Source organism: Pinus tabuliformis, chromosome J (assembly GCF_031772625.1).
Source record: "Pinus tabuliformis cultivar Carrire ecotype Pingquan chromosome J, CPIR1, whole genome shotgun sequence".
Classification (NCBI taxonomy): domain Eukaryota; kingdom Viridiplantae; phylum Streptophyta; class Pinopsida; order Pinales; family Pinaceae; genus Pinus; species Pinus tabuliformis.
This window is the reverse complement of record NC_142295.1, coordinates 714,147,178-714,219,266: the sequence shown is the minus strand read 5'-3', so window position 1 is coordinate 714,219,266 and position 72,089 is coordinate 714,147,178.

The window sequence follows — 72,089 nt, the reverse complement described above, 5'->3', positions numbered from 1 at the left end:
CCACTACTAGTAGGCTTGGACAGTACACTGATGGAGTCACTTGAAAAACACAACGATTGCTTCATTGTCAGTGAGCCTAGATAATACCCTGGAAAAGTTACTTGCTTTACCTCTCTATGCATGAATCCTTTCTCTTCTTCCACCCTTTATTTCTTTTATTTTTTAAAATGTGCTTAGCCACTTATTTGTTTACCAGGGCAGAAGAGGGATCCCATCTTATTGAGAGAAGGAGAGTTTGTTATTTCAGAGACAGGTACATATACCTCTGATATTAGTTTTCTCGCTATTGATTTCCCCTTTCCCTTCTCTACTTGATTGGATCATGATGAGGAACACGGTTTAATTATAATCTAGAGTTGAGGAATGAGGATCCTAGAACATATACGAGCTTCATTGTTCTACTTAAGGCTTTCCATTCTAATGGATTGTATTTTCAATTAAGACATTATTTAATTTAAAGGATGTGTAAACCCAAGATAGATTAGAGGATAATAGACAAGACAAGCATTATTCGTCATCACAATCTCCCTTCTCAAGTTTCTCCACATCGTATTTTGAGCCAAACGGTAGTTTCTTTCATGCACAGTCTTATTAAACAAAACATGAAAGAACATACGTAACAAAGCATGGAGAAAAAGTAAAAAGAAAAAATAAAATGGAGGTTGAAACTAAAATCAGTGGAAGAGAAAAAAATAAGACAACAAAGGAAATACTAACGAAGAGAAAGTGCAGGATAAGTGCAAGAAAGGGAAACTAGAATGTAGCTTGACCCACTCCTAACCTAACAAGCTAAAAGGTCAAGGCCAAGTGTAATAAAATTTCAAATGTAACCAATGGAACTAGTCTCGACCTCTAATCACAAAGATATGAGCTATTAAAATATATAAAGAAACATGCAAAAAAAATATAAGAGCTTGAATATCTTGCACAACATATTGAAGGTCTTTCCTTTTGGAAGAAATATGTGTCATAGAACATACCTCTAACCAACTTCCAATCTTACCTTTTCAATGAAATCCATAATCAAACAAAACTCAAAAGATTCTTGTGAAAGCACCTTGATATGTGTTTTCCTTCTTAGAAAGCATCAAGAAATATCGGCGATTCTTATTAGAAAAAGGTCTTGCTAATTATGATGCTTCCTATTGATCATAGATTGGATCATGAAATTCAAAGAAGTACTCCTGAAAACAAACTTGAAAAGATTATTTTTTAATTAAATGCATGGGACCAAGATGAGATTTTTGTAAGGGAAAATAAATTTGATCATGTTCAAAAGACTTGCCAAGATAGTGAGGGTATGACATAACCATAAGCAGGGGCTGGAGTGCCTTAACTATTGGACAAATATCCAAATTATGATATGGTAAACCATAAAGATCAAAGGATGTAAGACAAATGTCATTGGATATGCTAGTGGGAAAATGATAAGTTGAATGATAGTCATTAGGACAAAAAATTATTATTAGATAGAATAATTATGGCATACGATTCTCAGCTACTAGATAACAAAGATAGATCAATTTGAACAATTTTAAAAATTATTTGAATAATATAATTATCTTCCTCATATGTTGAATATGACAATCCATTTCCTTGTAACTGGTTACAAACTGAATCAACACCAAAATCATTGAAATAATTAAAAATAAATGCTAGTACAACAAACACATGAAACCAGTCAATATGCAATGGATGAAAAAGGGGAACTTTATTCATCAAATGACTCAAGCATTCACTAACACTCAAGAGTAAATTCGGTTTCATGAAGAAAATTATTAACATTATAACATTCATAAGAAAAATTAGGTGTTGGTTATTTTCAAAAGAATATGATAGGTATGAATCTTTCGGTCAATGATCAATCTTTAAAATGATTATCTTGATAGCTCTTTGTGGTGAGCACTAGTATTGCAGCAATAACACTGCAACTCCTGGGGCTTCCTACACTACTTTTATCATCCCAGTAGTTAGTAACAAACTTGGAAGCGACGATGTTGTATGCACAAGTACTAGCTCTTACTGCAGGTTGTCACTTGGTGAATTGGTGCAAGATCACTAGGAGCTTAAGCCAACTTCTATAAAGTCTTAGAAGAATCTTTTAACTGTGATGAAATAAAGCTAACTGTATTAGGATTATTCTACTTGCAGAAAGAGAAAAAAGATTGGAATGTAAGGCAAACCCCAGCAAACCCTAATTTATCCAACTAACCCTACTTTTGCAGAAAAAGAGATAGAAACTAATGCAATGAGTGCCATTGACTACTAAAAAAGGTAAATTACATTTATTCAAGCAACTTCTGAAAATAAATGAGAGGAAAACATATTTTTGTGCTTTTGAGTGTTTTTATGTGAAATTATTATGCTTGTAATTTATCTGGTTGTAATTGTGCAGAGGTTTGGTGGCAAAGGAAGATGGACTTGGTTTTTACAGAGGTGGAAGAAGGTGTGGAGAGGTCCTAAGAAGCCCCTAGTACCCTTTTTAAGACTTACATTGCAATCGGATTTCGAAAAACCACTTACAGGGAATTCTATTGGAGGCTGCAGGGGATCTATAGGAGGATCTACAAGAGGATGCTGAGAGCTATTTATGGAAGTCTTGAAGGTGGAAAAATGGTGGAAAAGGGTAACTGAAGGCTAGATGAAGGTGTTGAGGTGTCTAGAGCTTATCAAGGAAGATCAAGAGGGAACATGATGGTTGGATTTGTTCAAATGGCAAGAGGGAGGCTTATGGAGAAAAATGCATAAATTAGGGCAGATTGGTGAAATGTTTCGAATGACTTCGGAAATTTGTGAGAAGTGAGTTCGTGCTGGCTGATTTATGGATGTATGGTGAGCTGAGGTGTCCTGCAAGAGATCTGCACTTATACTTACAAAAACTGATCAAAGAAAAGACTAACTATACCATGAAGACATAAATTTCTCTAGCTTGACCTAATTTCTGACCTACAAACAAAAAATGCCGAACAATAACCTTTGAACAAAAAATCATGCGGAGAGATATATTGTAAAAGAATAGAAAATTATCTAGGCAACTGAATCTAAAGAAATAAATTAATCTTTCCAAATCATGTCATCACACTAGAAATTGCATGGGAGAGCAAAAATGTGTTTTTGGTGGCAGCAGTAGTGCCTTGACCTCAAATAATAGTCCCAAAAAGGGAGAAAGGAGATCACAGCCTAATGTGGCTTTTTTGAATCTTAGTCTATCACTACATTAAACTACACAAGCAACTGAAACAAAAACAACTATGCAAACCATCAAAAGCAACCTAATCTAAAAAAAGTAAAATGAATCTATGTAACAGAAATTAACTCATGAACTAAAGAAAAAACATTTAAGTACAAAGCAATAGTTGTTGGGTAGCTTGAGTTGGGCCCTAACCCAAGAGCTTCATCGCTCTGAAAGAGATCAGTGCTGGCTCAAAAACTATTTGATCTTCATTATCAAAGGACTAGTCACATTACATAAATTGTTCTCAAAAAGAAGCTCGAAAATAAGATGAACAAGTGCTGCACAAAAGTGCAAAAATTCTACTAATAACTAGCTAACCTATTGAGGCTCTAAGCCCCCCTATTTATACAAATGGATTCCTCCAACAGTCCTCCTAAAATCAAGGAGCTTGGCTTCCCAGAAATGGAGATAAACAACAGTCCTTCTTTACTTTATAGGTTTCCCCTTGGATGCATCAATGTGGACCTTTGTGCTCCAATGGAGGATTCAAGGAAAGGGGTCATAAATGAAGGAGACACCCCCCTACAAATTCTCTTCCCTATTTTCCTTGAGTATTTGTTGCCATTTTCTCATAAATCCGTTGACTTTGTCCAAAATTGACAAAAAAATCTACATAAAGCACACATTAGACTACATGGCAAAATGACGAACACAATTCACTCTATTAGCATAAATATATTCAAAAACATGCAATAAACTAAGGAGAATGGTGGATTAAGTCGAATTAAGAAGCAAAATGAGCCCATATAATTACCCATTTCTGGGGCTCATCATCACCCCCTACTGAATGGGTTGCTCATCCTCTGAGAAACTAGTCTAACTCTTCATCCTTGATGTCTCTAATAGATTCCTTGACATCCCATGCTTCTGATGTGATATCTTCCTCTTTATCATGGAATCTTTCCTTTCTATCCACCTCTTCCCACTATTTCAGTTCTTCCTCCTCTTTTACTCCTTCTAGCAGTCCTAGTAGCAGTGGAGGGCTGAATTTGAGGCCAATCCAATTGGCCTTCAAGCTTTGCATAAAGTGCTTATATAGTGGCACTCTCCTAATGGCTTCCCTCATCCTATTTGGAGAGTGATACTCCCTGATCTGTAGGCTGTGTGGCAATGTGTTCCACCTACTCATGCATGCATGAATGCAGTCATCTCCAAACATTCTTTCCATGTCCTTGAAATTGCAATAGCCTAGGCCTGCTAATCAACATATTTGGGGACACTTTGACGATTAGCTGCAAGGTGTTGGTGGGCATAGATGAGAGCCATGGGGTCTATTGGCTCTGCTCTAATCATCAGAGGTTCATTCAGCTCTTTTGCCATTATTTTCTTTATTTCTGCTACCCTTTTCTCTTCATGGCTCATCCAAGATGCCATGGCCATCAGCTGCAAGTCTCCTAACACAACATTAGGATCCCATAGGTTCATACCAGTAAGGGCCATGTTGTGTAAGTAAAACTCTGCTAGCTTCGCTTTGACCTCATCTGAATTGTGATCACATAGATCCATGAATTGGCCATAATCCTGAAAAGGTATGGTGCCTCTCTAGGCCAGAGTCTTGATTTGAAATTAGAGCCACTAATCCTTGAGGTACAATGCATATGATTTAGCTGGCTACCTACATTGTAGTGCCTCCATAGCCTAACTGGCCATGCAGGCTAATTGGGCTTCCCTTTCCTGTAGCTGCCTTCTTAAGATTAATACCTCATTTTCTACCTGGGGTTCCCTTTCCTGTTGTTGTTTTATTAATATCTCACCTTCTGCCTAGGGTTCCTTTTCCTGCTGATGTCTTTTTAAGATTAACAGCTCATTTTCTGCCTGGGGTTCCCTTTCTTGCAACTGCTTTTTTAACATTTCATTTTCTGCCTCTAATTGAGCTCTTCTGATGCTTTCTGTATGCCTGACCATGCTCAATTCTTTGCCCATTTTTCTCAATTTGTCTTCCATGTGCCCAATGTCTTCCACCCCTTTTGATTTTGTAATCTGCATCCATGTATGGGTCTTTACTCTTTCCTTTTCCAGCGCAAAGAAAAGAGGGACTGCAAACTTTTGTGGGATGATTTTCCCTCCTTCTAGAAGGTTATAATAAGAGCCTAAATTAGGCTAAGGGTCAGGCTCTGGTATCTCTTTTGCCTTATCTTTCTCCTGGGTCTATCCTTCTGCCTTCTTTTCAAGATTCTCAGTCTCTTGAAGCTTTGTTAATGTCTCCTGTAGAGAATTTTGTACCTCCTGTAGGACTGTTTTTAGAGTCCATAAGTTTGATCCTTTCTTTCCAAGTAGAAGCTCTAGGGCTGCCCCTTTCATAGGTAATGGGGGTTTTGGATGGAGATTCCTCCTCTTTTGCAGTAGGGACATCTTCAATGATGATGGGATCCTTTGAAGGTGGTTGAGGCTTCCCCATCTCTATTCTGGTGCTCTTTTGAGCCTTGAAGTACATAGATTGTTGTCTCTTCCTTTTTCCTTTGGGCTTGGCTGGAGTACTAAGTGTAGCAAGAATAGTTGCTGCCTCTCTTCCTAGTGTCTCAGGAGACACTTCTTCCTACTTTGCTTCTTCTTCTTCATCTATTGTTTTTCCTATTTCTACTAGTTATGCTTCTACTGTTTATGATTTTGTTTGCTCCTCTGCTTGCTTAGCTTCTGCTTTTCCTGTGGCAACCTTTTTCTGAACTTTCTTAGGCTTCTTCCTTTTAGTTCTTGGCCTCTTCTTTTTCTCTGTTATGGTTTTACCCTTTTCTGGTTTTGATTCTTTCTTCTTCTTTGCTTTAGGCTCATCTTTGGTGGTGTCATGTTTCCCTTTTTCTATCTGGTCTCCTTCTTTTTCTATGTGGGGTTCCTCTTCTTCCATTTGGGTGTTCTTTTCTTCTTCATCGATTCCCTTCTCAGCTTCTCCTTTTTTTTCTTCCTCTTCACTTTCAGGCGGACTAAGGTCATAGGTGAGAGTTTTTATATCATCCTCTTTATTCATGTTTATGAATATCCTAGGATATGGGGATTGTGAAAGTTTGAAGGGCATCCTCCACCAACAATTTAATTAGCCCATGTTGAGCCAATTGGTTTGGAACCCTTGCCTTCAATTTGGTGTTATATTCTATTAAGGATTGGAGGAGAAAATATGGAATACTGAGTTTTCTGGATGCAGGAAGGTCCATGCCATATTTGAGTTCATGTAATAGTCTGAAATGGTACCCATAAACTATGTTGTATCTTCCTTCATAGGACATGTATTTGATAATATGATAACTGACCTCATCCCATGGGTAAGGTATACTTGTTCTCCTGATGCCATTCTTGTCCCCCACAGGATGTTCATTAGGCTGGAAAACGGTCTTCTTGGCAACTTGACCGAGTGGTTTTTCTTCCTTGTTCTAGGGTAGTCCAAGTGGGATACTTTAATCCTATTGATGAACTCTGGGGTGATTTCTATAGTTAGACCCCTGAAATCGATAGTGGCATGGGTTTTTAAGTAAGTTTTTAAAGACAATATAAATTCCTTTGTGACTTCATCATCATACCCATGTAACTTTTCAAGGAAAGGCATCGAATTTGCTCTAGTGAAGAGGGATACCACTTCTGGATGTTCATGCATCTTAGTTGAATTCAGAGGCTCCTTCCTCATAAAACCCCCTATCATGATGTTTCAGATTCTGCTGGAATATCTTAGTTGAAGAGGGAGGCAACAAGTGTCAATCCCGAAAACAGAGGAATAGTTGAGGTTTTCTTTCAAGAAACAGGGAGAGAGTTTTTGTGTTTTTTTTTTTTTTTTAACAAATTCCAACTTTCCTTCCTTCAAAAATCTGTTCTCCAGACTCACATTACTTCTCTGTCTGTTTGAGGGAAACAATATCCTAAAAAACAGAGAACATACAGAACTATGTGTTTTCCTTTTTCAAAATAAGCAGATACCCAATGCAAGTTCACTCTTTACAGGCTTGATTTTCTAGAGTTGCATAATTTCTTTACATAGGAGAATACCACAGAGGAGAAGGAGACAGTCTTTCAGTGCAAAGAGAAAATGGAGAAACTGTATATATATATATATATATATATATATATATATATATATATATACATATATATATATATATATATATATACATATATATATATATATATATATACATATATATATATATATATATATATATACATATACATATATATATATATATATATATATATATATTAAAACACAGGAAAACTATGTTCTCACTTTCCTTCCCTTTTCAACTCAATACCTAACTTGGAATCACACCACCTTTTGTATATATCTGGAAATGCAGAGTGGGTTTTACTGAGCCTACCTTTTTTAGCCTAAATGTTTCATGAAATCTTGAGTTTTCCTCTCTGGTGCTGCTCATTGGCCTTACTATAGAAAGGCTCTTGTAGGACTATGTTTTCGCTCCTGTAGAGCCCGATAAGTGATAGGGTTCTGAAACTGACAGAGAGTGACTATTTCTAGGCTCTAGAGATGGTAGGTAGGTTTCTACAGTCAAGAGCTCATCAACACAAATGACAACAAAGGTGGTGAAGGCGGTCAACTGCAGTGTACTTAAGATTATAGGAGCGTTTTGCAGTGACAAGGTGAGGTGGAAGGAACGGTATGTTACCCTCATCTGGACCATTGGTCCCTACTTCAATGTCATGATGAAACTTTTATGTCGCCTGCTCCAATTATTTCAATCATTCCCGTTAGATTCTGCCACTACTTGTGTTGAGATTTTTTTCGAGTTGATTGAACACACATGTTGATTGCACCCATTGAGCGTTATTTGAACTGGATGAAGGTGGCCAGTTAGCTAGCCACCGATCTCGTTTAATCACAACCATCTCACTTGTCCATGTAGTTTTTACATTATACCCATGCAACAGAGGAACGGGCTTAGTCACTTACCTGTTAGTCGAGAATTGTGTGTATCATGTTGTTGCATGCTCATACTTTGGCGTCCTATCCACGGATTTCTGCTGCTGGCACCCGTGGCTTCTGAATTGCTGGTTCAGCTACCTCATGTTGGTGATATTCAATCAATACTGGGCTCCTTGCGTGTTTTATACATCTATGGCTGCACTGACCCTGCCTCTGAAGCTCGATTTTTAAGGGGATCAGCTGCTATAGGAATCCTACAGGATTTCCTGTAGCTACTTCTCCCTATAAAATGTTTGGCTAACGCTTGAGAAGGGACTGGAGAGGTAGTTGAGGAAGGTTCTGTTAGTCAAGGAAAAATAGCTGGCATGCACTAGGTAAGAGTTAAGTTAAGGATGCTACTTGTTTATTCTTCATTTTTCAAAAAATAAAAGAAACATGATTTCTGTGTTTTCTGTGCAGGGAAGAAAGAAGCGAGTAGAAATGTAGTGGTGCAGGTATGGAATGGAGAGTTAGGAGGATGAATGGTGGTAGGGGGATCCACAGGTCTTCTGGACAAGTTTCTAGCCCTTTGATCCTTTTCTTGACTTGATTTCGAGCTCTCTGTGATTTCTACAGGAGCCTCCTATAGAATGCTAAAAGCCTCCTATAGGATGCATAGTTTTCTAGAGCAAGTGAGACCATGGATTGGGAAAAGACAATAACGATGGAGAAATGGTTTATCAGAGGTGTATTCAGCTTGGCCATGTCCCTTTTTCTTCTGTGGCCCTCCTACAATCTGCAATGTATTCAAAAGAAATTAATTTTTCTGTTCCTATTTTTTCTTTTTTCTTTTTTATTTTTTTAAGAGACAATTAGGGCGCCTCGAGGAGGTTTTCACCCTCACTGCCTACCTCGGGCACCTCCAAGGGGAAGTTTTCACCCAGGGATCTTTTATTCTCTTCATTTTTTTTTTTTTTTTTTTTTTTTTTTTAGGGTGTGGGTGGAGTGGAGGAAGAGGCTTGCTCCACTACCAACACTGTTTTACTCAGATTCTCAATGAATTATTGCTTGGAGAGGGGCTTCCTGTAGATTTTCAACGTATGCCCATTAACAAGCATGGGGATGGCTTCTTCATCGATGGTCCTAATTAGAATTGAATCATTTTCATTGCACCTTTCTACTGTGTACGGTCCCAGCCATCTTGTCCTCAGTTTTCCCTTGAAATCTTTATACCTTGAATCATACAGCAATGCCCAATCTCCTTCCTAGAATTGTTTCTCTTTGAGGTGTCTATCATGCCATATTTTCCTTTGAAGTTAGACTACCTCTGAGTGGAGAAGAGCCTACAATCTTTGTTCATCCAATCCATGTAGCTGGAGTAACCTTTCCTTTTGTGCATGGTTGATATCTAGGTCCAGCTGAGCCGCCATCCTTAGTGTGTTATATTCAAATTCTATTGACAGCAAAGCCTTCTTCCCATAGACCATTTCATAGGGCGTGAACCCTGTGGTGGTCTTCCAGGTGGTGTTATAGGCCCAGGTGGTCTCATCCAATTGATCTGCCTAATATTTTCTGCTACTACTCACTACCTTGGTGAAAATCCCTTCTAAAGCTCTGTTAGTGACTTCCACCTATCCATTTGCTTGCGGATGGTAACGGGTTGGATTTCTGTGCTTAAGTTTTTGACGCATGAGTAGGTCTTCAATCAGATTGGAGGTAAATTGACTCCCTTGATTTGTGACTAATTCTCTTGGATATACAAACTTATAGAATATATTTTCTCTTAAAAACTCAACTACTTTTTCTTCTGTTGTTGCCTTGATCCCTTTTATTTCTACCCATTTTGTCAGATAATCAGTGCACACAATGATGTAATATTTCTGCTTTGAAGGAGGGTTGACAGGACCCAAAACATCCATGCCCCACTTGTCAAATGGCTTAAAAGTCACTTGAGGTTACAGGGGCATCTCATCCCTTGGAGTAGGTTTCCCCATCCTTTGACACCGGTCACATTGGTTGATATATCAGCTTACATCTTGATGAAGAGTGGGCCAATAGTAAAATGCTTGCAGAATTTTGAAGGCAGTCCTCTTTGCTGCAAAATGGCCCCCATAGGGCCCATCATGACAGGTCAGGAGAATGTCAAAAAATTCCTCCTCCTTGACACATCTTCTCAAAACCTAATTTGGGCCAAGTTTGAAGATATTTCCCTAATCCAAGTGAAAGGGGCACTTTTCGTCACGATCTTTCTCTTCTCTTTTGAGGACAGTTGTGGCGGGAACTATGCAGAAAACAAGTAATTCGCTATATCAGCAAACCATGCAGAGAGTATTGAGATAGCAAATAGGTGTTTATCTGGCATTTGATCATCCACCATTCCTTCTTCACTTGTAGGCATATCTATTCTAGACAAAAAATCAGCAACAACATTTTCCTTACCCAACTTATCAACAATGGTTAAATCAAATTGCTGCAATAAAAGCAACCATCTAATAATGTGATCATTTACATCTCGTTTTTTCATTAAATACCTAACTGCAACATGATCAGTGTGTACAAATGTTTGATAGCTGGTGATGTAGTGTCTGAATTTATAGGGAATGGACTACAGCTAGGAGCTCCTTTTTGGTTATAGTGTAGTTTAATTCTACATTTGACAAGTTTTTACTCCCAAAATATATGGCATAAGGCAGCTTCTCATCAACTTGCCCCAAGGCTGCTCCTATCGCTTTGTTCAAGGCATTTGTATGAATGTGGAAAGGTAGGGCCCATTTTGGACCTCTCAAAATTGGCATAGTCACCAGTTTACTTTTCAAGGTATCCAGAGCTTCTTGACAGTTGTCAGTCCATATGAACTCAACATCTTTCCCCAAAAGAAAAAACAATGGAGAGGATAGCTTACTGAAATCCTTATTGAATCTTTTATAATACCATGCTAAACCTAGGAAAATTCAAACATCTCTTACCTTTTGAGGAGGTGGGACCCTTTGGATGATGGAAATTTTGTTGGGGCCCGCCTGTAATCCTTGCTGAGAGATTGAATGACCTAGCACGGTCCCTTCAGTCATCAGGAATTCACATTTTTCAAGACTGAGGGATAGGTTCATTTCAATACACTTGTCCGAAACTTTTCCTAGATTAGATAAAGCTTCCTAGAAGTTAGAACCATAAGGGGTAAAGTCATCCATATAGTTTCCACTGCATCATGAACCAGTTTAGAAAATATACTCAATACTGCTCTCTGGAAAGTGGTGGGAGCATTGCACAATCCAAAAGGAAGGACCCGATATGCAAAGTTACCCCAAGGACAAGTGAAAGTGGTCTTATCTTGGTCTTCTAGGCAGATTTGGATCTAGTTGCACCCGCTAAACCCATCTAGGAAGGAGAAAAACTTCTTCCCTGCCAAGCCACCTAACACTTGATCTATGAAAGGCAAAGGAAAATGGTCCTTCTTGGTGGCCTTGTTTAGTTCCCGATAATCGACACAGATTCTACACTTCCCATTTTTCTTTAGCGCTAGCACCATACGAGAGACCCATTCACTATCAGAGATGGGGTAGATAAATCCTGCATCTAGTAACTTTTGCAGTTCTTCTTTGATAATGTCCTTAAGGCATGGATTCATCCTCCTTTGAGGCTGCCTAACTGGTTTGCAATCTTCCTTAATGTGAATGTGATGAGTACAGACTAGAGGGTGCACTCCCTTCATCTCCTTATAGCTCCAAGCAAAAGCATCCAAGTGGTTTCTTAATAAGCTACACAGTTCTTTCTCCTAAGAGGTGGATAGGGATCAGTTGATTTTCAAGGTTCTTTCTGGGCCAAATTCCATATCCTTAACTTGGAGATAGGTCAGGCTAGCCACACAGAGATCAACTAAAGGATTGGCTTGGGTTTCTTCCACCAACTCTTCTAATGGAAACACATTGGGGGTTGGATTCTGATTCATGTTTTCAATAAGATCATCCTCGGTTTATGGCTTCCCGACCATGGTAGCCTCGGTTTATGGCTTCCCCACCATGGTAGCTTCCACTACACATAGTGGTGTGGAATAGACTTCATCCTCATCTTCCTCCTCCAACCAGAGAGGTAAATCATGCTCTAACAAAGGTTGGGTAAAATGATATAGGACTAGCTGCTTAGACATATGCCCATTCTTGATTGTCATGTTCCCAGCTCGACAACTAATGTAGGCATATGCAGTAGCCAACCAGGGTCTTCCCAAGATGGAAGGATACCCAGTGAACTTTGCCTTTGGTTGGAGAACTAGGAAATCAACAGGGTAGTCCCAAGAATTGATGGAGACCATCACATCTTCCACAATCCCTTCAGGGGTCACGGTGCAGTGGTCTACTAACTATAGTACTGTTATGGTATTTCTCAGGGAGCCCTAAAGGTTGAGCTTGAGCATAGTGTCCTTGGTCATAACATTAATGGTAGCCCCTAGATCAATCAAGGTATGGGGGATTATGGTGCCATTGATGTGGACATTGACTACAAGGCTTCTAGGGTCTAGATATTTCAGACAGATTACCTGCCCCAACATCAGGTCTGATAGTTGTCCTATGACATTGATAGTTGGTGCATCTCTCCTGCACCAACCTGGATAGTTGAAGCACTTCTCCTTGATCATCTTGTTGTATATAGGCACATCCTTTATGGCTTGGAGAAGTGGTATCTTTACACATAATTGTTTCAATTCCCCCAGAAGTTCAGTTTCTTCTGGGGTAGGTTGTGTTGTTCCAGATAATCTCTCAGGAAAGGGCGGAATGGCTTTTCGTTCACTTTCCTCTTTTTATTCCTCATCCTCCTTAGGGGGAGGTTGGTTATCTGAGATAACCTTTCTAGATCGTAGGTTAATCTCTTGAATCTCCACAACATAGGGCAGGCATGATGGTTCCCCACAATATACCTATTGGGCCTGTCTGTTATTTGGGTTCAGGTTCGGTTGAGTAGGTATTTGGGGTTGCCTTAGTGGAGCAGGAGGTAATGGTTGTGGTTGAGCAGGTGGTGGAGGCAAAAGAGCGGGAGGAGAGTTGTGTTGGGGCCTCCACCCCTGATGAGGTGCATTCCACTAAGGTTGTGGCGGAGCATAATAGTGAAATGATTGAGTAACTAGTTGAGCATGGTATTGAGATGGATATGACCAAGGAGGGGGTGTGGACTAGGAAGGATGAGCAGGGGGATCCAAAGAAGGCATGGAAGTAGCTTGATTGGGTTTGTAATATGTCTAGGATGTTCCTTGCATTCCCTGCTAGTAAGGTCTGGGTCCGTGTGGCCTTCTTTGGTTCAACAAATAGAGTGGTTCAGTGGCTCCTTCGACCCCGTGGTATGCAGCTTTAAGTCTGGGAAAGGAAGGGCACTGATTCGTAGAATGGTCTTCTTCACAGACTGAACACACTTCTATAGAGTTCAATGGGCATTCATTCCTAGGATGCCTCTTAGTGCACCTAGGACAAAAAATGGCTAAGGCCCTTTTTGCTTCTTCTTGTTTCCTTTTGATATGAAAGGTATCCATTTGCATGGCAAGAGTCTGCATCATCTCGCTCTTGAAATCTTCCAACAGATTTCCAAATTCACCTCTAAGGGATGAACTAGATGAAGATGTACTAGCTAGGGGTTGACTTCCCCTACCTCTGTTTCTGGCTGCCCTAGAATGGTTTCTAAACACAGTCTTTATGTCTTTATAATGTAGTTGGTAGATGTCCCCCCCAACAAGAAAATGGAGGGTATCTAGAAGGTCTTCCGAGACTCCTTTGAGTAGGACCAACTTCAGAGATTCGAGGTCAAGTGTGCACCTAGCTCTTTTATAACTGAGCTGAAACCTCTCTTCATAATCTTCCAAGGATTCATCGCTTCCCATGGTCATTCAAAACATTTCTTGCTTGGTATCCTTTGACCTACAGTAGTCCCAGTATTTGTTATTAAAGACTTGCTGCATATGACCCCAAGTTGTGATGTTGTTGCTAGGTAACCCCATGAACCAGCGCAACGCTACATCCTTGAGGGTAGAAGGAAACAGTTTCAACTTCTACTCATCTTCTGCATAGTCATAGGTTCGACAAATAACAACAAATTTGAACAAAAAGGTATCAGGATCTTCGGTAGTCAACCCATGGAAGTGAGGTAAGGCTGAAGGACTTATGCTCTTCATTTTAGTGTCCCCATTGGTCTCTCGGATGGGAAGGGTACCCTCTACTCTTTCCCCATTCCCTCTAATGTTTCTATTTTCAGCCATGGTCTTAGGAGGGATGGTTTCTTCCTCTTCTTTTGTTATAGGATCTTCGTATACCTCTGGTTGTTTGCCTATAGGTTCTTTTGGATCACTGCCACCGGAGAAGAGAGAAGGGTGACTTTGTGATGTGGTGGGGGTGTTGGGTAGGAATTTCCTTGAATTATCTTTGTTCCTACGAGGCATGAAAGCAAATCTCTTTTTGAGTAATTTCTATTTTTTTCTGCTTGTACCTACAAAATAGAAATTAATTGAACAAACAAATTGCAACTAACTAAAATGAACTTTTTATGAGAGATTCTTCAGCGTAAATCACATAGAATATCATTTGTCGACGCGTTTCGAACCAACTAGTGTGGTTCATCATCAGGACAAGTTGAAGAAACAGATCCAACTTAGCATGTTAAATAGTCTGAGCAGAGTCTCCAACAGCTACTTCGACCAACGGTTAATTTTGACCTTGGGACGAGGGTCAAATTAATATTATTATTACTATTATTTATTTGTTTATTTGTTTATTATTATTATTATTATTATTATTCAATTTTTAATAAATAAAATAATTTTAATTGGTGTTAATGGTTAGTTAGAAAACTAATTCATTTATTTATTTAATAATTAATAATTATAAAGATTATAATAATAGGTTGTTAATAAAAGTTAGTCAGAATTAATAAAAATATAGGAATGAGGTAACTTAAAAAATAAAAATAATTGGAACGAGGTAAAAAAATAATAATAATAATAATAATAATAATAAAATAAATAAATAAATAAATTATTATTTATTTATTTACTTAGTATTTATCATTATTATTATTTATTTATTTAATGGTTAGTTTTCTAACTAACCATTAATCGGTGTTAATGGTTAGTTAGAAAACTAATTCATTTATTTATTTAATTAAAGATTATAATAATAGGTTGTTAATAAAAGTTAGTTAGAATTAATAAAAATATAGGAATGAGGTAACTTCAAAAATAAAAATAATTGGAACGGGGTAAAAAAAGTAAATAAATAAATAATAAAAAAATAAAAAATAAATAAATAAAAATAAAAATAAATTAGTTAATTAATTAGAACGTTTAATAATAATAATAATAATAATAATAATAATAATAATAAAAATAAAAATAAAAATAAAGATAAAAAATAAATAAATAAATAAATAAAAATAAAAACAAATAAATAAATAAATCAATAATAATGATAATAATAATAATAATACGTAACAAGAAAGGATTATCAAGTTAAATAAGTTAACTAATAAAAATCATAATCCTTAAGTTAGGAAGAGAGGGCTGGGATCCAACAGCTGCTTATCTTCCATCTGTCCTCTCTATTGAGATTGTTCGGTCTTTTCTCAATTTCAAGGGCTTCCCTAAATTTTCGGTGATGGAATTGCGAAACCCTAGCGATAACACTCGCCTCCTCAATGCAGACATGATGATTGGTACTCTCTGCATGCTCAGCTAAAGCGGAAGACTTGGTTCTCCTATGCCTGAGGTCAGCTGCATGCTCACTAATCCTTTGACTAATGGAGCGACCAGTCTCACCAATATAGGGTGCCCCACAGGAACAAGGAATAATATAAACCCCTTTCATGTCCTTAGGGTTGATAGGATCCTTCACAGATCTGAGGGATTTACGGATGGTGTTGAGGGGTCTAAAGGTCGAGGGGACATTATGCCTCTTAAGAACCCTAGCAATCTTATCCGTGGTCCCCTGTACATAAGGAAGATGGACACCTGGGACCCGCTCTTTCGGTTCTCTTTTAGCCAATGAATTTTTGGCAGCTTTGAGGAAAGCTTTCTGACCCAGGTACTTGCTGTAACCATTCTCAACGAAAACATTAAGGAGGTGGGATTTCTCTTTCTCAAAGTTTTTTTCATCAGAGATCCTAAGGGCTCGAGTAGCTAGGGTGTTAAGAACACCCAACTTCTGAGCTGAGAAAGGGTGGGAATTGGCATGAAGATAGTGCTCCGTATGTGTTTTCTTTCGAAACACTTGGTGGGAGAGGGAGCCATCACTATTCTTAGAAATAATAATATCAAGGAATGGGAGGCAACCATTGACCTCCTGTTCTTTGGTGAACTTAATGGCCTCTTGGCCATGAGACCAGATGACATTAGTGTCATCTACAAATCTCTTCCAAAGCTTTGGCAGAAAGCGTGCCGAGCTAAGGGCCTTGGATTCGAAATCTTCCATAAAAAGATTAGCAACCATAGGGGAAAGGGGGGAGCCCATGGAAACACCATAGGTTTGCTCAAAGAAATCTCCTTCAAAACTAAAGAAGGAGGAGGTTAGGCAGATATCCACTAAGCGAGCAGTATCAGGATCAGTTCGGTGGTTGACCACCTCCATAGCCTCATTTATAGGGATGCAGGTGTACAGGGAAACAACATCAAAACTAACAAGGATGTCCTCGGGGTCAAGCTTAACGTCCTTGAGCTCCTTAATAAAGGAAGCACAGTCTTTGACGAAGGACTCTATACGGCCAACTAGGGGCTTAAGCTTGACGGCAAGGAACTTAGCAAGAGGATAGGTAGGCCCACCAATGGTGTTGACAATGGGCCTAAGGGGAGCTCTTTCCTTGTGGATCTTAGGAAGTCCATAAATCCTAGGAGTTATGGGACTGCTCTCAATGAGTTTATGGTGCAAGTCACACAAAGGTTTACAGGATTTAATGGCAAGCGCCACATTCTTAGAAATATTCTTTAAAGGGTTTTTGGGAAGCTTTTTATAACTTCCACTGTTATAAAGATGATCCAACATCTTACAGTGGCAATCGACTTTGTTGAGAATGACAGCAGCCCCACCTTTGTTGGCTTTCAGAACAACGATATCATTGTTCTGGTTTAAGGATCTAAGAGCTACCAATTCCTCCTTGCTAAGGTTTCTCTTAGGGGGCTTTGCCTTCCTCAAGATTACTGCACAATCCTGCCTGATAGTGTTTTTAATATTATCAGGTAAACCCTTAATCCCGAACTCTATGTCACAAATAATATCCTCCACGGGAATCTTCTTAGGGGCTAAGGCAAAATTTAACCCCTTAGTTAAAACACTAAACACAACAGGGGGAAAAGAAAAACTGGACAAATTAATAACCTTATTATTTATGTTACAATTTATTCTACCCTTAAAGTTACCATCAGTAGAACCATCCAACTCATTATTAATATAATTATTACTCTTATTATTATTGTTTTTAATATCATTATTATAATAGTAATTATTAATATTATTATTATTATTAATATTGTTATTATTATTATTATTATTATTATAGTTATAATAATAATTATTATTAATATAAATATCATTATTACTAATATTATAATCGTTATTATAATTATTATCATGCTTAAAGTCATTATCAAACCGGTTGATGTTTTTATTAAAATTCATATAGTCATTCCCATTATCGTATTTATAATCGTTAATATCATGATCATCAAACTTAAAGTCATTTTTATAACCGTTGATGTTTTTATTACCATTCGTATCTTTATAATTAAAATCACTCCCCTTATTATATTTATAATTATAATCAAAATTACAATGAGAATCAAAACGAAACGAGTTGAAATGAGAGAGGGGGAGGACTGCGTTATCACCTGGGCGGGCTTTATTAACGAGCGGAGCCAAGTCACCAATCTGTTGATCAGATAACTGAGAGGCAGATCGAACGACGGGAGCCAAGTCATCACTCAGCTGATCGGATGGCTCATGAACAGATTTATCAGCCGCGACTAGAGCCAAACCATCAATCACCTGCTCGGATGACTCAAAACCAGTTTTGATAGCCGTATTAGAGATAGCCAGCAGGGAAGAACATGGAGGGGGTGACGGTGAACCATCCCCGCGCCCTGAGGAAGAGCTGCATACAGCACTGCCGCCGAGATTATGTAAGGGAGCCCGTAGATCGGCGCAACGGTATTCCTTACCCAGACAGCAGAAGGAAGCACATTCCGGTGGACCAGCAATCGAGGAAACCTGCGTTTTATAACCAGCAATACAGGAAATCTGCCTCTCACAACCATGTCCAGGACGTTCAGCAGTGGAAACCTGCGTATCACAACCATGCCCATCAGAGATAAGAGGAGAAAGAAAATTATGGTTAGGTTTGGAAGAGATCAGATCTCCAGCCGCAAATAGATTGGACTGCTGGCCACTCTCTTCCATGCTGGAGCATGTGAAATGAAATTGTAGAATTGAAATGAAAGCAAGGAAATGACTAATCTACTTTTGCTAGAATGGAAATTGCAGAATTCAAATGAAAGCAAGGAAATGAATAATCTACTTTTGCTGAAATGGAAATTGCAGAATTGAAATGAAAGTAGGGAAATGACTAATCTACTTTTGCTGAAATGGAAATTGCGGAATTGAAATGACTAATCTACTTTTACTGAAATGGAAATTGTAGAATTGAAAGGAAAGCAAGGAAATGCAGAAATTGAAAGAAACTACTACTCTACTTTTGCTGAAATGGACTAATTAGCAGAATGTTGCAATAGAAAAATAGAAGAAAGCAGTAATCACAAAATACTCTGACACTTCCCTGGCAATGGCGCCAAAAAGTGGTGAGCACTAGTATTGCAACAATAACGGTGCAACTCCTGGGGCTTCCTACTTTACTTTATCAACCCGGTAGTTCGTAACAAACTTGGAAGCGACGATGTTGTATGCGCAAGTACTAGCTCTTACTGCAGGCTGTCACTCGGTCAACTGGCGCAAGATCACTAGGAGCTTAAGCTAACTTCTATGAATTCTCAAAAGAATATTTTAACTATGATGAAAGAAAGCTAACTTTACGAGGACTATTCTACATGCAGATAGAGAAAGAAGACTAGAATGTAAGGTAAACCCTAGCAAACCCTAATTTATGCAGCTAACACTACTTTTACAGAAAAAGAGATAGAAATTGATGTGATGAGTGCCATTGACTACTAAAAAGGTAAATTACATTTATTCAAGCTACTTCTGAAAAGAAATGAGAAGAAAACATCCCTTTGTGCTTTTGAGTGTTTTTATGTGAAATTATTATGCTTGTAATTTATTTGGTTGTAATTGTGTAGAGGTTAGGTGGCAAAGGAAGATGGAATTGCTTTTTTTAGAGGTGGAGGAAGGTGTGGAGAGGTCCTAAGAAGCACCTAGTACCCTTCTGAAGACTTCCATTGCAATCAGATTTCGAAAAACCACTTACAGGGAATTCTACAGGAGGCTGCACGGAACATGATGGTTGGATTTGTTCAAATGGCAAGGGGGAAGCTTATGGAGAAAAATGCAGAAATTAGGGTAGATTGGTGAAATGTTATGAATGACTTGGGAAATCTGTGAGAAGTGAGATGGTGCTAGTTTCTTTATGGATGTATGGTGAGCTGAGGTGTCCTGCAAGATATCTGGACATCTACTTACAAAAACTAATCAAAGAAAGGACTAACTATACCATGAAAACATAAATTTCTCTAATTTGACCTAATTTCTGACCTACAAACAGAAAATGTTGAACAGTAAACTTTGAATAGAAAAGCGTTCAGATAGATCTATTGTAAAATAATAGGAAATGATCTAGGCAACTGAATCTGAAGCAATACATTAATCTTTCCAAATCAAGTCATCACACTATAAATTGCATGGGAGAGCAAAATTGTGTTTTTGGTGGCACTAATAGTGCCTTAGCCTCAAATCATAGTGCCAGAAAGGGAGAAAGGAGATCAGAGCCTGCTGCACCCTTTTTGAATCTTATTCTATCACTGCATTAACCTACTTGAGCAACTGAAACAAAAACAACTATGAAAATCATCAAAATCAACCTAATCTAAACAAAGTAAAATGAATCTATGTAACAGAAATTAACTCATGAACTGAAGCAAAAACATATAAGTACAAAGAAAGAGGTGTTGGGTAGCTTGGGTTGGGCCCTAACCCAAGATCTTTAGCCCTCTAAAAGAGATCAATGCTGGCTCAAAAACTATTTCAAATTCATTATCAAAATGACTAGTCACATTACATAAATTGTTCTAAAAAAGAAGCTCAAAAGTAAGCTGAACAAGTGCTGCACAATAGTGCGAAAATTATAATAAGTACTCGCTAACCTACTGAGGCTCTAAGCCCCCCTATTTATACAAATGGAGTCCTCCAATAGTTCTCCTAAAATCAAGGAGCTCCGCTTCCTAGAAATGGAGATAAACAATAGTCCTTCTTTACTTTCTCGGCTGCCCCTTGGATGCATCAATGTGGACCTTTGTGCTCCGAGTCGCTGATGGAGGATTTAAGGAAAGGGGTCATAAATGAAGGAGACACCCCCCTAAAAATCCTCTTCCATGTTTTCCTTTAGTATTTTTTTCCATTTGCTCATAAATCCCTTGACTTTGTCCAAAATTGACCAAAAAATCTGCATAAAGCACACGTTAGACTACATGGCAAAATGACTAACCCAATTCACTCTATTAGCATAAATATATTCAAAAACATGTAATAAAATAATTATAATGGTGGATTAAGTCAAATTAAGAGGCAAAATGAGCCCATATAACTACCCATTTCTGGGGCTCATCACTATGCTTCCACAAAAGGTATACATTCCAAACCCGAGTTTGATATGAGAGATTTTGATGGATGTGAACTAACTGAAACAAAATCTCTAATTTGATCAAAAACTGAATCTTGAAAGTCAAAATAACAATATCGAAAATAATTCATTTCTTTCAAGGCAAAATTTGGATTCAGTGAAACCATGCAAAAGAAAGAATTATGTGAAAAAATCCAGATACGACTTAGTTCAAGGATCTTACTGAGATTGAAATGTAGAAATTTTGAATAATTTAACACATGTTCAATGGAGATTATCCTGATCATGTACTATTGCAGAAAACATACACAATACATAAGCTCCTATACGTTGATCATCAATATAGCAGCATCAATAACAATAAAACATCAAGAGAATTCACACATTAACACAGTATGTATCCCGAGGAAAGCATCTCGCTAAAAACCCCAACTATCTTTATATTAATGATTGAGTCATGTAACATTACACAGCATAATACTTCTCACAAGTATCTCCACCTCTGTTACAAACAATACAGCTCAGATCTAATCTCCAAATCTCTTCCACTGCTTGCCTGCCTCCACTGCTCAATACCTGCTCAAGAACTGATGAGAATGGCTCACCAAACTCGTTTTTCACCTGAAAAATAGTCACTCACTCTTTTTTGGACGTGAGCACAAGCTATAATGTGGGAAAATACATGAGCAAACTCATTGGCATACTCAATCCCTTGATTGTGCAAGATCTGGTGCACAACTATAGTCACAACTGATAGCAATCTGATTCTCTACCACCTGTCCCTGTTGAACTGAACATGCACTGACATGAAACTGAGTTAACTGATGTATTCATTAGTTGTATTATGAGTTAATAACTTGTGAATTAATTAATAACTAATTTACCCAACTCATCTCTAGTCTATTTGCCAGTTAGACTAAATACAACCAGTTTAACAAAGCTAAACTGAACACAACTCCATCAACTCGACAATCAACTCCACCAAACTCAACTGATTGAGTTCTAACTGAAGTCATGCATGCAACAACTCAATTGACTCATAAGAAAAGCGTATTTCCTTCTTACAGCTGCATGTGCCACCTCTGTAGCTCAAACTGAAGTGCTCCAAGAGAATAAGATTAAGTTTATAGTCCAAATATTATTGTGAGATAATAATATTTGACTTTTCTATTTTTTTGACAGCCAGTCTAAAAATAGACTTTGATCACTCACACTGTGATCACTCAAACTTTCATCAAAAAATAGAAGTCCATCTATTTTTTTTCCCAACTTGATCAATCATCCATAAACAGCAACCTGTAATCCATAGACATGATCCGTATGTCTAAAAATAGACATAGTCTAAAAATAGACTTGCGCCAAAAATAGCCTGCGGGCCCACTTAGTAAAGGCGACTCTTTTCACTAAGCTCCATCATCTTGTTGCAATCTCAACACTCCCTATCAACAAGATATGGATTATTAGCAACCCCTATCCTGCCTCGGTGGTGCTCGAATTTGCTCCTGGTGAGAGCCTTCGTCAGAATATCAGCATCTTGATCCTCCATTGGAATGTACGAAAGTAACATGATCCTCCGCTGCACACAATCTCTGATATGATGGTACCCGATGTCAATATGTTTAGATCTATCATGAAATACAGGATTAGCTGAGAGTTTAATGCAACTCTGATTATCACAGTAAATCACAGTAGGATCCAAATGAGAACCGAACAAACCAACTAGGATCTTCCTCATCCATATAGCCTCGCATGCAGCCAAACTTACTGCCATATACTCAGCCTCCGCTGAACTGAGTGCCACGGATCTCTGTTTCCTGCTGTACCAAGAAACTGCTGTCGATCCAATTCTGAAGACCCCTCCTGATGTGCTCTTTCTGTCTGTTGGGCTCCCTGCCCAATCTGCATCCATGAAGCCACATAGCTTCACCTCATCCTCCTGTCTGTACCACAAACCATATCCCGATGTGCCTCTCAAGTAGCGCAATACATGCTTGCTTGCCTTCCAGAAGAGCTTGGTAGGCTTAACCATAGCTTGTGAAAGCTGGTTAACTGCATAGCATATATCAGGTCGTGTATTGACCAAATACATCAGCCCACCAACTGTCGATAAATAGTGGCATCCACTTCTTCTCCCGAAGTGGCCTCCTCCTTCCTCTAACCTCCAGGAAGAGGAGTATCAACAGGCTTGCAGCCATGCATGTTGAACTTCTCCAGTATCTCCCGAGCATACTTGCCCTGAGAAACAAACAGTCCACCACTGCGCTGCCATATTTCCAATCCCAGGAAATAGTGAAGGAGGCCCAAATCCTTCATCTCAAACTCAGTAGCAAGATCCTTCTTGCATGACAGTATCAACAGCTCATCACCCATTAGAATAAAATCATCAACATACAGTACAATGATAAGAAACTTACCCTCCACCACAATCTGGTATAGGTTCGGATCCGCCTCGCTCTTGGAGAATCCAAGTCCTGTGAAATAGTTGTCTATCTGTGTGTACCAAGCACGTGGTGCTTGCTTCAACCCATACAGCTCTCTCTTGAGCCTGCACACATGCGACTCGCTGCTGAAGACTTCAAAGCCTTCGGGTTGCTCAATGTACACCTCCTCCTCAATGACTCCGTTGAGGAACGCAGTCTTCACATCCATCTGATGAATGTGCCATCCCATCTGTGCTGAGAGAGCAAGAATCGTCCGTATGGAAGAATACCTTGCGACAGGTGCAACGGTATCCTCATAACCGATCCCCTCAATCTGTAAAAAGCCTCGGGCAACAAATCTTGCCTTGTACTTCTCCACACTCCCGTCAGCTGCCTGCTTAACTTTGTAGATCCATCTCAAACCCACCACTAATTTCCCTTCCGGTCTAGGAACAATCTCCCATGCACTGTTTCTGGCAATAGAATCATACTCTTCCACCATGGCGTCTACCCATGCGGGATCCTCCACAGCTTCCTCGAAAGAGGATGGCTCAGTCACAACACACTTGCTCATAAGAGCCATGTATCCAGTGTACTGATCAAGTGACTGTCTCTACCTGCGTTGGGCTGTAGGTGGTCCTACAACTTTCTCTGCATCTTGAGCCAGTCGCTTAGCTTTTGTCAAGCGCTTTCGCCCTCTGATGGTTGGTGCTGCATGAGTGGTCTCTTCCACTCCATGAACCTCGTCCTGTGGTTGATCCATGTCCTGAAGCTCATCCTTAGGAACTAATAGCTCCTCATCTGCATGCAAGTGTAGCTCCCTCTCAAGCGAACACTTCATGGCTTTCTCCTCCTGAAATTTTATATCCCGTCGCACAACAGTTTTACCACTGTCTGGAAAATACACACGATATTTGTGGGGCGTATCAGTGTACCCCACAAATATCCCAACCTCTGCGGTCGGCTCCAACTTCTTCCTGGCATCCTTCGTCACATGCATGTAAACGTTAGCACCAAAAATCCTCAAATGAGAAAGATCAGGCTTCTTACCAGAATAAGTCTCCTCAGGTGTACTCATGCCAAGTATCCTATGAGGACAACAGTTCTACACATAAACTGTTGTATTGCATGCTTCCACCCACAAGTGAAGGGGTAGGCCCTGATCATGCAACATTTCCCGTGCAACACCCACAATCGTTCTATTCTTCCGCTCAGCTACCCCGTTCTGCTGTGGGTTATGGGGAGCTATGAGCTCTCTACGAATCCCTTCTGCCTTGCAGAAATCCTTGAACTCATCCGAGATGTATTCACCACCATTATCGCTCCTAAGAGCCTTCACCTTCTTCCCCGACTCCTTCTCGACCAGTGCTTTGAATTCACAGAACTTTGAATATGTCTCGCTCTTCTTCTGCATGAAGAAGATCCAGCACTTACGAGAGAAATCATAAAAAAAAATCACATAATACCTGTGTTTTGTTGTCGAAGCAACGGAGAAAGGTCCACACACGTCTGTGTGAATTCTCTCAAGGATCGTCGTGGCACGACTATCCTTCTCCTGAAAGGTGGCTTTCACAAACTTCCCCAAAGTACACCCCTTGCACTGATCTGACTGCGCAAGTGTGCCTTTAGGAAGCCCTGTAGTGATCTGCTACAGTATCTTCAAGGCTCCATGGTGAAGGTGACCCAATCTCATGTGCCACAACTTGCCATCATCCCGACTCACCAATGCTTCTGCCTTGCCTGCCATTGCTGCGCATCCATCTACATGCAACTGATAAAGGTTCCTCACTCAAACCCCTATCTTCCAGGTCTCACCAGTTGTCTTGCTGCGCAGGAAGGCCTTTCCCTCGCTGAAAACAACAGCATACCCCTTGTCTTCTAACATCGCCACTGAGATGAGATTCTTCTTCAATCCTGGAACATGCATGACTTCATTCAATACAAAGGGTTTACCAGACTCCCTCTCAAAGGAAATGGTACCGATACCAGTCGCACTGTATCTACCATCATCGCCCATCTCGATGTGCACTCCAAGATCTTTGTCCTCCAGATCAAAGAACAAATCTCTATCTCCCGTCATGTGAAAAGACGCACCACTATCCAAGAACCACACTGATCCCATCACACTTGAAACCAAGCATGCGATCAATAAAAAATCAAGCTCAAACTGAGAAGCTAAGGCCTCTCCCCCTGCAGATCCAGCAGCTTGCTTGTTCTTCTTCTTCTGCGGACAATTTGTGGCATAGTGTCCGTGATGGTGACAGTGAAAACACTTCACCTTGGACATATCCTGCTTCTTGCCTTTCGCACCAGACTGAGAAGCTTTCTTGCTCTTCCCTTTCTTTGCTTTGGCAGCCAAAGCACAATTCTCTTCATCAGCTCCCTTTGACGAAGATCTGTCCCTCGTACTCCGGCTGATCTCCTCCTGCACAAGATCTGACCATAGTCTTTCCCATCCTAGCAACTTCTCCCAACCATTGACAGAGTCTTGATAGGAATGCCAACTCTTCGGAAGATCAAGGAGAGCCAAGCTCACCAAGTCCTCATCATCGACAGTAACCCCCACACTTCCCAGCTCATCTCGACACTGAGTGAACTTCGTGAGATACTTGGGAATACTGTCACCCTTCTCGCATTTGATGTTTCTGAGTTTATCTTTGAGCGCCAGATTCCTCTGATCGCTCTTGCTTTGGAATAATTCTGTTAATGATTTCCACATCAAATATGGAGTAGCCTTTCCATGGAGGCTGGACACAATGTGATCCTTCATGCCCTCCAACAGAATCCTTCGACATTTTGCGGTCTTCTTTTGCCAAACTTCCGCCTCAGCAGCATCAGTAGGCTTTGGGATATCCGTATCTATGAACTCCTTTATCCCGTTATCATCCAATACTGCCTCCATCCTGTCCTTCCATGCAATATAGATTGAGCTGCCCTCAAGAGCATACTCCAATCGCAATCCGTTGAAAGACATTGCTGCGTTGTCACCAAGAAAACACTGCTGCAAATTCGAATTCCACCAGCAACCAACTCAACTACTTCCGATCTAGAATTCGTGAGAACAAAATATTTCTCGTACAGAGATTGACTGTATGGGCTTTTACTGGATATTTCACCTTCCAAAGGAAGGATGAATCCAGAGGCTACCTGGCCCGATTACAGGCTTTGCCTAGAGAAATAGAATGTAAACACTTCCTGAATAGTAGATCTGATGATCAACAGCTCCGATACCATGTAGAAATTTTGAATAATTTAACACATATTCAATGGAGATTATCATGATCATGTACTATTGTGGAAAACATACACAATACATAAGCTCCTCTACATTGATCATCAATATAGCAGCATCAATAACAATAAAACATCAAGAGCATTCACACATTAACACAGTATGTATCCCGGGGAAAGCATCTCGCTAAAAACCCAACTATATGTATATTAATGATTGAGTCATGTAACATTACATAGCATAATACTTCTCACAAGTATCACCACCTCTGTTACACACAATACAGCTCAGATCTGATCTCCAAATCTCTTCCACTGCTTGCTTGCCTCCACTGCTCAATACTTGCTCAAGAACTGATGAGAATGGCTCACCAAACTCATTTTTCACCTGCAAAATAGTCACTCACTCTTTGTTGGACATGAGCACAAGCTATAATGTGGGAAAATACGTGAGCAAACTCATTGGCATACTCAATCCCTTGATTGTGCAAGATCTGGTGCAGAACTATAGTCACAACTGATAGCAATCTGATTCTCTACCACCTGTCCCTGTTGAACTGAACATGCACTGACATGCAACTGAGTTAACGGATGTATTCATTATTTGTATTATGAGTTAATAACTTTTGAATTAATTAATAACTAATTCACCCAACTCATCTCTAGTCTATTTGCCAGTTATACTAAATACAACCAATTTAACAAAGCTAAACTGAACACAACTCCATCAACTCCACAATCAACTCCACCAAACTCAACTGATTGAGTTCTAACTGAAGTCATGCATGCAACAACTCAACTGACTCATAAGAAAAGCGTATTTCCTTCTGACAGCTGCATGTGCCACCTCTGTAGCTCAAACTGAAGTGCTCCAAGAGAATAAGATTAGGTTTATAGTCCAAATATTATTGTGAGATAATAATATTTGACTTTTCTATTTTTTTGACAGCCAGTCTAAAAATAGACTTTGATCACTCACACTGTGATCACTCACACTTTCATCAAAAAATAGAAGTCCATCTATTTTTTTTCCCAACTTGATCAATCATCCATAAACAGCAACTTGCAATCCATAGACATGATCCATATGTCTAAAAATAGACATATTCTAAAAATAGACTTGCGCCAAAAATAGCCTGCAGGCCCACTTAGTGAAGGCGACTCTTTTCACTAAGCTCCATCATCTTGTTGCAATCTCAACATGAAATAATGTGACATAACCATCAGTGGAAGTTTAAGTGCCTCAACTTCCTTAAAAATCCTTGAACTTTCAAGAATTGAAAATTTTCATTTTGAAGATGGGATATGATCATGCATGGTGTGTTGACAACTACTACTAGTAATTTCAATGATACCACTACTATCAATATGGTAGGTGTTAGTGTCCATTAGTTATAGTGATCAAATGTACTCTTTCCAGGTGATTGATAGAGTTTGAGTAAATTTTTTATTTTTTACTTTTCTAATGCAAGAGCCGTGCCTTCTATTCAAAATGTTCAAAGGGTAAAATTACATAAAATACAAACAACCACAGGCTAAAACATTTAGCCCTAGGTAAAGCCTTACCAAAAAAAAAACCCACCAACTACATCCTAAAGACCCAAACAATAGACCCGAAGTAACTCAAATCCAAAATAAACAATGCGTGAATGGCCAAAAGACCCAGACCCACCAACATGCACGTTGTTCCCTGACCATTGATTCTCCTTGCTTGATACAACAATAGATGATCATATCACGTGAACCAAAAGCACAAAGAATTACCGCTCGACCACCTTGTGACCTACCATGTGATAAAATACTCAGACCCACCAACATGCACATTGTTCCCTGACTGTTGATTCTCCTCACTTGATCCAACGACGAAGGATAATATCGCATGAACCAAAAGCACAAATAATTACCGTGTGATGAGAGTGGTATTCTCTCCCCAACCTTGGCCACGTGTTGCATGGGTAGTGGAATCACTCCCACCTCCGAAAAACTCCTCCTGGTTTTAAGTACATGTGATAAACCAAAAACCACCCGGAGGGCGGTATTGACACCATGGGAAGTAAAGTAGGGTATTTGAGTCTACTGAGAAAGCCGAGACTCCTGTCCCTCGCACCATCCCAACTCCTCAGGAACTTGAACAAAGGGAAGATGAAAATATTCTTACCATTCTTGATGTTCTCCAACCGATCATCCAAGAACCATTATCTGCTGAGCAACTTCCACCTGATACTTATGGGTTTACACTTACATGGGCTAAGGAGGCATATAAAGACCTACATCCCAATTGTAATATCACTTCTAAAATAACACTTCATGTTGAATCCGAATCAACTAGACCCTGTCTATGTGATTCTATTTCGAAATAACATTCTGTCCTCATCCACCTAATTGAGACAAAGCTCCCTCAATCTATTCTAAGGCATCTCTTGCCAACTCAACTTGACCCTGCTTTTGGTGCAGAGCACCCCTTAATTGGCTAGAATGTCTGCCAATTTATTTTCCATCCTTTGCACATGATTAAAACTCATGGTTCGCAAGCATAGAAGGTGAAACTAAATCCTTTTAAATACTTGAAGCAACCTCTAGTGTCTTGAGACTTTTTCCAGCTCTATGCCACAACAAATTAACTCAGAATCAACTTCAATTATTATATTCTGGAGATTGTCCTGCTTCAAGATTTCTAAACATTGCTTAAGTGCCATTAATTCCACCATATTGTTTGTATGTCTTCCCAAATGGCAATGAAAAATAAAAAGGATGCATCCATTTTCATCCCTTAACACCCCTCCATAACCAGCAATACCCGGGTTACCTTTTGAGGCCCCATCAATGTTGCATTTCAAAAAAACCTGACGGGGAGGATGCCAATAGTCTGGCTTATTGACCAGTTTCTTCACCTTCCTGTCCATGCCCTGTGGTATAAGCCCCTACATACCCAACTGAAGAAGTATTTGCATTTCAGCTTCTGAAGGTGGATTCTTTGGGGAAGTTTGCACTAAATTTCCCACCGTCTCCTTAAGCTGTCTTAAGATCTGTGTAATAATGCACTGGGAGGAACCTTTTTCATTTTTGAAGATTCTGTAGTTCCTTTCTTTCCAGACATTCCATATTATAAAGCTTGGAGTTAAAGCCCAAGCTAAGCGAATAATTTCATAATCAGAGAAGTTTCTTCTCCATTTATTAAGGGTCTTGATAATGCTTCCTTTGTCCCTGTCTGTGTGTTTGAAAATTGTGGCAAAAGTATCCCACAACCTGGAGGTGAAAATGCAATTATTGAGAAGGTGCTCCATCATTTCCTCTTGGGATTGCCAAAGATGGCATCTAGAATGTCCCAAAACACCCCTCTTCCGAATGTTTTCCCAAGTCAGAATTTTCTTATGATGTACCATCCACATGAAGAGTTTTATTTTCATCTATCCTTGATGCCTCCATAGGTTCTGCCAAACCCTGTATGGTTCATTGGAATCCAGCTCCAAGATTATGCACTTTGCCTCCTTAAGATTTAAGGTACCCTCATTATTGTTGCCCCATCTAAGTTGGTCATGCCCCTTTGAAGCTAGAATTTTCCTTTGTTCCAACATTGTCAGAAGTGCATCAACTTTTTATTTCAAGGGGCTATCATCCCTGTATTCCATATTCTTCTAGGTTCTCCATTTTCCTTCACTATTGGTTTGGTACCAAAAATCTTTTACCCTAAGTGACCCTTTGGTATCAGTTTCTTTCTTGAGGTCCACAAAGTCCTCTCTTAGCAGTATAGGTTCTTGTTTCCATTTATCCTCCCGAAACAAAGCAAGATCTCCCTCTCTAATTTACCAGAAGCTATTTTTTTGCACTAAGCCTCTATTCTCCCAGGATTTATTCCAGATGTAGGAACCTTTTATGATGCCAGTCATCCTTATGTGATCACTATCTTGCCAATTTCTAGCGTATTTTTCTTTCCAAATACGAGCCCACTGAGCCTTTGGATCTTTTACCCAATGCCACCATAATTTTTCCCCTAAAACTTTGCTTAGCACTTCCGGATCATCTAGTCCAAGACCTCCATCGTTTTTAGGTTTGCAATTCATATCCCAGGCTACCAAGGCCCATTTCTTTCTCTCCTCCCCCTTACCGCAAATAAAGTCTCTTTGAATGGTTCTAAATTGTTGCAAAACTCCTTTTGGAGCTAGAAGGGCTAAAAGCATGATGACAGGGATTGATTGAAGTACAATGTTTGTAAGCACCAACTAGCCTGCCAAGTTTAAAGATCTAATAGTCCATTTCCGGGTTTTATCCTGCATATTGTTAATCACCGGCTCCCAAATGCTCTTGTGCAAAGGTTTATCAGTTAGAGTAACTCCCAAGTATTCGGAAGGAAGGATATCCCTTTGAAAGCCCAAAATTTTGGAGATATTCCTCCGAATAGCAATATCAGTGTTAAAGAAGAAAATATTAGATTTGGAGAGATTTACCTCCATACCTGTAGCCATGGCAAAGTCACTCAAGATTTGTTTATAAGCTAGTGCTTCTTTGACCGTGGGGATAACCTGCAACATGGTGTCATCAACAAATTGTTGAGGGGTCAAACCCTGTCCAGTCTCAAAGAGTTGGAGACCCTTGATGTTACCCAGTTCTTTAGCATGCTTGATAGATCGACCAAGTCCTTCCATCATGAGGATAAAGAGAAAGGGGGAGAGTGGATCTCCCTAACTGAGGCCTCTTGAAGGAGTAAAATTCTTGGATGGATAACCATTAACCAGAATTGAGAAGCTAGAAGAAGTTACCAGGGCCATAACCCATCTTACCTAGTTATGGTCAAATCCAAAGGCTAGAAGGACCTTCCTAATATAGGTCCAATTCAACTTATCATAAGCTTTGGCTAGGTCCAATTTCTTAATAATTCCCACCTTCCTATTGCTTAATAATGAATGGACCACCTCATGTGCTTGAATGATGTTATTGAGAATTTGTCTACCCTCCACATATCTTGATTGCTCCACAAAAACTAGAGTAGGAAAAAGGGATTTGAGTCTATTGGAAATAACTTTGGATATTATCTTCTACACCACATTGCACAAAGCTATGCGTCTAAATCTATCTGGAGTCTGAGCCATGTCCTGTTTGGGGATCAAAGAGATGAAGGATGTATTGAGAACCTGTTTTAGGCAAAACTAGTGTCGATTCAAACTTCTAGTCCCACTAAGACGGGTAGCTATCTTAGAAACAAACAATGAAAGCTTCTCAAGAGTTCCTTTAAGTGTGATAGAAAAGAGGACCAACCTGGATCTTCTGCTTCGTCCTAGCTTGGTTTCTCCTTTCCTTGATAGAATTTGCCACACCTCTCCTACTTGTCCTGCTTCAAAGAGTACCTATAGATTCAAAGTAACAACAAACTATCAAAGCATCTCTATCTAAAACATCATAAATAATGTGGAATCAAAAACACATTGACCATACAATTTCATTCATAAACAATAAGATTCATAAACACACGATTATATGGAGGAAAACCCAAAGAACTTTATTAATAGTGATGTAAGAGAGGACTACAACCCAGCTGTCTGATCCAGAATCATCCTCCCATTTGTAGAAGCCCTCTTCACCTCATGAACAAGAAAATAACCCAACAATGCAATGTCTCTTTTCACCAACAAACCAATAGCACACACTTACAAAATACAAAATTCCAGCCTCTAAATCTCTCAGATGAGGGATCCGTTTATAGATGTATTGCAAGGGTGTGAGTCAGCTCTGGGTTTTTGATTAGTGTCATTCCAATGATAGTTCTTCGTTCCACTTGGAGATTTCATGATCTCTTACTCATCGCTCAGTGAATCTAGAGAGGCAAGTGTCACAGGAGAAGTTTCTGGAAGATTCCATGATCATCCACCTTGAAAACTGCCTCTTCCATTTGTCTATTCTCACTCATCACACTCCATAGAAGGCCATTTCAGTATGCATCACACCTGGCCAGTTAGGCAGTTAGTATGCATCGCACCTTGCCCATGGAGCAGTCTGTATGGTCCAGTTTTGTCCATTTTTGAGTAGTTTTTCAGGTGGAACTTCTGGGAAATGATGTAATCAGCTGACCATGATCCTTTAGGGTATGAAACAACACTTTTAGGGACTTAAAGAGCCCTTAATTTATGGACATATGAGTTTAAGGTTGTAGTGCCCAAATACGACTCTAACAACTAACCCCTAAAGCATGAGGTCGTAAATCTTCTGATGTTAGGTGAAATGCTTTATCATGAAGATCTGAGGTATTCAAATTGGAAGGTGACTTGTACAAGATACAATAAAATACATCATCATCATATTATTTTCATGATCTAGCTAAGGCAGGCATTCCCATCCTCATCTTTATAAATTCATTTTCATGTACATAGGACAGACAATCGTCTGCTATTGTAGACTGGGGATTCTTCGCATGAAGAGTCATCTTCCCTGGCTTAGATGACTGTCTGTGCAGCTTCTTTGTACAATTGATGTCTTTATTTTCCTAAATATATTGTAGGCCGGATGTATGAAACTAGATCTGAGGTCTTTAAAACTCATCCAATATTTTCTCGATGTACAAGTCGATCGATGTGAAAAGATGTTCTGAAGTCGAACATGGAAAGACATCACCTGATTACCAGCCAATGATGTAAGTTGTTAACAGATGTGAGAGGATTCACTGATAATGATGATGACCCTCAAGGTACTATAGTACAATTCACATGGTGTGAATACATGAGCTGATGTCAAATGCCATGCAAAGTCTTTTAGTCGAAGGTCATTGATGTAAACCTGTTGCCGGAAGTGAGAAATTTGCCATTGAGGCATGAAAGCTTCAAAGTACTAAAAGGGTTGTTTCTAAGTCAACTTCCTCATTAATGAACTGATGTGGACAAGAAGTGATCTATGGTAGGAGGGCCATGATGTATCCAACATATACGATGTGAAACGAAGAAAATGATTTTTGTGGAGGTGAAAATGATCTGATGATATAAGGTTCAGGCATGGCAGCCATGAAAAATGAAGTGTGGATGTAATGTTGTGGATGAGACGTTTGTTGGATGGTGAATTCTCTGAATGACTTCTCTTGAACATATTGGTGACACTAATATGGATTGGTAGCGTTAACCCGATGGATGGCATGGTGGACCAATGGTGATGGTGAACGGAAAATCCCAACCCAACTCAATCATGGTGATGGAGTGAAAGTGTCATGTTCAAGAGTGGCCTGCTGCCAATAGAGTTCTTCAAGTTTTCTTCCCATTTTTCCCTAGTCATTGCTGACCAATGCCTATTTTTTTTTGTCAAGCTTGAGGAGTATAGCATATGCTTGGTATATAATTTGCCCTTCGGGAAAACCTGTCGCTTTGTGTTTAGCGAGCCTAGCATCAGTGAACACTGAAACTCATTCTTGTCTGGGTGGACAAGTTTTTCGCTATTGTTTTAATGAGTTTAACAACAAATATAACTCAGTCCTTTTCATGTTTCGAGAGTTTGAAAAGGGATGAAAAGTAGACTCCAACATTCTTTTTTCATGGAATAATCCCTTAAATCTGAAAAAGTATAAAATAATACAAAAGGGATGACTTTTCAATAGATTTAATGAGCCAACAAAGACAAGCGCTCGATCTTTTTGTTTGATAATCCCTCAGGTCCAAAAATATTAAAATATATGATAGGGATGGAATTCCCTTTACTTTAATGAGCTGGAAAGGCCAATGGCTCAACAATATTTTTATATTTAACGAGTCTAAAAACAGTTTAAAAGGGACTCGCCTTTGATGAACGAGTGGTATTTTCGGGTAGCAACCGGTTCAAGGTAAGTTTGGAACTTCTCAAAACATGGTAGTGTGAAGAGGGTGGCAATCAGAATCACTTGTCCCAGTTGTTCCTCAAAAGGGTAAAAAATCAAGTAGAAGCGTATGGTCGGCCAAACGAATGGAGGTGATGGTAGGAACACAACCAAGGTTCAAAAGGGCTGATAGCATGGTGATCGTAAATGTTATTTACCAAACGTGGCTTCAATTTTTAGTGAGCTTGAATCAAGAGAAACTATGCTCAGTGCAAGTTTCTTTTTTAATGAGCTTGAACCTTGCAAGAACATTGCTCTTTTTCCTTTTTATGTAAGCTAGGAATGACCAAACTATAAAGCTAAAAAGCTAAAAAATGAAATTGGTCGTTTTTGCTTGTATAAAAAGGTTTGCATGCCCCCAACATAAAAAAGTCTTCAGTAACCATATGGAAATTTACTGTGGTTAAGCAGCATAATTTTATGCCAATACTTAGACAAAAAACTTCCTGTACCTTTTCCGCCAAATAGACAAAGGTGAAAGGTCACTCGGACCGATCACATAACTTACAGGGAAACTTATCTCTACAGCTAGGTTTGTCTGTAAAATAGACAAGGGTGCATGCCCCTTAAGCTTCATTACATTCACCAGGCTACTCGCAGTAATTAGGTGGATGGAATGAAGGTTCCTTTACGAGATCAAGTGAAATACTTGACTTGGAATTTTTCTCAGCCTTGTTTCACTTTTTAACGAGGTTGACACCAATCAACAAACTATGCTCTGGCGACCTATGATCACAACTCATAAGGGGTCATGAAGGAAAGATCTGGTTCCAATGCCCCCAATGCATAATGTACAACATCACTTAATTGAGTGATGTTAGTTGGATTTTCAACTATGAAAACCTTGCTGTGATCGACACTATCAAAATGGTCAGAGTCCTTCTTAATCTTTGATGATGTAGAAGTAATCATATGACAGGTTTCCACTGTGGCCACTTCTGCCAGATTACTCGGAGGCGGAAGGGTGAAAGTACCCATTAAGGAAGGGTCTTTTAGGAGACCTACTCTGATATTTGAAGTGATTGGGAGCTTCCATGGATCAATGGAATGCTTTCGATAACTTGGGAACTGTTGGGGAGGAACGTTAGTTGGTCAATGATATTAATTCTGCCTTGAAAGGGGAATGAAATATTTCTAAAATATGTTTCAGACACAACTATAGACATAGCATAAATCCAGGGCCTACCCAGTAGGATATTGTAGTGAAGGTTTCCATCAATGACCTCGACTTCAATTTCTATTGTCTTGCCCCCCAGTTCAATTTGCAAGTTACTTAATATCCCATATGGTGTGTATGTTCTTTCATCGAATGCTTTTAATGTCGTTGATGATCATGACAAGGGTGGAGAGCCTAAAGTTATCCAGCAACTCATTGACATAATACAGGTAGATGCTCCCTCATCAATCATTGTTCGATGAATAGTTTTGTTGAGGGCTTTTACCTGTATGAGGAAAGCAAGTTTTGTTGGTAACTGAGTTTTGTATCCTTTATGAATAAAGGCCGCTAGATTGGAATCCGCTGGATCAATCCCACCTATCATTGATAACAAAGCCTATTTTGGGAGGGGCAATTCTGCAGTACTTCAAGTGTTGACATAGTGGATGGTGATTGGGCTATATCCTCCACTATATTATAATTTTGTGCTACTCGAGCATGAGGATTAAACATCAATTTATGTACTACTCCCTTAGCCGGTTTTATTGTTAATTCAGGAATGATTGGTGGAACAACTTCTGTCGAAGTTGTTGTCAAACTACCGGGTTGATCTGTATCCTTATTGTTCGACGATTGTGGATTCCAATAATATTTATTCCTTGTCAATATCAGAGCATCATTTTGCTATTTTGATATGGATAGCATAAGCACTTGGGATGGGGAAGCATGATTGATAGCAACCAGGTTTGTTTCTGGGCTCGAAAACGGATTAGTCAACACTGCTGGGGTATTTGAAGTTTTTAAAAATTTCATAACCTTACCTCTATGTGGACAATCTTTCGTGAAATGCTCATTGTCACATATGTAACATGGATAACGAGGTTTCTTTTGCCTAGTAGGGTTTTCATAATATTTTCTAGGAGGCCAATTTTCTTGTTTCTTCTTATTATTTTTTCCTTTCTTCTTGCCCCCTGGTTGCTTTGGATTTTTTCCCTTGTCACATGACACGACATTAATCTCCGAGGCAAGACGTTCTTCATCTACTTTTGACTAGAAACCATATGGGCTTTTTTAGATGTAGCCTTTGTGGTTTTTTTTTGTCATACCTATCACGCCATCAGTAGCATGAGAGTCTTTGTTTGATTTAGGAGGGGGATGAACAGAAAATTCTACTCTAGCAGCGTCAGGAATTTTGTTGTAGAGCATGCCAGACTGAGTATAGATCAAGTCTAAATATTGTACACAAGCAATGACTTGCTATTCAGTGACAACTCCTCCCTTAGCCACATCCTCTGTAATAGAGGGTAACAATGACTTTATAAACCATTCAGCTAAAAGTTGATCAAGAACTTTCATCTTCACCATTCTTCGATGACGCTTCCACTCATGAATATGATCAGATATGTGAGTGGTTGTTGTCTGTTTAATTTGGTAAGTAGTTCTATCCATGTTTTGTACCTTATAGGTAACTAAAAAAGGGTTAAAAAGGTAGTGGCAAGGGTACCGAAGTTATCAAATGAATCTCTAGGCAATTCAATATACCATTTTGCTGCTGGACCAGTTAACATTCGCTGAAAAATGGGAAGCCTAATTGAATCATGATTCAGGGTGTTGGATGAACACCACAACTGGAATGTCATCACATGATTCGATTGATATTCAGTTGGATTTCCATTGAATTTAGGAATATCAGAGGGAAGTTTATGAGGAATCATAGGCCACCAAGGGGCATAAGCAATTGGATCATTTGTCAACCGATTTAGATCTGGTAATTCTAGAGTTGCTACAAAGGGCAACTGTTGATTAAAGTTAGGTGAAGCATACTCATGATAATATGGAATCACCTGAGCAGCAGGTCATTGCATACCAGCATAATGTATTTGATGTTGGTAACTTTGATAAGGTTCATGGGCATAACCATTATAGTATGGTTGTTGATAACCGCTTTGGAAATGCGGTTGCTGGTTACTTACAAAGCCTTGTTGGTCAGGTCCTTGGTATGACTGCTGGAATTGCGGTTGTTGATATTGCACCAGCCATGGTTGTTGGACCATTTTCTGTTGTCTAATAATGGATGATTGACCAAGATGCATAGTGATAGTACCCATTTGAGCCTGAGTCGCTCTAGATAAGGAGACACTAACCTAAGGTTGTGATTGAATCGCGGAGATGAGAGGTTGACATACAATAGGTAGCGCTTGTACTTTTGATACAGTCACAATAGTAGGTGTAGTGGGAATATTTGACACAGGATGGACTAGTTGCAATGAATATACAACCCTTGGTTGTTGAGGCAGTATTGGTACCCAACCGCTGGATGTAACTCCAGTTTGACCTGAATTTTGTTGTAAACTCTCATATGGTTGTTCTCCAGGAGGGAACAATGAAAAGGCATACAGCTCCCATATGGTGGCAATCCAGTACTTAAAGGGTAGATTGGCCTTTGAAGACACATTGGATCAACTTGTTGAGTTTCAACATAGGAAATACGAGATGAAATTCCAGATGAAGAAATAGGAACAGACCATGTCCTCGAAATAGTGCCTGATTGGACTCCGCCTTGTTGTTGATAACTAGCTGGGACAGATGGTATACCAGCTTCCATTGTAGGAATGGTAGCAGGAAGCTCCACCATAGCTATGTCAGTTGACACAGTTCTAGATGTTGATGGTTGTTCAGACATGTTTAGTCTATCCAAAAGATTTCCTAGCGATTCGACAGGAACTTGCGATGAAAAAGAACTAACTTCTGTAATAGAAGGATATAAGTGGATCCCAGTTCCAAAATGCACTAGAGTACTGGGTGGAAGATCCTGTACTATCTCCTCTATGGCAATCAATCCAGGTGGAAGAGGAAGACCATCAAGTCTGTAAAATATTTCTGGAGCCAAAGAAAGTGTAGCTTCTATAGTAACAGATACTGGAGGGGTGAAACCTTCTGAATTCTGGAACTCAACTTCTAGATGATTAGGCAAGTGAACTTTAGTTTTTGAATCAGTCATAGGTGAAGTTGCTTCAGGAATACAGGTGTCTACCATTACACTAGGATCAGTTCTAATGTCCTCTTGTAACTACATAACTTTCTCTGTAAAAGCAGATGTACCAGAGATAATTGGAGTAATTGTAGTCTCCGATGATGTTGAAACACAAGTTTCAAATAAATCAGGTGAATTGGACTCAGTTAAACGAGAAAGTTTTTCCTAGGATGGTTTTGTTTCTGGGGTCAAATATGGTTGACTTGCTAGTCTCCGCGAACGACGGGGTTTTGATTGACTTTCTTCCACGATTGTGGATTACTTAATCAACTCAAAAATTAAAGGGGAAAAAAGTTATTCCGATTTAGATAAATTTTAAAGACACTTTGACGCAACTTGATTTCTCAATTTTTAAGAGTCGAGAAAAAGCTAAAGGTGACTCTAGTCACCTTCGATTTTTAATGAGCCCGAAGTGACAAGTGCTTAGATGGACCTTTTCTTTTAAGAAGTCGAAAAGTGTCACAGGAGAGGTTTCTTGAAGATTCCATGGTCATCCACCTTGCAAACTGTCTCTGTCATTTGTCTATTCTCTCTCATCACACCCCACAGAAGGCCATTTCAGTATGCATCGCACCTGGCTAGTTAGGCAGTCAGTATGCATCGTAACTTCCCCATGGAGCAGTCTGTATGGTCCAGTTTTGGCCAGTTCTGAGTAGTTTTTTAGGTGGAACTTTTGGGAAATGACGTAATCTGCTGACCATGATCCTTTAGGGTATGAAACAACACTTTTAGGGACTTAAAGAGCCCTTATTTTATGGACATATGAGTTTGGGGTTGTAGTGCCCAAATATGACTATAACAGCTGCCCCCCTAAAGCATGAGGTCGTAAATATTCTGATGTCGGGTGAAATGATTTATTCATGAGGATCTGAGGTATTTGAACTGGAAGGTGATCTATATAAGATACAATAGAAAAAATCCTCATCATATTATTTTCATGATCTAGTTGAGGCGGGCATTCCCATGCTCAGCATTATAAATTCATTTTCATGTACATAGCACAGACAATCGTCTGCTGTTGTAGACTGGTGATTCTTCGCATGAAGAGTCATATTCCATGGCTTAGATGACTATCTGTGTAGCTTCTTTGTACATTTGATGTCTCTATTTTCCTAAATATATCATAGCCCGGATGGATGAAGCTAGATAAAGGGTCTTCAAAACTTATCCAATCTTCGCCCAATGTACAAGTCGATCCATGTGAAAAGATCTTCTGAAGTTGAACATGGAAAGACATCGCCTGATTACCAGCCAATGATGTAAGCTGTTAACAGATGCGAGAGGAGTCACTGATAATGATGATGACCCTCAAGGTACTACAATACAATTTACATGGTGTGAATACATGAGCTGATGGCGAACACCACGCAAAGTCTTTTAGTTGAAGGTCATTGATGTAAACCTATCGCCGGAAGTGAGAAACTTGTCATTGAGGAATGCAAGCTTCAAAGTATTGAAAGGGTTGTTTCTAAGTCAACTTCATGGATAATGAGTTGATGTCGACAAGAAGTGACCTGTCGTAGGAGGGCCTTGATGTATCCCTCATCTACGATGTGAAACAAAGCAAATGATTTTTGTGGAGGTGAAAATGATCTGATGATATAAGGTTTAGGAATGGCGTCCATGAAAAATGAAGCATGGATGTAATGCAGTGGATGAGACGTTTGTTGGATGGTGAATTCTCTGAATGACTTCTCTTGAACATATTGGTGACACTGATATGGACTGGTAGCGTTAACCCCATGTATGGCACAGCAGACCAATGGTGATGGTGAATAGAAAACCCAACCCAACTCAATCATGGTGATGGAGTGAAAGTGTCATGTCCAAGAGCGACTTGCTACCAATAGAGTTCTTCAAGTTTTCTTCCCATTTTTCCGCAGCCATTGCTGACCAATACCTCTTTATTTTTGTCAAGCTTAAGGAGGATAACATATGCTTGGTCTATAATTTTCCCTTCGGGAAAACTTGTCACTTTGTGTTTAGTGATCCTAGCGTCAGTGAGACTCGTTCTTGTCTGGGTGGACAAGTTTATCACTATTTTTTTAACAAGTTTAACGAAAAACATAACTCAGTCCTTTTCATGTTTAGAAAGTTTGAAGAGGGATGAAAAGGAAACTCCAACAGTCCTTTTCGTGGCATAATCCCTTAAGTCCGAAAAATTATAAAATAATATGAAAGGGATGACTTTTCAATAGCTTTAATGAGCTGACAAAGACAAACGCTCGATCTTTTTGTTTGATAATCCCTCAGGTCCAAAAGGATTAAAATATATGAGAGGGATGGAACTCCATTTACTTTAACGAGTTGGAAAGGCCAATGGTTCGACAATCTTTTTATATTTAACGAGTCTAAAAAGAGTTTAAAAGGGACTCGATTTAGAGGAACGAGTGGTATTTTTTGATAGAAACCGGTTCCAAGTAAGTTTGGAACTTCTAAAAACATGGTAGTGTGAAGAGGGTGGCAATCAGAATCACTCGTCGCAGCTGTTCCTGAAAAGGGTAAACAATCAAGTGGAAGCGTATGGTTGGCCAAATGAATGGAGGTGACAGTAGGAACACAACCAAGGTTCAAAAGGGTTGATGGCATGGCGATCACAAAGGTTATTTACCAAAGGTGGCTTTATTTTTTAATGAGCTTGAATCAGGAAAAACTATGCCGAGTGTAGGTTTATTTTGTAACGAGCTTCAACCTTGTGGGATCATTTCTCTTTTTCCATTTTATGTAAGCTAGGAATGACCAAACTATAAAGCTAAAAAGCTAAAAATGCTAAAAAGCTAAAAAATGAAATTGGTCGTTTTTTCTTATATAAAAAGGTTTGCATGCCCATAGCATAAAAAAGTCTTCAGCAACCATATGGAAATTTACTATGGTTAAGTAGGATAATTTTATGTCAATACTTAGACAAAACACTTCCTGCACTTTGTCCACCAAATAGACAAAGGTGAAGGGTCACTCGGATCGATCACATAACTTACAGGGAAACTTATCTCTATAGTTGGGTTTGTCCATAAAACAGACAAGTGTGCATGCCTCTTAAGCTTCATCACATTCACCAGACTACTCGCGGTAATTAGGTGGATGGAATGAAGGTTCCTATATGATATCAAGTGAAACACTAGACTTGGAACTTTGCTCAACCTTGTTTCATTTTTTAACGAGGTTGACACCAGTAAATGAACTTTCCTCTAGCAACCTTTGATCACAACTCATAAGGGGTCATGAAGGAAAGATCTGGTTCCAATGCCCCCAGTACATAATGTACAACATCACTTAATTAAGTCATGTCGGTCATATTTTCAACTATGAAAACCTCGTTGTGATCAACACTATCAAAATGGTTAGAGTCCTTCTTAATCTTTGATGATGTAGAAGTAATCATATGAAAGGTTTCCACTATGGCCACTTCTGCCAGATTACTCGGAGGCAGAAGGGAAAAAGTACCCATTAAGGAAGGGTCTTTTAGGAGACCTACTCCAATAATTTGAAGTGATTGAGAGCTTCCATGGATCAATGGAATGCTTTCGGTAACTTGGGAACTGTTGGGGAGGAAGGTTAGTTGGTCAATGATTGTAATTCCACCTTCAAAGGGGAATGCAATATTTCTAAAATATGTTGACACAACTATATCCATAGCATAAATTCAGGGCCTACTTAGTAGGATATTGTAGTCAAGGTTTCCATAAATGACCTCAACTTCAATTTCTATTGTATTGCCCCCAGTTCGATTTGCAAGTTACTTAATATCCCATATTGCGTGTATGTTCTTCCATGCAATGCTTTTAATGTCGTTGATGATCGTGACAAGGGTGGAGAGCCTAAAGTTTCCAGCAACTCATTGACATAATACAGGTAGATGCTCCCTCATTAATGATTGTTTGATGAACAATTTTGTTGAGGGCTTTTACCTATATGAGGAAAGCGAGTTGTTCTGGTAACTGGGGTTCATATCCTTTATGGTTAAAGGCCACTAGATTGGAATCCACTGGATCAATCCCACCTATCGCTGATAACAAAGCTTGTTTTTGGGAGGGACAATTCTGTAGTACTTCAAGTGTCGACATAGCGGATGGCGATTGGGCCAGATCCTCCACTATATTATAATTTTGTGCTACTCAAGCATGAGGATTAAACGTCGATTTATGTACTACTCCCTTAGGCGGTTTTATTGTTAATTCAAGAATGATTAGTGGAACAACTTCTGGTGAAGTTGTTGTCGAACTACAGAGTTGATCTGTAGCCTTATTTTTCGACAATTATGGATTCCCATAATCTTTATTCCTTGTCGATATCAAATAATCATTTTGTTGTTTCTATATGGATAGCATAAGCACTTGGGATGGGGAAGAATGATCGATAAGAACCAATTTTTTTCTGGGCTCGGAAACAAATTAGTCAACGTTGCTGGGGTATTTAAATTTTTTAAACATTTCATAACCTTAGCTTTATGTGGACAATCTTTCGCAAAATTCTTGTCATCGCATATGTAACATGGATAACTAGGTTTCTTTTGCCCAGTAGGGTTTTCAAAAGATTTTCCAGGAGGTGAATTTTCTTGTTTCATCTTATTATTTTTCCCTTTCTTCTTGCCCACTGGTTGCTTTGGATTTTTTCCCTTGTCATATGACATGGCATTAATCTCTGAGGCAAGAGGTTCTCCATCTGCTTTTTGACTAGAAGTCATACGGGATTTTTTAGATGTAGCCTTTTCCATTTTTGTGCTTGTTGTACCTATCATGCCATCGTCGGCATGAGAGTCTTTGTTTGATTTAGGAGGGGGAGGAATAGAAAATTCTAGTCTAGGAGCATCAGGAATTTTGTTGTAGAGTGTGCCAGACTGAGTATAGATCAAGTCTAAATATTGTGCACGAGCAATGACTTGCTCTTCAGTGACAACTCCTCCCTTAGCCACATCATCTGTGATAGAGGGTAACAATGACTTTATAAACTATTCAGCTAAAATATGATCAGGAACATACATCTTCACCATTCTTCGACGATGCGGCCACTCATGAATATCAGATATGTGAGTGGCTATTGTCTATTTAAAGTTGGTAAGGAGTTCTATCCCTATTTCGTATCTTATAGGTAACTAAAAATGGGTTAAAAAGGTAGTGGAAAGGGTGCTAAATTTATCAAATGAAGCTCTATGCAATTCAATATACCATTTTACTATTGGACCAGTTAACATTCACTGAAAAAGGTGAAGCATAATCGAATCATCATTCAGGGTGTTGGATGAACACCACAAATGGAATGTCATCACATGATTCGATGGATCTTCACCTGGATTTCCATTGAATTTAGGAATATCAGAGGGAATTTTATGAGGAATCGCAAGCCACCAAGGGGCTTGGATCATTCATTAGCCAGTTTAGATTTCATAATTCTAGAGTTGCTACAAAGGGCAACTGTTGATTCAGGTTAGGCGAAGCATACCCAGGATAAGATGGAATCACCTAAGCAGTAGGTCTTTGCATACCAGCATAATGTATTTAATGCTGGTAACTTTGATGAGGTTGATGGGCATAAGCATTATAGTATGGTTGTTGATAACCACTTTGGAAATGTGGTTTCCCATTACTTACAAAGCCTTGTTGCTCAGGTCCTTGGTATGACTGCTGGAATTGTGATTATTGATATTGCACTAGCCATGGTTGTTGGACCATTTTCTGTTGTCCAATACTGGATCATTCACCAATATGTGTGGTGATAGTACCCGTTTGAGCCTGAGTCGCTCCAGATAAGGAGACACTAACCTGAGGTTGTGATTGAATTTCGGAGACAAGAGGTTGTTGTATTGCAACCGAGAGACTTGAGGTTGACATATAATAGGTAGCACTTGTACTTTCAATATAGTCACAATAGTAGGTGAGGTGTAGTGGGAATATTCGACACAGGATGGACTGATTATATTGAATATAACAACCCTTGGTTGTTAAGGCAGTATAGGTACCCAAACGCTGGATGTAATTCCAGTTTGACCTAAATTTTGTTGTAAACTCTCATATGGTTGTTCTCTAGGAGGGAACAATGAAAAGGCATACTGCCCCCCATATGGTAGCAATCCAATACTTAAAGGGTAGTTTTCCCTTTGAAGACACACTGGATCAACTTGTTGAGTTTCAACATAAGAAATACCAGATGAAATTTCGGATGAAGAAACAGGAACAGACCATGTCATCGAAACATTCCCTGATTGGACTCTGGCTTGTTGTTGATAACTAACCGGGATAGATGGTATACCAGCAATCATTGTAGGAATGGAAACAGGAACTTGCGATGAAAAAGAACTAACTTTTGCAATAGAAGGATATAAGTGGATCCCAATTCCAAAATGCATTGGAGTATTGGGTGGAAGATCCTCTACTATCTCTTCTATGGAAATCAATTCAGGTGCAAGAGGAAGACCGTCAAGTCTGTAAAATATTTCTGGAGCCGAAGAAAATGTAGCTTCTGTAGTAAAAAATATTGGAGGGGTGACACCTTCTGAATTCTAGAACTCAACTTCCATATGTTCAGGCAAGTGAACTTTAGTTTCTAGATCAGTCCTAGGTGGATCTGCTTCAGGAATAGAGGTGTCGACCATTACACTAGGATCAGTTCTAATTTCCTCTTATAACTGCTAAACTTTTTCTGTAAAGGCAGATGTACCAGATATAGTTGGAGTAACTGTAGTCTCTGACGATGTTGAAACACAAGTTACAAATAAATCAGGTGAATTGGACTCAGTTAAATGAGACCGTTTTTCCTGAGATGGTTTCGTTTCCAGGGTCAAAGATGGTTGACTCGCTAGTCTCCACAAATGATGGGGTTTTGATTGACTTTCTTCCACGGTTGCGGATTACTTGATCAACTCAAAAATTAAAGGGGAAAAAAGTTATTCTGATTTAAATAAATTTTAAAGACACTTTCACGCAACTTGCTTTTTCAATTCTTAAGAGTCGAGAAAAGGCTAAAGGTGACTCTAGTCGCCTTCATTTTTTAATGAGCCCAAAGTGACAAGTGCTCAGACGGACCTTTTCTTTTAAGGAGTCGGAAAGGAATGAAAGTGACTACTCTGGAAATCTTGACAAAGGGATTATCAAATCGATCGTAAAACTACAAAATACACATTGGTGATAAATGATAGAGAAATTACCAAGGACTTATGTATGACAGTCAATCTTCCCAAATGTTGTGTTTAGTGCATTGCAATCGATAGGGTGGTAGACATGGCTTGCTAAGGATAAAGGATATTAGCCTAGTGAAATATCCCAATATATACTCAAAGGTACGGGGAGCACAAGTCCATACTGGCACTTGTCATATCAAAGAATAGGAATCACCCAACCTTCGATGAAAATGATAGTTACCAGGTTTTACGATGCCGGAACACATCTCTACCCTAGACTTCTAGATGTGTTGCGTTAAGTTACAAAGCATTTTTATGTCCATTGAGATTTATTTTAGAGTTGATCTTGCTTAGAAGTTTGTCTTTCAAGGTTCATCGCGTGATGTAGATGTGAAATTACTAAATATGGAATCTAAAATGATAAACAGTCATTTATGTTCTTTTAGCAATGAAAATCCTAGCTACAAATGAAAGGAGATTATGATTTTCTTTCAGCAGAGAGCATAGAGCACACACTAAATTCAATTTCCTAAATCAAATTCTACATGCAGTCAAAATGCAGATGCACATGCATGTATTTGCTTTCTGCTTCCTTAATGTGTGAATTCCAAAAAGGAAAGCTAAGTACAAATCTAAACTATTTTCTTTTAAAGTCACATTCCTGACAATTTCTTTTCAAAACAAAAGGAAGACTAAGACGACACTTTTTGATTTCGAAATGAAAACTGTAAAACAACACTTCAAATACTAATAACTCAAATCAAGTACAATGACAAAAGTACAATCAACTATCTAGAAGAGGAAGACTTTATGACACTCTTCTTTTGATTTAAAAACACAATTATGACACTTGCATAAAAAACGAAAGTTCGATTAGGCTACTTTCGACAAAGGAAGACTGTAAATGATTGACAAATACACAAAAAAAATTACAATTCGTAACTGATGGAGGCTGAAATATGTGAAGAAAGAAGGTTACAACAAGAAGGTACTGATCATGAACAGCAAAACCACTGAATAAATCTGAAAATAAGGAGACAAAACCAAACTTTCAGAGAAGAAAACAATATCACTCAATCATCGCACTTGTAACACAGGGAAACAGGGATGCATCTCACCTAGGGATGCATCTAGGTTGTACAATTACAGAAAATACGATGGACCAAAGAGAGAAACTGAGCTTGGTTTTTGCTCAAAATTTGCAGCTAAGTTCTGTGATTTAGACTGAGTAATGATGGATAGTAATAACAAAGCATAAGGGTAAGATCTGGTGAGGTTCTGAGCTACCACAAGGGCACTTAGAATTCATTATAAATCAGATGTTCAGTTCATAAACCAACCCGGAGATTGACTAAAGCAGCGTTTATCTACTTCGCAATTGCATCGCAAAGGCGTTTCGAAGGATATCTAGCTAACTTCAGGCTCTCTTTGTAGTTTATAAATAAAACAATAAACAATAAAAACAAACTATTCATTCCCCAGTGGAGTCGCCATTTTGTTTCAGGGAAATCTAGTGTCGATTTGAACTGCTAGTCCCACTAAGATAGGTAGCTATCTTAGAAACAAACAATGAAAGCTTTTCAAGAGTTCCTTTAATTGTGATAGATGGAAGAGAAGAAAAGAGGACCAACTTGGATCTTCCGTCTGATCCTAGCTTGGTTTCTCCTTTCCTTGATAGAATTTGCCACTCCTCTCCTACTTGTCCCACTCCAAAGAGTACCTGTAGATCCAAAGTAACATAAAACTATCAAAGTGTCTCTATCTAAAACATCATAAACAAGGCAGAATCAGAAACACATTGACCATACAATTGCATTCATAAATAATAATATTCATAAACACGCGATTATATGGATGAAAACCTAAAGAACTTTATTAATAGTAATGTAAGAGAGGATTACAACCCAGTTGTCTAATCCAGTATCATCCTCCCGGTTGTAGAAGCCCTCTTCACCTCATGATAGAGAAAATCACCCAACAATGCAATGTCTCTTCTCACCAACAAACCAACAACACTTCCTTATAAAATACAAAATTCCAACCTCTAGATCTCTCAGATGAGGGATCCATTTATAGATGCCTTGCAAGGGTGTGAGTTAGCTCTGGGTTTTTGATTAGTGTCATTCCACTAATAGTTCTTGGTTTGATCCGGATTTAAACAGGAACGCAACAAATTACAGAGATAACCATATACACAAAGATGCAGCGGAAATAATACTTCATTTCATTAATGGAAATTACTGAAATATGCTTACAATCAGAAATGGAAATAAACCAGCTAGGGTGATGGTAGCTTATCTCTGAGAAGAGATGTGATGGATACATGCCTCTGAACTGTGTTACAATGAGGCTCGAAGGCCTATTTATTGTTGAGAAACAATGGAAAACCCTTAACATTCCAAAACCTAACCCTAGGAGATGAAACACCAAAACTATGGGCCCCGTTTGGGGGTAAGTTGGTACATCAACTTCCCGGGGTCGTAACTTTGGCATATGATCTCCGTTTGATGCGTACAATAGCTCATTAGAAAGATCTATCCGAGCACTATCATTGTTGGAACAGGCAACATTAGTCCATTCCATGGACCCATGTTGCCCTCAGATTCCCCAAAAAACGTCGTTTAGGGCCTCAAAACGGCTCCGGAAGTTCAGGACCCGAAAAACTTCTAAAAATAGTAAGTTGTGCTACAATTAAGGAAACTGAAAATGCTGAGAAAGACAATGGTGGGGGTCCAAGTGGACTTGGCAGGTGGCCACCAATATCCACCTGGATCATTCCTCCCCCTTAGGAAGAAATGGTCTCCATTGCGTTGAGTTCCTCCATGAGATGAGGAAACTTTTGCTGAACTTGTTCCATGGTGAGCCACTTGCCCTGCTGAAGGAGTTGGCCTGCTTTGACAACTCGATACAGTTGGATATTCTGTTGGCGAGTGTTCTTGATCTGTGTGTCCATGATCCGATCAGTTGCAGCTTGTTCCATGCAATCTGGATTTAATTCTGTGGGTTTGAGCTGTTCTGCAATGTCGGATGTGTCTAGCAATGGTGGAAAGTATGGCCGAAGGCGGTCCACATTGAACACTGGGTGCAGGCCAAGGAATGGGGGAATGTTCAGCTCAAATGCATTGTCTCCCATAGCCTCAGTAATGGTGTAAGGACCATATCAGAGTGGTCTCAATTTCCGATAGGCTCCAGTAAGGTGTTCCTTTTGCAAATGCAACCAGACTTTGTCGCCCACCTGAAACTTGTGTGGCACCCGATGTTGATCATGTCGCTGCTTGTACTTGGCATTTGATTTCTCAAGAATGTCATGGACCTGCTGGCGAATATGTTGGATGCGCTCAATGAAGCTGGTGGCCTTATCTGTTTTGGACTAGACATGAGCTGAATTCATGTGAGTAGCTGCAAGTGGCATGGCCACATCAATGGGGCATAGTGGTTGGAATCCCAAACCCACCTGAAAAAGGGCTATGGCCAGTGGAGCTGTGAAGAGCTCGGTTGTAGCTATGCTGAACATAGGGGAGGCTCTCGTCCCATGTTCGTGGATGCTTTGAGTTATACATGCGCAAAATGTGCACAATCATCCTATTGACAACCTCTGTCTGGCCATCAGTTTGAGGATGGAAGGCTGTGGACTTCGTAAGTTTGGTGTCCAGCATTGACCAGAGACTGGACCAAAATGTGCTGAGAAACCGACTGTCCCGATCTGAGATGATAGACTGTGGGATCCCAAAGTGCACCCACACTCATTCAAAGAAGAGTTTAGCAGTGGCTTCTGCTGTGATATTCTTCTTGCAGGCCACCATAATGGCCATCTTCGAGAACCTTTCGACGACCACAAAAACACAGTCATTTCCATGCTTAGTGGAAGGAAGGCCTGACATGTAATCCATGGAGATGGATTCCCAAGGTCAACTAGGGGTAGGCAACGGGGTATAGAGGCCGTGCTTCTTAATGGCCGGTTTGGCAATGGCACAGGCAGTACATGATCGGATGTACTTCCCAACATTCTGTCGAAGATTCGGCCAATAGAAATAATTTTGCAGTACTGCCACTGTTTTCTCGACCCCGAAATGCCCAACAGCCCGACTGTAGTGTGCTTCCCAAATCATCTTGGCACGCTCTCTTGAAGGAACACAAAGGTGACCGAGGTGGCATAATAGGGCATCCTGGAGGTGAAAATCTGCAACCTGCTGACCGTCCAAGAGTGTCTGGTATGTGTGGCCGAATTCTAGGTCGCTTTTGTAGAGAAGTGGCCAATCAGAAGTCTCATGCCCACAAGAGTTGAGCACGGTGGTTAGTGCCATGATCGGTGGTCGACTGAGGCAATCTGCAACATTATTGGTGCTGCCCTTTTTTATACTTGATATTCAAGTGAAACTGTTGCAGGTATGTAGACCACTTCTGATGGCGATCATTCTGCAATTTCCCTTGGGTCTGTATGAACTGCAGAGGTCGGTGGTTTGTGTGGATGACCGTTTCCTTCCCCAATATGTAATGCTTCCATTGTCGGCAGGCCTGTACAATGGAATACATATCTTTATCATAAGTGGGGTACTTCCGGACTGTGTCTGAAAGTGTTTCACTGTGATATGCCACTAGATGTCCATGTTGAGTAAGGACTACCCCAATAGCATAGTCAGAGGCATCTATCTCGACCTCAAATGGTTGTTGTAAATCTGGTAACGCAAGCACTGGTGCCGTGCAGAGGCGATCCTTCAACTCCCTGAATGCCTTCTGTTGAGATTCAAACCAAAAGAATTTTGCTTTCGCCCCGCCCTTGGTGACTTGACTCAAGGGCCAAGAAATATGAGAAAACCCCAACACAAACCTGCAGTAGAAGTTGGCAAGACCTAGAAAGCTGCGGAGCTCTGTTAGAGTGGTTGGAGAGGGCCAATCCTGAATGACTTGGATCTTGGCTGGATCGACATGCACCCCCTGTTCATCAATGATGGATCCCAGATACTAAACCTGGGTCATGCCAAAAGTGCATTTCTCCAAATTGGCACATAGCTTGTGTTGCCGCAGTGTTTGGAGAACCTGTCGGATGTGGTGGAGGTGCTCTTCCCAACTCTGGCTGAAGATCAGAATGTCATCCAAGTATACTACTACAAAGGAGTTGGTGAATGGCCACAAGATGTCATCCATTAGCCTCATAAAGGTTGCAGGAGCATTCGTCAATCCGAAAGGCATGACCAACCATTCGAAGAGGCCCTCCTTGGATTTGAAGGCAGTCTTCCACACATCGGAGGGTTCGATTGGTACCTGGTGATATCCCGACTTCAGGTCGATCTTGCTGAAATATTTTTCCCCCTTTAGTTGGTCTAGGAGGTCATCAATCCGCGGGATCGGGTACCTATTACGGACAGTGATCTTGTTCAGCGCCCGATAGTCAATACAGAGTCTCCACGTCCCATCCTTCTTCTGTACCAACACGATCGGGCTCCCATAGGGCGATGAACTTGGACGGATGTGACCTTTCTACAGGAGCTCCTGAATCTGCCTCTTGATTTCATCGTTCTCCAGAATGGAGTGCTGATAAATTGGTCCATTGGGTAGCGGCGCACCTGGGGTCAGATCGATGGAGTGCTTGACTTGACAGTGCAGAGGAACCCCTGCCGGGGAGGTGAAGATGTCCTCGTACTCCTCCACAATCTTGTCCATCTGTAGTTTTCGTGCAGAGGGGCCCCGTTTGGAGGCCGTGGCCACTGTCTTCTTCTTTCCTTGAGGGCGTATCATCAAGAAAACAAATTTCCTTGTTTTGGAAATGATCTTACTGCATTTTTTTGCAGTAATCAAAGAGAGGGCGGCAGGTGGTGCTACCTCTGGTATCCTGAACAACTTATTTCCCAATGTAATAATAACAACATTGGGCCTTGATTCATACATAGCATGTCGCTTCCACAAGTATGGTTGTCCTAGTAATACATCACAAACTTCAAGGGGAGCAATGTCACACAATACCTCATCCGTGAAGGGCTTGATGTTGTATGGAAGGCGACACTGCTGGCTCACGCGAAGATCTCGTCCTTGGTGAAGCCACCCAATGGTGTATGGTTGTGGATGTGCTGTGGTCGGTAAGCCCAACCGCTTCATGACCTCTGCCGAAATGAGGTTCTTTTGACTCCCGCTATCAACAATGAACTATATCGGGGAGCCCTTTACCCACATCTGGGAGTGGAAGAGACGCTCCTCCTCCTCTGGATCTTTGGGTTCATTTTTCTGGATCTTTGCGGTAGCAACAGTGGCGCTGGGGTCCGCATCAATGATCTGCTTCCCTTTTTCATACCCTTTATCGGGTTCTGACTCAGAGTCAGAACATGCATCTGATTCTGAAACCTTTAGCTCAGCTACCAGTGACTGCTTGGCCCGACACTCACTTGTGTTGTGAGTGGAGCTCTTATGGAACTCGCACCATTTTCCAGTGTCCTTTCTCAGCTTCGCAGCGCTGTTCTTTGCTTGCAGCTTCAGCTGGTTGTATTGGGCTGTCCCGCCTTGGCTTTGTCCTTTGTTCTGTGGTTTAGGGGCACCTTTCCCCTGCTTTGGATTCGCAGATCCAAAGTCTCGCTTCTTTTGTTTAAACTTCTGCTCGACCTTGACGGCATACCAGTATGCTGCGCCGAGCGAGGGGATGTTTAGGAATTGTATTTCTTCCTAGATGTACTTGTGCAGGCAACCACGGTATTTGAGTATCAAATGTTGCTCTGAATCCTTGATACCCAACTTTTTGCGAAGGGTATGGAAAATATTGGTGAACTCCGGCACGTCTTGGTCCCTTCCCTGTCGCAGCGTGGTCCACTTTATGTATTCATCCTCATAGCTCCTGAGAGGGTAGTACTGCTCCTTGATGGCATCCCGGAACGAATCCCATGTGGGTGCGGCTGAAAATAGTGAGCCAGTACTTTCATCCTTCTGCTCGCAGTAGGTTTCCCACCAGTCCTTGACGTGGGGGGCTGCTTTGAGTAGAGCAAAAACAATCGTTTCCCGACTCGAAAATTCATGAACAGAAAAATAACCCTCTAGCAGATTTAACCATTTATCTACAGCATCCGCATCTATCTGACCCTCGAATATGGGGATTTCAAAATTAACTTGTACCTTAAAGGGTGTGGAGTTTCCAGAGTAGCTGCTGGAAGCCGATAGGTTGCTTCTGGGTAGCCGCTGAAGGATCTGAGCAAAGTTGTCCATCATCGCGTTCCGTTGTCGCTCGAGGGCTTCTTCTAGCAACATTTTGATGGGATCTCCTGCCCCCTCGTCTTTCTTCTCGTCCTCCATGGGAGGCCGTCGGGATTTGTGAGGCTGGTCTTGCAAAGGTTCAACCAGTTCAAGCCCTAACTCCTTATATCCCGACCTTGTTGGGGACATGCAAAGAAAAATAGAGAAAAAGCAGACCGCTCTGATACCACTGATCCGGATTTAAACAGGAACGCAACAAATTAAAAAGATAACCATATACACAAAGATGCAACGGAAATAATACTTCATTTCATTAATGGAAAATACTGAAATATGCTTACAATCAGAAATGGAAATAAACCAGCTAGGGTGATGGTAGCTTATCTCTGAGAAGAGATGTGATGGCTACATGCCTCTGAACTGTGTTACAATGAGGCTCAAAGGCCTATTTATTGTTGAGAAACAATGGAAAACCCTTAACATTCCAAAACCTAACCCTAGGAGATGAAACGCCAAAACTATGGGCCCCGTTTGGGGGTAAGTTGGTACATCAACTTCCCGGGGTCGTAACTTTGGCATATGATCTCCGTTTGACGCATACAATAGCTCATTAGAAAGATCTATCCGAGCACTATCATTGTTGGAACGGGCAACATCGGTCCATTCCACGGACCCATGTTGCCCTCGGATTCCCCAAAAAACGTCGTTTAGGGTCTCAAAACGGCTCCGGAAGTTCATGACCCGAAAAACTGCTAAAAATAGTAAGTTGTGCTACAATTAAGGAAACTCAAAATGCTGAGAAAGACAATGGTGGGGGTCCAGGTGGACTTGGCAGGTGGCCACCAATATCCACCTGGATCATGGTTCCACTTGGATATTTCATGATCTCTTACTCATCCCTGGGTGAATTCAGAGAGGTAAGTGTCATAGGAGAAGTTTCTAGAAGATTCCATGATCATCCACCTTGCAAACAGTTATAGACATTTTTGGTCACATCAACCCCAATCATACATGTCCATAAACCAAGGGATCCTAAGTCCCTAAAAGTGTTGTTCCATACCCTAAAAGAACAAGGTCAGCTGATTACATCATCTCCCAGAAGTTCTCCATACGAAACTACTTAGAACTGGTCAAAACTAGACCATACAGGTTGCTTAATGCTAAGGGTGTGATGCATACTAAAAAGCCCTTCTGTAGGGTGCGATGGGTGAGAGTGGAAAAATGGCAAAGACAATTTGTGAGGTGGATGATCATAGAATCTTCCAGAAACTTCTCCTATGACACTCACCTCTTTGAATTCACCCGGGGATGAGTAGGAGGTCATCAATCTCCAAGTGGAATCAAGAAATATCAGAGAGAGGACACTAATCAAAATCCCAGAAGCTAAATCACCCACCTGCAATCATCTATATATGGATCCCTCATCCCAGAGATCCAGAGGTTGGAATTTTGTATCTTGTAAGGAAGTGTTGTTGGTTTCTTGGTGAAATATCATAGTGTTTGGTGATATAAGCTTTTCATGAGGTGAAAGAAGGGCTTTCATGCTAGAGGATGATGCTAGGTTAGAACAATTGGTTGTAATCCTCTTTGCTATTCTTGATATTAATAAATCTATTCAAGTTTTCCTCCACATTCTTGTATGTTTGATGATATATGCATTTGTGTGGTCAATATATATATGGTCCTATATTGTTTATGATTGTAGATCTTTGTTCTTTGATAGTATTATGTTCCTTAGATTCCATAGGTGCTCTTAAAGCTGGGTAGACAAAGGAGAAGCGGCAAGGATCTCTCTGAAGGGAGAGGAACCGAGCAAGGAACCAAGCGCAAGACTGAGGTTGGTGTCCTTCATTCCCCTCTTATCTACTTCTCATAAAGGAAAATGAAAGTAGTTTTAGTTTTTTTGTTTCTAAGATAGCTACCATTCTTAGTGGGACTAGCAGCTCTGAGTGGACACTAGATTTCCCGATAACAGAATGGCGACTCCACTGGGGAGCGAATAGATTGTTTGTTTGTCTATATTTGTTTGTTTTATAAACTTATAGACGGAGCCTGAAGTCAAGCCAGCTAGCCTTCGAACTGCATTTGCTATGCAAGTGCAAAGTAGATCAATGTTGCTTTAGTCTATCTCTAGGTTTTGTTTATAAACTAAACAATTGATTTACAAACCTTCTAATTTCCCTAGTGGTGGCTCTAGTAACCTCATTAGATCAGCCCCGGTGATTTGTATTTACTGTATATCACTTGCTCAGCCTAAATCCCTGAACTGAGCTGCAAACTGTCACCTGGAACCCAGTTGAAGTCTCGTCCCTAGACCATCACACCTTCTCCTCTTGGGAATCTGGATGCATCACACCTCCCGTGTGTAGTAGGTGCGTTGCATCGCACTTTCCTTGTGTTATGGGTGCGCTGATCAGACGAGACCTCTTCTGATCTCAAATTTTGGTTTCTGTGTTCACTTTCTTCAGCTTTATTTAAGAGTTTTGTTGTCTATGATCAGTATACCACTATGGAAACTCCCTTCCTTTCCATCATTCCACCTCCATTGTGCAAAGAACTATGAGTGTTTTTATGTATTGTGTGCCATTTTCAGTTCTCTTTTACAAATAAGTAGCATAATCAAACTGTCGTCTTCTGATTTGAAAGTGTCGCAAGTGTTGTTTTCAGTCAAAGAAAAGAATTCTATTATTCTTGACAATCAATTATACGATTATTCTTGTATTTGATTTTAATTAGTAATTTTTCAAGTGTCGAAAGTAGTTTTCAATTCAAAATAGCAAAGGGTCGTCATTATCTTCCTTTTATTTTTGAAAATAAATTTTCTAGTACTGTCGCTTTGAAAAGATAATTCAAATTTGTACTTAGCATTCTTCTTGTCATTCACACATTAAGAAAGCTGAAAACAAATACATGCATGTGCATTTTCATTTAGACTGCTTGTTGGTTTGATTTAGGACAGTGCATCTAGTGTGTGCTCTCTGCTCTATGTTGAAGAATATCATCTTTGTTTCTTTAGTAGCTAGGATTTTCATTGCAAAAAGAAGATTAAACGATTGTTTATCATCTTAGATTGCATTTTAGGAAATATATCTACATCACGCAGTGAACCTGAAAGGCAAATTTCTTAAGAAATATCAACTGTAAAATAAATTCAATGAACATAAAAACACTTTGGAACCTAACACACAACATCTAGAAGTCTAGGCTAGAGACGTATTCTGACGTCGTAAAGCTTGGTAACTGTCACTTTCATTGTTGGTTGGGTGATTCCTCCTCTTTGAGACGACAAGTGCCAGTACGAACTTGTGCTCCCACATATCGTTGAGTATATATTGGGAGACCACAATAGGTTATATCCTTTATCCATAGGAAGCCGTGTCTGCCACCCTATCGATCACAATGCACTGAACACAACATTCAGGAAGATTGACTGTCATACCGTAAAAAGTATTCTGCAGTTTTGCAATTGGTTTGGTAATCCCTCTCTATATATTTCCAGAGTAGTCTCTTTCATTCCTTTTCAGACTCCTTAAAGGAAAAGGTCCATCTGAGCACTTGTCACTTCAGGTTCATTAAAAATCGAAGGCAACTAGAGTCATATTTTGTTTTTTCTCGACTCTTAAAAATTGAAAAAACAAGTTGTGTCAAAGTGTCTAAAATTTATTTTAATCAAAATAATATCACCATTCCCACGTTGGTCTGAGGTTGAGAAGAATGGATTCTACTAACCAAGGGTTTCCCCTCGAAGGGAATCCTAGTCCTTTCTCCTCTTGGGGAGATGCTGGTGCACCTCATATGGCCACATTGTCACTTCGAAGATTGACTATTGGCTTGCCAATATGGCTCTTCTCGACCTCTATCGTTCAGAACGCCGTAATTCCTCAACAATCGAGTCGGCAAATAGATGATACTAAAGTTACCCCCCAACCTTCTACTACATCCGATTATCCCTCTCCTCCTTCCTTTTCACTTGATGAAGCTGGTAAAGACAAAAATCAAGTAACTAAGAAGGAGAAGAAAGGGAAGGAGAAGAAAGAGAAGAAGAAGAAGGAACTAAAGGCGAAAAGGGGTAACGAGGCATCATCTAGTGAAAATCCACACACTGCACCATCCAAGCCTAAATCTCCATGTGTCATTTGCAAAGGAGACCACTATCATCGAGATTGTCCTTGCATCCCTCGAATATTAAGGGAATGGTCTCCTCATTTGCACAACCAGGTGTCATCAACCTCTAAAGATCATGTTGAAAGTACACCATCAACTAGTGAAAGCAAAGCATTTGGACAATAAAGGAAATGTGAATTTCCTTGTAAACTGTGTGAAGGTGATCACGTCATCCACCGTTGTCCCTTCCTAGATGAAGCTAAAAGAATTTTGGATAACCGTCTGGCTTCACCGCTATGGCTTCCTCCTAGATACAAGAAACTCTTGCCGAGTCCATCGCTAGTTGAAAATATGACTGACATGCCATTGTGGTTGGTCGAAGCATTTGTCATTGAATATAAACCTGCTGAATCCATACCAGACAAAAGTCAAAAGGTTGAGGGGCAGTCGACCCGGTCTTGTCTTCAGAAGGTCCATCTTCAAATGATACAAACACTGAAGAGAATGAGAACGAGACCGTTCAAATTCTTTTTGTAAACACAGACTCTGATGAACATAGGGGCAATCTACTCGTTCCTTTACCGCAGGAAGGAATTTCATCAGAGTCATATCTGGCCATCTATTCGGTCCCACCTCCAAGCAACCTAGTCGTTTCCTTCGATTGGAAACTACTAGGCAGACCCCGTGTACCGGCTAATGTACCATTCCAAATCATTGTACAAGTTTACAAAATGATCATGATCGGTACCATCATAGATGAAGGGGCTTCTGTGAGTATCCTTTCCTCAACTACTTGGGAAGTGCTTGGTTCGCCGTCACTTTTGCCTGAAATGAGAAATCTGATAGGCTTCGAAAAAGGAACCAGTCAACCATTAGGTATCCTTCCCAATGTGCCCATAATGTTGAGAAGGAAAACCGTTTACATGAACGTAATGGTAGTCCGAGGACCTCTAGATTATAATCTACTCCTTGGATGCGACTATATTTATAGCATGGGAGCCATTGTCTCCTCACTCTTTAGAGTAATGTGTTTTCCGCATGTAGGTTGAGTGGTCAAGCTCGTAGACCCTCTTTCGTTCCCTGGCTCACACATAGCTAATAGTCAAATACCATCCCTAAATGGTATTTTCACGCAAGGAATGTCTCATCAATCTCCAGTCCGTCCACCTGAAGAGCGCGAGTGATTTGGGAAGACATGACTGAAACCCAGGGGGCATGCACCCTGGTCTGTTTCAGCAGGAAAACCTTGGGTATAGGGTAGGTTTCTGCGAGGGATATATGACTAGTCTGACACATCCATCTGGTTAGGAAAATGGGATTAGACTGGAATAAGATTCCCTCATCAAAGTTCTGTGATTGGAGGCAACCGCACCACTCACCTTTGTATATTTTGGTAGACATCACCAAGGAAGCATTTTGTCTACAACGCGGATGGAGAGCTTTCATATGGTAACCTAGAAACTCTATTTCGCTATACCTAGGGGCATGCAAACCTTTTTGCATGCAAGCAAAGAGCGACCATTTATTTTCTTAGTTTGTAGTTTCTCAACCCTTTAAACTCGTAGGATTGGTCGTTCCTAGCTTTCATAATGAAAGGATCTAGAGCAAAGTTTCGAATCGTGCAAGCTCCCTAAAAATTGAACCTATCGATGAGACATCCTTATTATATGACTGGCATGAGCAGTTTTTATGTGAAGTTCAAGCTCGTTAAAAATTAAACCTTAGCAATGAGAAAACGTTCCCCTAGAGTTTAAGCTCATTAAAAAATGAACCAATTTCTGGTAAATAACCATTGTGAATGCATTATCATCAGCTTTTGAGCCCTATTTGTGTTCTTACCATCACCTCCACTCTATTTTAGCCGATCATTCACCTCGATTGGAATTTTTACCCCTTTTGAGGAACAGCTGCGAAGAGTGATCTTGTTAGCCATCCTTGTGACACTGCCGTGATTAGAAAATTCCAAACCTTACCTCGAATCAACTGCTACCTGAAATTATCACTCGTTCCTCAAAAAATGAGTCTCCTCTAAGCTCTTTTCATCTGACTCATAAAATATGAAAATATTGCCGAGAAATTGGCCTCTCCAACTCATTAAAGCTATCGGAAGTGCTATCCCTCCTCTACCTTTTAATATTTTTGGACGTGAGGGATTATTACACAAAAAGATCGAGCGCTTGTTTTGTTCAGCTTGTTAAAATTACCGAAAATTCATCCCTTTCGTATTATTTTATACTTTTTCAGACTTAAGGGATTATATGACGAAAAAGTATTATTAGAGTTTCCTTTACGTCCCTTTCAGACTCTCTAAAATTGAAAAGGACCGAGTTATCTTTGTCGTTAAACTCGTTAAAACCAAATAGTGGAAAACTTGTCCATACAGACAAGAATGAGTTTCACTGTCGCTAGGCTCGTTAAAACATAGCGACGGGTTTGCCTGAAGGGAAAATTATAGAACAATCATATGTTATCCTCCTCAAGCTTGACAAAAATAAAGAGGTATTGGTCAGCAATGAATAGGGAAAAATTGGAAAGAAAACTTGAAGAAACTTTATTGGTAGCAAGTCGCTCTTGAACATGACACTTTCACTCCACGTCTGAGTCGGGTTGGGTTATTCCGTTCACTGTTCATATTACCATTGGTCCATCACGCCATCGATATTTGGGGCTAACACTACCAATCCATGTCAGTGTCGCTGGTATGTTCAAGAGAAGTCGCTCAGAGAATTCACTTGTGTCTCATCCGCTGCAATACATTCACGCTCCATTCCTTCATGACTGCCATCTTGAACCCTGTATCAGCAGATCGTTTTCGCCTGCAAAAATCATTTACCCCGTTCCGTGTCGTAGATGTATGATTCATTAATGCCTTCCTACGACGGGTCACTTCTTGTCGACATCAACTCATTATCCAAGAAGTCGACTTAGGAACAACCCTTTCAGTACTTTGAAGCTTGCATGCCTCAATGGCAATTTTCTCACTTCCGGCGACAGGTTTACATCAATGGCCTTCAACCGAAAGATTTTGTGTGGTGTTCGACACCAAGTCATTTTTCACGCCACATGAATTGTACTGTAGTACCTTGAGGGTCATCATCATTATCGGTGATTCCTCTCGCACTTGTTAACAGCTTACATCATTGGCTGGTAATCTGTTAGGGTCCCACCCTAACCCCCTTATTTATGTAATGGGATCACGTCATAGTCAAGAGTCAATAAAGCCCATATTAATAATTGTAAGTGGTTAATCCGCAATTAATGATGGAACCACAGTTAGTTGCAAATGGGCCGTAGTATTAGATAGATGGTATTAATAAAACCCACGGTATTGGCCCATGGTATTGCATGTATGAGTCATATATAAAAGATAGAGACTCCCTGCGAGGAGCATCGTGTCTTATTTTGTAGTCGAGCTCTGCTCTATTGGAGGTTGCCCCCTCGAAGAGGCAAGTGAACATTACTCTCTGAATAATAAAATCATTGCTATTCTGTGTTCTGGGTATCTTTTCTTTGCATATTCTGTATTTGGGTATCATTTTGCAGGTTAAGACCATAACAAGTGGTATCAGAGCACTTTCTAGGGCCGGTGGGATCTCCATTTCTTAGCAAATTTTTTTTTTGGCTAGAGACGTGTTCTGGCATCTTTAAACCATGGGATCTGTCGTTGAGTGCATAAACCTGCGGATTTGGGGAGGCATGCATGCAGGAAATACAAGAGGTGGTCACGTCTGTTGGACTCCCTTGTAACCCCTGTGGGTACCCCTTTGATTAGTAGCGCATTAGACAGAACCGCGCACGGATTGTCTTCCACGTACCCTCTGGGTATATCGGAAGCCCCCTAGGCTCCTTGGAAACCTCGCCATAGATAAATTGTCGGCCGTCTTGTGGCTACAGTACACCGAGAACAACACTCGGGGAGATTACTCGCTCGTACGATAGGGTAGTCGGGTTGTACGACTAATGGTACGGTCGATCCTCCTTAGTTAGAGCTCTGAAACATTGGGCTGAGTACTACTGCCAGACCCTTATGTATATTGTGATCTGTAGCACCTGACACTCCTCAAGACCTTAGTTCCCTTTTCTATCGAGGGATCACATAACATCTCTTCCAGATCCACCTGTGCAAAGGGGTGCAACAGCAGCAAACATCAGTCCTGCAGTCTCGAGTTCGTAGATCAGCCATTCCGATCTATTAGATCCATCAGATCCACAGAAGCAGTCTGTTTCGCCATCAGATCTGCCATTCAGATCTCTCAAATTCCCCAGATCGGAGTTGTTGTGAAGGGTTCCTATACTGGTTGGTGTATGGTAGAAACTAGAGCTCAAGCGATGGCCAATGAAAGGATGGACAAACTTGAAGAATCAATGCACAACCTCCACCTTCAGCTTACCAGACTATGTAACATGGTCGAGAAAATAGTCCCGAAGGGCAAGGAGCCAGCCCACGAGGAGGAGTATAATGGCACTAAACACAATGAGGGTGAGTCTAGCCACTCTCCTCATGTCTGGCACACCCACCCACCACCCAGTCAGCGACCTCCCAAGTTGGATATGCATAAATTTGATGGCTCTCACCCGTCGGCATGGATAGCACAAATGGAGCAGTATTTCAAACTGAATCGCATCTTCGATTATGAGACTCAGCTTATGTTGGGGAGCATGTACTTCGACAATGAAAGGTGGCAATGGTGGGAATGGCATCAACGTTGCACTCGACCTTTTAAGGCTTGGACCAAATTCACCAAAGCTCTTCAAGACTGCTTTGACCAGGAATCATCTTTTTTGGGTCGTCTTACTAAGCTCCGATGGACTGGTATAGTGGATGAATATATTATATCTTTTGAAGCCTTAGCCTTCCACACTTGGGGTCTCTCAGATGTGTTCTACACGGAATGTTTTATCAGCGGTCTTAAAGAAGCTATCAAAGCCCAAGTCCTACTGCACCACCCTCCCACATGGACGGAGGCTTGCAAGGTCGCTCGTAACATGGAACGTGCATTAGCAGTCTAATACAGTCGCCCAAATTTCTCCGCTAAAGGTCGCCCCCACAGGCTCACAACACGACTCAAACACTTAAGGTCCAAAAGGTGTCACCTGCGGAAATGGCCAAAAGAAGAAAGAAAGGCCTATGTTACTACTGTGATGAAAAATACTCCCCAGGTCATAAATGCAAGGAGCCCAAATTTTTTCAAATTGATGCCACTGACTATAGCTCAACAGAGGAAAATCCACCACTGGAGGAACATGAGCTGCTAGAAGAAGACAACCAAAAGGACAACGTCTCTAATGAACCAGTTATTTTGTTGCATGCTTTGGCAGGGATTTCTTCCCCTCAAACTCTCAAAATCTGAGGTTTTATTAAACATCGCCCAGTAGTAGTCTTGATTGATAGTGGAAGTACACATAATTTCATCCATCAAAAAGTCGCAGAAGCAGTGCATTGTTTTGTACGAGCAGTTTCTAACTTCCAAGTTCAAATTGCGGATGGAGGCACAATGAAATGTGAAGGCCGCTGTGAAAATGTCAAACTTCAAATGGGGGAATATCAGTTGAAAACTCACATGTTTTCCATACACATGGGGGGTTGCGACATTGTCCTCGGCGCGGAATGGCTTCGCACTCTTGGGCCAATCACAATGGATTTCCAGGAGTTATATATGAGTTTTAAGCAGAACAACTACACACATACCCTCCGTGGACTCCAGGAAGGAGCCCCCTCTATCATCAGCTCGCATAGGATGGAAAAATTGTTAAAAAGGGCAATCATGGAGTTGTAGCTCAATTTAACGGCATCCAGGCAGTTGAAACTAAGCCTCTGCCAATTCATCCTAAGATGCAACAAATTTTAAATAACCATCTGTCGGTCTTTGACAAGCCTCATGAGCTTCCACCCTCGCGAGGGGAACATGATCATAGAATCACCTTGGTTCCAGGGGCCCAACCCCCAAATGTGCGCCCATACAGATATCCATTCACCCAAAAGAATGAAATAAAAAAAATCATCAAGGAACTTTTGGAAGCAGGTGTCATTCGTCCCAGCATTAGTCCTTATTCATCCCCAGTGGTCATGGTGCTCAAGAAAGATGGGGAGTGGCAGATGTGTCCCGACTTCAGAGCCCTCAATAAGTTGATAGTCAAAGATAAATTTCCCATCCCGGTGGTTGATGATTTGCTGGATGAACTCAATGGAGCTCAATTCTTCACTAAGCTGGATGTTCGCTCAAGCTACCACCAAATTCGCATGAAGGAAGTCGACATCCCCAAGACTGCTTTCCGAACTCATGAAGGCCATTATGAATTCCTGATCATGCCATTTGGTCTTTGTAATGCCCCCTCTACTTTTCAAAGCCTTATGAACCACATTCTCAAACCATATCTCAGGAAATTTGTCCTTGTCTTCTTCAATGACATCCTCATCTATAGTTGCACTTGGGCCGCACATCTTCAGCATGTAGATCTACTCTTGCAACTGCTCTGCAAGCATACATTATTTGTCAAGATGTCCAAGTGTTCATTTGGCATGGCAGAAGTAGAGTATTTGTGCCACATTGTGGGGCGTGAAGGTGTCAAGGTGGACCCCAAAAAAATCCAAGCAATGCAGGAATGGCCTCAACCTAAGAGCTTGAAGAGCTTGAGAGGATTTTTGGGTCTCACAGGATATTATCATAAATTTGTTTGCAACTATGGTCGCATAGTGAAGCCCCTCACCCAACGCCTAAAGAAAAATTCATTCTTCTGGAATGAGGAAGCACAACCGGTCTTTAAAGATCTAAAAAATGCCATGTGTTCCACTCCAGTCTTAGCATTACCTGACTTCACCAAATCTTTTGTCATTGAATGTGATGCTTCGGGTATAGGTATTGTGGTGGTCTTAATGTAGGAAGGGCGATCGTTGGCCTTCACAAGCCAACAACTCAGTGGGAGGAATCTGGGCCAATCTACCTACGATAAGGAAATGATGGCCATCTTACATGCAGTCGAGACCTGGCGACCTTACTTATTGAGGCGACGTTTCCAAATCCGCACAGACCATCACAGTCTTAAATATTTTTTGGAGCAACGCCTATCCTCCCCACAACAAAATAAATGGCTAGCCAAAATGCTGGGATATGATTATGAGATCATTTACAAGAAAGGGAAAGACAATAGTGTAGCAGATGCATTATCTCGCTAATTTGAGGAGGAAAGTACTCTGCTAGCAATTTCCCTCCCCATTCCAGAATGGATTGAAGAGGCTCGCAGGGAATGGTTTTCACACCCCGGGCTCTCCCAACTCATTTCTCAATTGCAGGTAGATCCAAATTCCACCAAGGGCTACTCGTGGTAGGATGATATTCTTCGCTACAAGGACAGAGTCGTAATATCACCAACATCCACCCTCAAAAGTCGCATTTTGGCAGAATTGCACTCATCTCCCATTGTAGGACATTCGGGCTTTCAGAAGACGTATGCTCGCACCAGAAGATCATTTTTTTGGACAGGCATGAAAAAGGACATCCTTACTTTTGTAGCAAAATGCGATGTCTATCAACGCCACAAAGGGGAAATCATCAACACACCAGGCACATTACAACCATTGCCCATTCCAGCATCAATTTGGATGGAGGTTTCTATGGATTTCATTACAGGTCTTCCAAAGTCAGAGAACAAGTCAGTCATCATGGTGGTTGTGGAACGACTGTCGAAGTATGGTCATTTCTGTGCCCTACCCCACCCATTTACACCAACTTTGGTTGCTCAATCTTTCATGGATCAGATCTTCAAATTGCATGGCATGCCCACTTCTATTGTGTCTGACCGCGACCCAATCTTCACCAGTAATTTTTGGCAGGAACTCTTCAGAATACAAGGCACTCAACTAAAACTCAGTACTTCCTATCATCCGCAAACAGATGGTCAAACCGAAGCTGTCAACAAATGTCTAGAAACTTACCTTAGGTGTTTCACTTCAGAAAAGCAACACCTTTTGGTATAGTGGCTACCTCTGGCTGAATGGTGGTATAACACCAACTATCATTCCACCACCAAAATGACTCCCTACGAAGAAGTATATGGTCAACTCCCGCCTTCACCTACTTTGTATCTCAAGGGATTCTCAAAAGTACAAGGAGTGGATCAACTCCCACAACACCGTGCAACCATGCTCGCCCATCTTGGAGAGAATCTTCATCAAGCTTAGAACCGCATGAAGCAACAGGTAGACCAGCATCGCTCAGAGCGCCAATTTCAAGAAGGGGATCAGGTCTTTTTATGGCTCCAACCATATAAGCAAACATCACTCAAAGACAAGGGGTGTCAAAAACTCTCTCCCAAATTCTACGGACCATATCAAGTACTTCAGCGCATTGGAGAAGTGGCCTACAAGTTGGCCTTGCCACCTACTGCAAAATTCCATCCAGTTTTCCATGTCTCATGCCTCAAGAAAGTGACTGGGAACAATTGTAGAATTCAGACCAGTCTACCTGAATTGGATGAAGAAGGGTCCATCTGGATTCAACCTGAACAGGTCCTAGACACACGAGAAAAGCAACTGCGTGGCCGCATGATTAAGGGAGTCCTCGTCAAATGGAAAGACACCTCTCCAGAAGATGCAACTTGGGAACCAGCCACTATTCTTCAGCAGTTTCTGCAGCTTCAGCCTTGAGGACAAGGCTAGTCTTAAGGGGGAGGGCATGTTAGGGTCCCACCCTAACCCCCTTATTTATGTAATGGGATCACGTCATAGTCAAGAGTCAATAAAGCCCATATTAATAATTGTAAGTGGTTAATCCGCAATTAATGATGGAACCATAGTTAGTTGCAAATGGGCCGTAGTATTAGATAGATGGTATTAATAAAACCCACGGTATTGGCCCATGGTATTGCATGCATGAGTCATATATAAAGGATAGAGACTCCCTGCGAGGAGCATCGTGTCTTATTTTGTAGTCGAGCTCTGCTCTATTGGAGGTTTCCCCCTCGAAGAGGCAAGTGAACATTACTCTCTGAATAATAAAATCATTGCTATTCTGTGTTCTGGGTATATTTTCTTCGCATATTCTATATTTCGGTATCATTTTGCAGGTTAAGAGCATAACATAATCAGGCGATGTCTTTCCATGTTCAACTCCAGAACATCTTTCACATGGATCGACTTGCACTCTTAGTGAAGATTGGACAAGTTTGAAGACCCCGGATCTAGTTTCATCCATTCGAGCTACGATATATTTAGGAAAATAAAGACATCAAATGTACATTGTTGCTACACAGATGATCATTCGAATCAAAGGATGATGACCCTATCAGAATCATCAGTCTGCCGCACAAATGGTTTTCTATCTTATGTACATGAAAGTGAATTTATAAAGCTAAGCATGGGAATGCTCGCCTCAGCTAGATCATGAAAAATATTATGAAGATAATGTATTGCATTGTATCTTATTACAGGTCGCCTTCCAGCTCAGAAAAACTTTGGATCGTCATGATAAAGCATTTCACCCGACATCAGAAGATTAATGACCTCATGCTTTAGGGGGCAACTGTTATAGACATTTTTGGGCACTGCAACCCCAATCATACATGTCCATAAGCCAAGGGCTCCTAATTCCCTAAAAGTGTTGTTCCATACCCTAAAATAACAAGGTCAGCTGATTACGTCATCTCCCAGAAGTTCTCCATAGGAAATTGCTCAAAACTAGTCAAAACTGGACCATACAGGTTTCTCAATGCTAAGGGTGCGATGCATCCTACCTGCTCAGTGTAAAGGGTGTGATGCATACTGAAAATCCCTTCTATAGGGTGCGATGGGTGAGAGTGGATAAATGGTAGAGACATTTTGCGAGGTGGATGATCATAGAATCTTCCAGAAACTTCTCCTATGACACTCGCCTCTCTGAATTCGCCCAAGGATGAGTAGGAGGTCATCAATCTCCAAGCGGAATCAAGAACTATCAGAGAGAGGACACTAATCAAAATCTGAGAAGCTGAATCACCCCCTACAATCGTCTATATATGGATCCCTCATATCAGAGATCCAGAGGCTAGAATTTTGTATCTTATAAGGAACTGTTGTTGGTTTCTTGGTGCAATATCATAGTGTTTGTTGATCTAAGCTTTTCATGAGGTGAAAGAAGGGATTTCATGCTGGAGGATGACGCTGGGTTAGAACAATTGGTTGTATTCCTCTTTTCTATTCTTGATATTAATAAAGCTATTCAAGTTTTCCTCCACATTCTTGTATGTTTGATGATATATGCATTTCTGTGGTCAATATATATCTAGTCCTATATTTTTTTATGATTGTAGATCTCTGTTCTTCGATAGTATTATGCTGCTTTGATTCCACAGGTGCTCTTTAAAGCTGGGTAGACAAAGGAGAAGTGGAAAGGATCTATCAGAAGGGAGAGGAACCGAGCAAGGAACCAAGTGAAAGATTGAGGTTAGTGTCCTTCATTCCCCTCTTATCTACTTCTCATAAAGGAAAACAAAGTAGTTTTAGTTTGTTTGTTTCTAAGATAGCTACCAGTCTTAGCGAGACTAGCAGCTCTGAGTGTACATTAGATTTCCCGATAACACAAACTGTCTCTGCCATTTGTCTATTATTGGTCATCACACCCCACAGAAGGCCATTTCAGTATGCATTGCACCTGGCCAGTTAGGCAGTCAGTATGAATCGCACCTTGCCCATGGAGTAGTCTGTATGGTCCAGTTTTGGCCAGTTGTAAGTAGTTTTTCAGGTGGAACTTCTAGGAAATGATGTAATCAGCTGACCATGATCCTTTAGGGTATGAAACAAAACTTTTAGGGACTTAAAGAGCCCTTAGTTTATGGACACATGAGTTTGGGGTTGAAGTGCTGTTATAGACATTTTTGTGCCTAACATCATGGAGCATGAAATGTCAATAATCTGAGGGATCCAAAGTCCCTAAACATGTTGTTCTTACCCTTAGAGGAACAAGGTCTGCAAACCACAACACTGAAAATCATTTCTCCACCTGAAAACACTCAAAAACAGGCTATTTCTGGATCATGTCAGCTGCTCCACTGAGCATCTGCGCTGAATGTCAACTGCTCCTCCTTGTACCTGCGCTGAAGGTCAAAACTGATGAAGGCTACTTGCGCTGGGTGAGATTGGCCAAGTGGCACAGTCATTCTGCAAGGTGTCAACTGCCCAGGAAGCTTCCAAACTGACACTTGGGTCAAGGAATTTGCCTAGTGATGAGTAAGAGGGTCTTGATCTCCAAGTGGAAGCAAGATTCTCCAAGTGGACTCAAGAACTGAAGATTAACTAAAGTGGGAGAGGACACAAGTCAGCTTCAGGCCAGTCTCAAGATGACTCATCCTTTCTCCAAAACCCTATATATAGAGCTCTCTCATGAGGTCTAGGGAGGGTGGAATTTTGTGCAAGTAAGGAAGTGTTGTTGGTTTGTGATTAGAGCTATTGGGTGTTTGCTTGAAGGAGGTGAAGAGGAGATTTCTTTCAGCTGGGAGGTGTTGCTGGATTGGGCCCATTGTGGTTGTAACTCTCTCAGAACTTTACTTCTATTATCAATAAAGTATTCGAGATTCTTCTATGTGCATGTGTCTTTATGATGAATAGATGTTTGTACATTTGATTTATGCTAATCCTATAATCGATTATGGATGTATGCTTCTTGTAGTTTCCTTTTCTTGTGCTTTTACAGGATCTGTGTGTAGCTGGGCCGGTGAAAGGGCAAGGAGCTAGGAGCAAGCAGCAAGGAGTGAAGATTGGATCGACTATAAGCGCAAGATAACGGTTAGTAGATCATCCTTTTCTTCCTTCTCTCATCTCATAAAGAAGAAACTTTGAATAGCTTTGCATTCAGTTGTTGCTGGAGTACTATCACCTTCAGAGTAGGGATAGAGGCATTCTGCATTAGATACTTTTCCCCCCAACAAAATGGCGACTCCGCTGGGGATCGTATCTTGTTAGTTTGTTGTGTTTCTTGCTATTCATTTCATAAACAAGGAGAGTACCGAATCGAACTGTGTTTGAATCCATCAAACACAAAGTAGAGGGCAGCTACTCTGGCTCAGTTTCTGAGCAAGTTTATGATTTGAAGAGATGATCCACAAGGACTCTAATAAGCTCTTAGTGATAGCTTTTCATCCTCCTTTACATCCCTTAGTGTGTCCTTGACTGATAGCTTCTGATTTGAGCAAAAACTGTGAATTTTTTAGCAATCTGTGACCCGGAAACCAAGACGGACGAAAGTCTCGTTCTTCATTGCAGGCTGTACACTAGCAGTCTACATTTCAGCGCAGTTCCCGAAGGGGCTACCTGCGCTGAAGGTGAAACAGGCAGTGTTACACCTGCGCTGGACCAGTCTTGGCTTGAGTTCCTAGGGTTTCCTGTTGTGTCTTGGTTTGTTTTCACTGTTGTTTTTGCTGTTTGCTGCCAGTCAATAGGCCTATCTGAAACCATCTTCCTTTGTCATTATTCCGCCTCAGTTGTATAAAGAAACTGTATTTGTTCTTTTGTATTTCTTATGTCATTTGCAGTTTCCCATAACAAAAGTGAACCAGTCTTGCATTGACCTCTTAGATCTAGACCTGTGATTAAGTGTCGTTTCTGATCTTAAGAGTTAGCTTATTTGCTGTTCATAGTTGATTGAGTTTGTCGCTTTCGTTATATGGTTTGAATTTACATATTTCTAAGTGTCGAAACAAGTAAATCGTAAGGTGTCTTTCGATTTTGGATGAACTTGTTTGCTTTCGCTTGAAATTGAATTCAAAGTTATACAACAGCTTTCTTTTTTCATTTCATCAACATTAAGAAAGAGAAAAGAAATACTTGCATTGTGCATGTACATTATGACAGTTTGCATGTTGATTTAGGAAAGTGCACTAGTGTGTGCTCTATGATCTGTGTGAAAAGGTGTTATCTTCCTTCTCCCTCAGTAGTTAAGGTTTTCAAAGTTGAAAGATTGAAAAGCTTGCTTATCATCTTAGATTGCATTCAAGAGTGTTTCTATACATCTCGTGGTGATCCATAAAGGCAAACTGCTAAACAAGATCAACCTTAAAATAAATTGAATTTACATAACAACGCATTGAAACATAACGCGAACATCTAGAGGTCTAAGCTAGAGACGTGTTCCGGCGTCGTTAAACGTGGTATCTTAGCGTTGAGTGGTTGGGTGATTCCTCCACGGTGAAGCGATAAGTATCAATACGGACTTGTGCTCCCACGTACCGTCGCGTATATATTGGGAGACCCCTATAGGATCAAAGCCTTTATCCATAGGAAACCGTGTCGGCCGCCCTACTGATCGCAATGCAGTGAACACAGCATTCACGAAGATCGACCACTCGTACCGTAAAACGTATTCTGTGGTTTTGCGAAACGTTTGGCACACCCTCTGCCTAGAACTCCAGAGCAGTTTCTTTTGGCCTTTTTCAAACTCTATAACTGAAAAAGTCCATCCGAGCATTTGTCACTTCGGGCTCGTTAAAACATCGAAGGAGACTAGAGTCATCTTTAGCTTTTTCTCGACTCTCAAAAAGTGAAAAAGCAAGTTGTGTCTAAGCGTCGTTATAAAATTTATTTTAAACGGAACATAATCACCTCCTATTCCCGCGTTGATCTTAAGTTGAGAACATGGAACGCCCCAACCAAGGAACTCCACATGATGGAAGTCCTAGTCCATTCTCCTCTTGGGGAGAAGTTGGTGCGCCCCACATGGCCACATTGTCGCTTCCAGGACTGACAATTGGCCTGCCGGTTTGGCTATTCTCAACTAGTGTAGTTCAGAACACCATGGTTCCTGAGAAGTTGAGTCAACAGTTAGATGAGTCTAGAGCATCCCACCAGCCTTCTACTTCCTCTAACCCTTCCTCCAATCCTTCATCTTCAAAAGGTAAAGCTGGCAAAAGCCAAGCTCCCATGGAGAAGAAGGAAAAGAAGAAGAAAGAGAAGAAGAAGAAGGAGCCTAAGGCGACTGGGGGCAAGCAAAAGACATCTAACAAAAACCCACACACGGCACAGACCGGGCCTAAATCGCCATGTGTCATATGTAGAGGAGACCACTTCCATAGAGATTGTCCCTGTATTCCCTGGATACTAAGGGACTGGTCACCTCGTTTGCATAATTCGGGAGCATCAACCTCTGATAGCCATGTTGATTGCTTACCGTCAACCAGCGAAAGTGAAGGTTCAAGACAAAGAGGCTGTGTGAAGGCGGTCACGCCATCCAACGTTGTCCCTTCTTAGACGAAGTGAAGAGAGTTTTGGAAGATCGTCCGGTTTCTCCAGTAATACTTCCTCCTGGATACAAAAAACTCGTGCCAAGTCCTTCGTTGGTTGAAAATACAGCTGGCCCGCTCAAGTGGTCAGCTGAAGCGTCAGTCATTGAAAATGAACCTACTGAATCCAGACCAGACGAAAGTCTAAAGGTCGATACGGCAGTTGACCCGGTTCTTCCTTCAGAGGTTTCATCCTCAAATGACACCGTCACTGAAGATTCATCTTCAAATGACACCCCCACGGAAGAGAATAAGGATGACACCATCCAGATTCTTTTCGTCAACACAGATTCTGATGAGCATCAGGGCAATGCGCCCATTCCTTTATCGCAGGAAGGAACATCGTCAGGATCGTATCCAGCCGTATATTCGGTCCCACCACCAAGCAACCTGGTTGTGTCCTTTGATTGGAACCAACTGGGCAGACCCCGGTTACCAGCCAGTATACCATTCAGAATCATAGTCCAAATTTATAGAATGGTGATGGCTGGAACTATCATTGATGAAGGGGCATCTGTGAGTATCCTTTCCTCTGTTGCTTGGAAAGCAGTGGGTTCCCCGGCGCTTTTGCCTGAGATGAGAAATCTCTCGGGCTTTGATAAAGGAACCAGTCGACCATTAGGGATCCTCCCCAATGTGCCTGTTACATTGAAAGGGAAGACCGTTAATATGAACGTGATGGTCGTTCAAGGACCCTTGGATTATAACCTACTCCTTGGACGTGACTATATATATTTCATGGGAGCTATAGTCTCCTCACTCTTTAGAGTAATGTGTTTTCCACACGAAGGAAGGGTGGTCAAGCTCGTAGACCAACTTTCATTTCCGGGATCACGCATCGCAAATAGTCAAATACCAATCCTCAATGGTCTATTCACCCAAGAAATGTCTCCACCCCCAGTCCTCCTT